At 42.6% G+C, this 72,089-nt stretch overlaps 1 long non-coding RNA gene across 1 annotated transcript; it reads left to right on the top strand.

Moving 5' to 3' along the window:
• Positions 1–9,343: 9,343 nt before the first annotated feature.
• LOC125878890 (uncharacterized) lies at positions 9,344–57,188 on the top strand. Its single transcript, XR_007447814.1, has 4 exons — positions 9,344–10,009; positions 54,719–54,857; positions 56,995–57,030; positions 57,135–57,188. It is a non-coding gene; the product is annotated as an uncharacterized LOC125878890 (long non-coding RNA).
• Positions 57,189–72,089: the final 14,901 nt, after the last annotated feature.

The raw sequence follows: 72,089 nt of genomic DNA on the forward strand, positions 1-72,089 counted from the left end.
CAAAAAGCCCCAACTATTGGTAAGACTGATGAAAATTTCATGAAACATTGGGGAGAAATGTGTTCTCTAGATTTAATGCTACTGATAATTGAATAATGTTCCTCTGATGCACAAAAACTAAAGACTGAGATTTATGCACAAGAGGAAGAACTTACACAAAAATTTGTGCATGACTTTATGTCCATTGACACTGCCATAAAAGAGTCTATTAATGAGTATAAAGAGAAGCTTCATGCCACAAAACTGAGAAAATATAAAAGGGACACTGAAGACTACCTTAGAAATGAAGTCTGCGAATGGGAAACAAAAGCACCCTCCCTTCAACCTGCAGCTCCTCAACGACCAAGTGGAATATCAGGGCCACCTCCCGGCAATCTCCGTGGAATAGGTGGCCACCTCCAAATGTCCTAACTAGGGCCACCTCCCGGCAATCTCCGTGGACCTGATCCAGTCCCAGAACACAGGGGACGCCGCTTCTGTGATGATCGTCGCTTCGGTGATGAGTCATGTATGGACAGTGACTTCACAATGGACAGTGACTCTAGCACCCCACCTCGCAGTACATCTTTTTTTAGGAACACGCAAAAAAGTCTACCAACGGAAAAAAGATGCTGATGGGAAAAAGGGGCATCAAAGAAGGCAGTACCGCCCCTTGACACGCAGTCACTCTTAACAGTAATTAACATATCTTCAAAAGAACTGTCAAATGATCAAGTAACATTGTTGTCAAAAGGACTCCATTTTACCCAACAATAGTGGGGTTAATAGTTTTGGCCTTAAGGTGGATCTTTTTAAATGTTTTCGTCAAATTAAACGGAAGCACTTTTTTTCGAACAATCCTATTTCTCCTTGTGCCTCAGTCAATCATTTTAAACCGAAGAGTTCTTTTTGTCCTAATGTTCCAAATCACTCTTTTAACACATTTTATAGAATTGTTGAGCAGGAGGTTTTAAAAGCTAATGAACAACCCTTTAAGGTGTCAAACAATCTGTCTCAGGGTGAAAAGAAAGCCCTTTCTGAACTAATTAAGTGCAACAACATAGTTATTAAGCCAGCGGACAAGGCGAAGCTCTGGTGGTCCAGGATACTGTGGTGGCAAAACAACTATTTAATGAACAGTTTAAAGAAAAAGTCTTCACACGTCAGCTGTCTTTCTTGAGTTTTAATAAGCATTCATGAATGGAGACACACACACATACAACCGCATGAACAGTCAGTCAGTGAGTGACTACATATGGGGCAGCAGTAGCTCAGTCCATAGGGACTTGGGCTGGGAACTGGAGGGTCACCTGCTTGAGTCCCCGTCCGGACCAAAATATGGAGTGTGGACTGGTGGCTGGAGAGGTGCCAGCTCACCTCCTGGGCACTGCCGAGGTGCCCTTGAGCAAGGCACCGAACCCCCCAACCGCTCTGGGCGCCTCACCAAGGGCAGCCCCCTCACTCTGACATCTTTCTCCACTTTGTGCATGTATAGGTCCTGTTTGTGCATGTGCGTGTCTTTTGTACCTGTGTGTAATTGACAAGCAAGAGTGAAAACATTGAATTTCCCCTCAGGGGGATTAATAAAGTAAATAAATTTAAACTTAACTTAAAACTATAATCAGGCTCAATCTTCCCCTTTGAGGTTTTGCTCTGTCCAGATCCCATTGTAATCAAACTCTGTTTTTTTAGTAGTATTAGATGTAAGTCAAATTTGTGGAAGCAAAAATCAATCTCAAAAAAGCACAAACTTATCACTTTAAAGGAATTTTTTTTTCCCTTTACCTGAAAACACGCATGACTTGCAAAAAGGAAATAAAGAAAAAACGCGCTTCACTCACTCTGCCTGTTCCACTTTGATAGCAAGTGTCTCTACTTCTCCTCTAACCCAGACAGCTTCTCACCACCTTTTCTTCCGCCTTTAACGGCTGAAATAATCAGGTGTCGTGTTAGGTTCCTAACCTACACTACTTAAGGTCCCTGACCTAAACTGAGCTCACCACTTTTCCTGCACTCTGCTTCCCAGAAATGGTGCCTGGCATGTCTGCCAACCTATCTCAATAGGTGGAAAAGGTTTTTCCTGTGCAGTCCTCAAAACTCATCAGAAAAGACAGCGACAGTCAAAATATGTGGCGCCTGCAGTAGATAGGTTGGTTTGACATTCCTAAGACACAACATCTCTTGAGACTAACGAGGACACTTGGGGCTCTAGTTTCCCGGCGCAGTGCAGGTGGCGCAGGTTGGCAAACCCCGCGCAGAGCTAGTTTCGAGCAGCGCAACCCGAGGCGCGCTCAGTTTGGTAGTTTGGTAGACCGAGGTGTGCTGAGATAGGTGTGGCGGCGCAGCAGGGGGAGGTGTCGACAGATCCAGCTTGGCGCAGTGACAGTTTTGTGCCAAAAGGCTTCTCTGAAGGCGCGCTAAAAGCTCGTCATCTGAAACCAGGTGTACTGTCAGCGCAGGGGGAGCACAGCCTGTGTAAGCCGAAGTTTGGCTGACCAGCAGCCAGTGCGCACATGTCACCAAAACCTCACAGGCAGGTTTCCAGAATATCAGGCACATTAACGATGCAATAAATACCCAAAAACCACTATTCAATGCAATAATCTGCAATCAGCACATAAATGTATCTCTATACCGACTGTCCCGTCACATCTGATGTCAGATCAAAGGGGACTGGCACCGTTTGGCATGCGTAATGGAAACCGAACCTGATTTGATTAACACAGCAAACTAATGAGTATTTAGATTTAACATTTAACATTTAGGTGCCACATTTAATATTTAAATTTAACTATTTAATATATTTCCAAGTTAACAAATATTGCTGTAAATATGGTAAAAGGTGACGTTAAAAAATTCACAATACTTTTTTAAACATTGTTTGAAGCTTAATGTGGCAAAATGTTGATGTTATTTTCAGCATCAGACACTTTACAAACGGCACCCCATAGTTTCCTCCTGGGAGGAGTTTGGCTGTCTGACGCTGTTGCTCTCCTCTGCAATGGCGAATTGAGTAAACTCTCATTACACCTTCGCGCGGTGCATTTAAGGGCGAGGAGATGGGCTCATTTGATTGGTGTGATGTGTGTAAAACCCACTCCACGCCTTCTCTCCTCCCTCTTTCCGACTTGCGCCGGTAGGAGGGATGGAGGTGGGATAGAGGAGTAGCTGCGCCAGGCGCACGGTGTGCCAGACTAAAATCCGCCTGGCCACACCCAGTTGGCGAAGCGCAGGTGCGCTGTGCCCTCGCCGCGCCCGGTCTGCGAAACTAGAGCCCAAAGTGTCTGAGCTTCCCTGGCTTGTAACCTTGGTGTCTGAGCCTCCCTGGCTCATGACCTTTAACCTACTTCCATTAGGCCTCTGCTGTATCTAACACTGCTATCACAGTAGGGGTTAAATAAGCAACACATATCATTAGGTTAGAAGTTCAGTTTTATCAAAACAAGTAACCTTATACAACACATTATAGGTTAAATATGTTTAAATACCAGAATTTTCCATCACAATACCCACAAATACAGATTGGAAATACTGTCTCAATTGACAAATGAGAAATTTTACAAAAAACTGAAGAGTGACCCAACCCTTTAATTTCAAAGTGAGATTGTCAGTTTCTTGAAAGATGCATTATTGAAAGGATTTATTTCTAAATCAGAGTCTGATTTTCTTCATTCAAAACATCCAACACGACCTGTTCTGTATACCCTTCCGAAAATACATAAATCAATTATTAATCCGCCCGGCCAACCAATTGTGTCACAGATTAACTCCCTGTTGTCACCTTTATCTGAATATGTAGATTTTTTTTTATCAAACCCCTGGTCCATGTATTACCCTCGTACATAAAGGATTCTACAGATTTTATAAATAAAATTTCTGTAATCACTGATTACACTGATTGTCTGATGATATTTGGTTACTAACTCTAGACGTAACAAGTCTGTATACAAATATATCACATGATGTTGGACTAGATGCCCTTAAATGCCATTTAGCCAATTGTGACAATATGGCCAAACCACCCAACTACTTCATCACTGATTTGGCTTCTTTTGTTTTGAAAAACAATTATTTCAGTTTTGACAACGATTTTTATTTGCAGGTCTCAGGCACTTCTATGGGCTCCATATTTGCTCCCAACTACGCAAATTTATTTATGGGTCATTTTGAAGAGAAGTATGTCTATAACCCTGTAACGAACATTTATCAGCCGGATATTAGTGGTTTCGCCACATTGATGACATTTTGTGTGTTTAGAGGTACCCCAGATGAGGTTCAAACCTTTTTACACTAAATGGTTTTGATTCTAATTTAAAATTTTCTTTGGAATGTAGCCAGGATAGGGTTCATTTTCTGGATATGTGGGTTATCAGAGATAATGATGGTCTATCTACATCCCTGTATCAGAAGGAGACTGACCGTAACACACTTTTGTTTGCTACAAGTCTTCACTCTCCTTATCTCAAAAGGTCCTTACCCACCAGTCAGTTCTGCAGGTTAAGAAGGGTTTGCTCTGCCACAGATGATTACATGGTTAAATCAGTCGAGATGAAGAACAGGTTTTTACTAAGAGGTTACTCACCAGATTGAGTGGATAGGGCATACAACACGGCACTAAACAATCCTTGCTCCGAGTTATTAAAGAAAAGTAATAGAAAAGGAAAAAAAGTTTTCAGTCACATGCGTGACCACTTTTTCCCCTAATTCTTTTGTCATTAAATCCATTTTAAAAAAACATTGGCATATTTTAACAACATCTTTTGGATGTGGCAAAAACCTGAGCGACCATCTGGTACATGCCAACTTCCATGCTAAAAGTGAGGTCACACAGGGACAAACACTTCCAAGTCTTTTACCAGGGTAGCTTCCCATGTGGCAGTTGTGCACAGTGTCATAACACTTTTACAAATACCTGTGTTAATCATCCACACACAGGCAAGAAGTTCAGTATTAAGTGCTTCTCCCTATGTTATATACTTGATAAGTTGTCCATGTGGTTTAGCATATGTAGGTAAAACTTCTAGACAATTGAAACAGACTCAATGAACGCAAAAGCACCATCTGCAGAAATTATTGCAATTACCCTGTGGCTGTGCATTTTAATTATTTCAATCATGGCATTTCTTCCTTTTGTTTCATTGGTATAGAACAGGTCCATTTTCCAAAGAGAGAGGGTGAGCATGAGCTTCTACTAAAGCAACGTGAAGCTTATTGGATTAATACATTACAAACACTTGCCCCTGAAGGTCGAAATGATGAATTGATACCAAATGTAATACTGTGACTGCTGTACCTACTTTTCTCCACCAAGTGTCACTGTGGGACCATTATAGGCCCTTCATCTAGTTCACTAGTTGTTGTATCACAGATTTGCCAGCCCCAACTTTCTGAACTGTCTTGCCTGCTTTATGTTGAAATTTAACTTTATTTGATTTATCCACTGGGTTGGACCTAATGACATTAGGTCTCCTGTTGTTGATCTTCCTCATGTAGCCTATATTTTGTGTTGTCTTTTGAATCACTATATCTTTTTTACGGAAGAACAGAAGAATTCTGACTTTTTTCTCAGAATTCTGACTTTAAACTCGGACTTCTGACTTTTTTCTCAGAATTCAGACTTTAAAATCGGAATTCTGACTTTAATCTCAGAATTCTGACTTTAAAGTCAGAAGTATGGGTGCCTGTAGGGAACCAACTTCGGTGGCACACTAGAGTGGAGGACAGGAGAGCAGAGCCACGCGTGGACTGAAAATGTTGGACCTCAGTGAGGAAGCCATTTCATTCATGGAAGAGCAGAAGATGAGTGAAGAAGATATGTGTTGGTTTGGTGCTTGGTGTTTGTAAAAACGAAGAAATATGTCGTTAGAAGCCCGTTAGCTCGTAGCATGTGTGATAACTTAAATGGTTGGGCTACCGGACAATATCCATGAGTCCATCTCGATTTTTGTCATTGTCATTGTCATTCTGACTTTAAACTCAGAATTCTGACTTTTTTCTCAGAATTCAGACTTTAAAATCGGAATTCTGATTTTAATCTCAGAATTCTGACTTTAGTCTCAGAATTCTGACTTTAAACTCGGAATTCTGACTTTAAATCGTATTTCTGACTTTAAAGTCAGAAGTATGGGTGCCTGTAGGGAACCGACTTCGGTGGCACACTAGAGTGGAGGAGAGGAGAAGACATAGACATATATACATAGACGCCACATTGACTGCCGCTGCCTATTGGAGCCGATGTCCTCGCCGGCCGCCATCTTGGATGGGTCTCGCTTCGCCTCCACAGTGCATTCACTTCTATTGAGGAAGGAGCTGTATGCACAAGTAAAATACAATAACTCGCTGAATTTTCAACTGATTTTCACGCGGTTTGGTTTGTTACAAACGGCACACATGTGGTTATGATACAGGATGCTTTCGTACATTAAAAATGCGGTATTCCATGCTTTAATACTTCCTGCAGATAGCAACAGCATGTTATTTAGGTCACAACACAGTTATTTTATTCACCTCAACCCCAGATATACATATATATATATATATATATGTATATATATATACATATATATATATATATATGTGTATATATATATATATATATATATATATATATATACAGTATTTATATACTGTATAAACATACTGTATAAACACCATATACACAATACAAAACACAGTATAGCATATTATGTATAGCATAATATGTAGATCTGAGGTTTGCTCAAACTGTCAGCTCCTTTAAATCAGGGTTAAAAACACTATTGTTTACCGAAACGTACTCTTAGATTAAATACTTAACTGTTGTATTCTACTGCCCGGAATTTTTAACTACACACTGCTGATTTATGCCTTTTATTATTCTACTTCTTTTCTTATCCTGACGGTTCAATGTATTGAGCCTGTTTTTATTTTATGTTACTGTATTTTATTATTATCACTATCATTCTCAATTTCTATTTCCCTTTTCAATCGACTGTTTTTATTGTTTTAAATTGTGTCTTGTTGCTTTTAATGTCTCTGTAAAGCACTTTGAATTACCTTGTGTTGAATTGTGCTATACAAATAAACTTGCCTTGCCTTGCCTTCCCTAGCACACCTTTGTGCACATATTCACTTTTCCACCAGCTGTGCTGCAAATATCCCCTGCTGCTCATCCTTCTGTATCTTTTTTCAAATTATCTTGACCACAGTCCCATTTTCATAGTTATAACACCAATACCAAAAATTAATTTCAGTGTTTATGTAAATACTGAAAATGTTTTTACTACTTTTGAGGGATCACAACAGTCAGTGTAATAAGAATAACTTTACTAATCCCCGAAAAGAAAATTTCAAAGAAGTCTGTAAGATCATCTATTTAACAACGAATTATTAAATCTGATGGCTGTGGGTATAAAAGAGAGTGGGTGTGTGTGAGAAATAAACTCAATCAACAATAGAGCTTTTTCTTTATTAAAATATATTAAATAAATTTATTAATATGCTATACTATGTTTTGTATTGTGTATATTGTGTTAAAGCAGTATATATATGTGTGTGTATATCTATATCTATCTATATAGGCTATATATATATATATATATATATATATATATATATATATATATATATATATATATATATATATATATATATATATCCCACTCTGGGGTTGAGGTGAATAAAATAACTGTGTTGTGACCTAAATAACATGCTGTTGCTATCTGTAGGAAGTATTAAAGCATGAAATCCCGCATTTTTAATGTACGAAAGCATCCTGTATCATAACTACATGTGTGCCGTTTGTAACAAACCAAACCGCGTGAAAATCAGTTGAAAATTCAGTGAGTTATTGTATTTTACTTGTGCATACAGCTCCTTCCTCAATAGAAGTGAATGCACTGTGGAGGCGAAGCGAGACCCATCCAAGATGGCGGCCGGCGAGGACGCGCTCAGGCAGTCGATGCAGCGTCTATGTATATATGTCTATGAGGAGAAGAGAGCAAAGCCACGCGCGGACCGAAAATGTCGGACCTCAGTGAGGAAGCCATTTTATTCATGGGGTGCGTCCCAAGTCTCTTAAATTACTGCTAGTGCTACTGCTAGCTGACTTTGCTAGCTGTTTAGCCCCTCCCACCTAGGAAAAAATGCGAGGAGCTAGCGCTAGGAGCAATGAGCGAGCATTGTCGGTTTAAGAGACATGAGACGGCCTTACTCTGAAGCGTCACGTGAAGCGACGTCCATTCCTGATGACGGCGGCACAACTGGATCTGCTGCATAACGGAGCCAGCATTTAGCGTACATCCCAAGTCCCATTGTATTCGCTGATCAAAGCCGTAACCCCCTGCCCCCCGCCGTCATGACTTTGGTCACACAGGTTTGCATGTATTACCATTGTTATTGAGACATTTGCCGAAGTTTGTGGCAATTACAGAACGGTCTGTAGCCCTGCCACTGTCACTGTGATCAGCATCATTATCATTATTATTATCATCATCATTATTATCACTATTATTAAATCCACTCGCCATCATTCAACAACTCAGCTGCTGAGTGAATAAGACATCAGACCTGTCAGTCTACCTCAATCAATTCAATTTTATTTATAAAGCCCAATATCACAAATCACAATTTGCCTCACAGGGCTTTACAGCATACGACATCCCTCTGTCCTTAGGACCCTCACAGCTGATCAGGAAAAACTCCGCAAAAACCCCTTTAACGGGGGAAAAAACGGTAGAAAGCTCAGGAAGAGCTGAGGAGGGATCCCTCTTCCAGGACGGACAGACGTGCAATAGATGTCGTACAGAACAGATCAGCATAATAAATTAACAGTAATCCGTATGACACAATGAGACAGAGAAAGAGAGAGAGAGAGAGAGAGAGAGAGAGAGAGAATGACAGAGAGAGGTGCAGGACAGACGGTAATGACAGTAGCTTACAACAACATGAAAGTAATAATATTAATTAATATTAATATTAATAGGCTAATTAATATTACCTACAAGCTATTAAACATTATTCCACTCACATGACATGCAGGACAATTAATGATGGGCAAATGTGTGTGTGTGTGTGTGTGTGTGTGTGTGTGTGTGTGTGGTTCTGGACATGAGCAGCTGTACATTTAACAGCCACACATCACCGACAGTCCGCTGAACAACGCAACGGATTGTGAATGAAATAAACTTAATAACAACATGACAGTCTTGCACGAAATATCATTAACGTTACTCTTTGTAGTCACGTAGGAATGTGAATGACAGCGTTTCATTGCAAAGAATGCATGTAACGGGTACACTTGCGCTATTTCTCCGCCATCTCGTTCAAATGAGCCAGATGTAGGGGGCGGGTATTTATACCTCAGGGCCTCAAACTGAAAAAGACTTCCTGTTAGGAACCTCTCGACCATCCTAGCTCGTAGCTGCTTAAAGCTTGCTTCTAGCTCCTAGCGCTAGCTCCTCGCTGCACAAATAAGAGACTTGGGACGGCCTAGAAGATGGCGCACCTCGAACGACTTCCGGTTCAAGCGAGGAGCTAGCAGTAGCACTATAAAAATAAGAGACTTGGGACGCACCCATGGAAGAGCAGAAAGTGAGTGAAGAAGATATGTGTTGGTTTGGTGCCTGGTGTTTGTAAAAACGAAGAAATATGTCGTTAGAAGCTCGTTAACTCGTAGCATGTGTGTTAGCATAAATGGTTGGTTAACGGACAGTATCCACGAGTCCATCCCATAGACTGTATAAAATAATGGACGTAGTCACCGTGACGTCATCCGTCCGTTTCTGAAGAGTGGATTTGATTTGAAGCTCAAAATACTCCGCTCTAGACGTCGCCATCTTGGCAGTGCCTGACTCCGCCCAACTCCCGGACAATCAAAAATGGGCAAAGAGGTGGGCCAAAGGTGGGAAGCCTGGCTGCCTAAACACGCCTACCTCGCTCGGCGCTGCTAAGTTAGCTAAGGCTAAGAAGCTAGGCTAAGAAGCTACGCTACTTTGGCTAGCCCTGTGGTGTTGGCTGCTCCCTTGGTGCCAGCTCCCTCACGAAACTTGAGGTAAGTTGAGTTTAGCTGAAACTAACGTTATACAATAAACTTTGAAACAATGATTCAGCTGTTATCTTAAAAAAAAAAAAGCTTCAACTTTTTTTTTTCTTACATAATCCTACATCCATTTGGAATTTTATACCCAAGTTTGTTTTCTCTACCATTGGTGGCCTTGAGTATGTGTTATTATGTGACTATAAAATAGAAAGACTTCCTCTTATTTTATCCAACTTTCATAAACAAATGCTGTTGGCATGGTCGTTAATCTATAAACATAATTTCTCTCCACATAGATGTTTTATCTGGAACAATCAACATATCAAATACAAAAATAAATCTCTGTTCCTTAATTCATGGTTTGATAAGAACATAATTTTAGTCACCCAACTGCTCAACGATAATGGGAATTTGCTAAATTATACAGAATTTCTCATAAAATATGGTATTCCTGTTACCCCAAAAGACTTTGCAATTGTAATGGATGCTGTTCCCTCTGGTATCCTAACTCTGTTAAGAGGTGCTGGAAATCCAGTTTGTCCTCCTTTAGACCCAATTTTAACGACAGTGGGGCATATGTGTTTCTCCGTTACACCTAAAAAAAGGAATTATCTTATTAGATCACTGTTTCAATCTGATAACACCTCTACCCCATATGTCATGCAATACTGGTCTAATATTGTTAATGATTTGAACTGGACCCAGATATGGAATCTCCTACAAATACTTAATTACAAATAAAGTGAGAGAAATATCCTACAAGATAATCCATAGATACTACCCTGCCAAACAGAATTTGTTAAAATTTAAGAAGGATTTATGTGTGAACTGTTCTTTCTGTGACTCTGAACCTGAAACTGTGTTTCACCTGTTTTGGCATTGTCACTTTACTGCCACCTTCTGGAAAGAAGTAATATGGTACATCTCATTGAAGCTTGTCCCAGATTTCTCTTTATTTTGTAAGAATATTTTTTTTGGAATCTATGATGTCAAGAGTATGAAACAGAATGAACTGTATATTATAAATTTGTTAATATTATTAGGAAAATATCATATACACAGAGCTAAATTTAGTCATTCCAAACCCTGTTTTGTGGTGTTCCAAAAGGAAATGGAACAGTACCTGCAAAGCATTTGTGACTCTAATAACAAGAAAGCGATGAGAACATATAATTTGTGCACCTTATTCTCTGTATTTATGTAATAGCCCACCCCCTGGCTACTGTACTGTATACTTGTTTCGATTGAAGACTCGTTAATAAAGAAGAAAAAAAAAAAAAAAAAGAAGCTCAAAATACTCCGCTCTAGACGTCGCCATCTTGGCAGTGCCTGACTCCGCCCAACTCCCGGACAATCAAAAATGGGCAAAGAGGTGGGCCAAAGGTGGGAAGCCTGGCTGCCTAAACACGCCTACCTCGCTCGGCGCTGCTAAGTTAGCTAAGGCTAAGAAGCTAGGCTAAGAAGCTACGCTACTTTGGCTAGCCCTGTGGTGTTGGCTGCTCCCTTGGTGCCAGCTCCCTCACGAAACTTGAGGTAAGTTGAGTTTAGCTGAAACTAACGTTATACAATAAACTTTGAAACAATGATTCAGCTGTTATCTTAAAAAAAAAAAAAGCTTCAACTTTTTTTTTTTTTAAATATATAACGCTAATAATTTATTACACTCATTTTACTTTCATATACACAGTGTGGATCATTGGTGACAGCTATGTCCGGCGTGGTGTCCAGAGAGCTGCAGAGACCTTGGGAAGCACCCTCAGCATGCTGGGTGTCCGTGTCTGCTGGTTTGGCTGACACGGACACCCAGCAGACCGTGTCTGCTGGTTTGGCTGACTGCAGTGGGGAGGCCTTCTCTCCTTCTTTTCGCACTCCCTGCGGGGAAGAGCAGCACCAGATGTCCTCATCATCCACTGTGGCGGCAATGGCATGGTGAAGGTCAGCAGTGTCAAGCTGGTCAGCATGATGAAGGAGGACCTGCACCAGCTTCACCTCCAGCATCCTGGCATTAAGATATTTTCTTCATTGGCCCAAAGGTGCAGGTGGGAGGCTGGTGGCAATCCAGCAAAGATTGATAGGGCCAGGAAATGTGTGTTATGGCTATATTTGCTGCTTTTGAATTTGGCCTTTAGGACACATTTTGTTAGGCCTGATCATAGCCCAGGCTGTCATGGCTAATGTTGAGTTTTTGATATTCATCTATAACTTGTTTAAAATTTCAATAAATTCTATTTACATTTGCACTCCTTTTGTCTTTGTTACTGACTGAATGTTGTATTTCACAATCAAATCTGACTGTCAATTGAAAGGACAAACAAATCATATACTACAGACAAAACATTAAGCATTAATGTTTAACATTGTCACTGACAAAAAATTAAGCTGTCCATTTCTGTGTGGTCCTGATTATTTTAACTTTGTACTTGAAGATAACTAAGCACCTTACACCCAGCAGCAGAGCCTGAGAAGATTTTGGAGAGTAACCTTTGTTTGCTGCTCTGTTAGAAGTCTAGTTTTAACACAGAAGAATGTGACTGGATAAAAGGGCTCAAAGTGAAAAACAAAGAATTAGCTGGACACAATAGTTTTGAAGCCCCCAAGGAGGTATCACTTGTTCGCTATGTTGCCAACTCTGAGAGGGTCTTCCTCAGGCAAAGGTACTGTGACGTTTTTATAGTGAGGCAAGCAGAAAGATAATCAGCCAATTATGTGTTGGTTTTTTAGCCTCACTATATAAGACTCAATACCGAGCAATACCTTAACTATTTAGTGTGCACATATTTCCTTGTTTTTCACAAAAGGAGGAGACTTTCTCAGTGAATTTTCTTCATTTGTCTTAAAGAAATGTCCAAACAAAACCAGCACATAACATCAGCTTTTCTTTTTTTTTTTTTTTTTTTACATTCTGCTAAAATAAATGCAAACTTGGGTAAATGTTAAGACATACATGAAAACATTAAGATGCCATTAATAACTATTGTATTTTGTTAAAGGTTTAAATCACCACTATATTTCCAATCATCACAGAAAACTGATGAAAGACAGCTTTCAAAAAAATTGCTTTTACTCTAAAGTAAATTTTGTCTGATCCACTTTATATCACAAAAATTGAACCATTTCACAAACAGTTTAACAAAATTAAGTCAAAGCTTGCATTCATGAAAACATCCATTTTAAAATGTTACAAAAAGTACACATGAAATAAATGAAAAGATTTATAACAGTAATTATAAAACCTATGGATTAGGACCCAGTGTCATAATTTGCAAAATCTTAATTTCTTGTTAAACAACCTCTTTACTGTGGAGTAAATATCACATTGGTTGAGGCGTTGTAACTTTCCACAAGTGTCCTACATGAGAGAAAGATAATAGGTTAAAAACACAGGTAGAAAACATTGACTACAGCCTGTCTTGGTTAAAAGCCCACTCACCACCAAAATGATCTTATTGCTGAGTAAGTGGCTGTCATTCATAAAATAGTTTTGTGTTTAAGTTCTGTAGATATTCAACTTTATTTTTGAATGTGATTTTAAATTTAACTGTACTATCAAGACAACTGGAGTATGAATGTACAGTATGCAATTCATCCACATTAAAATAATTGTTGCTATCAAAAGGAAACTGAACTGTTCTCAAAGCTCACTGCCACTGTGGAATCATGCTATGTTCTTGTCCCATTATGAGAATATTTTTTCCATTGGTTCTTCACAGACTGTGTGTGGGGAAAAAGGTAGTAATTCTCACTTTGATAAAGGGTCTTTGCATAAAAGGCACTAAAATGTTAGAGTTGGTAAATACATGTCATGTTCCTTGATTAATAAAATCTTCATTTGGCCTTTTGCATCAGGGGAACACTAAACTACACTGGTGTGTCAGTAATTTCACCTTATCAGGAATAGTACGGAGCAAGCTGTGCCCTAATCGAGTACTTAGTAATGTATGACAATTAGTAATTTATGTAATGCATTTAAATGTATTATGGACAATAATTCATCATTTCAAACTAATAAGTTTCTTGACTCTTTGTGAGGTACTGTATGGAAAAAAGGTGTCTTTATCCTGGAGTCAGTGCTGAAGTGATGACTCTCAAAGTGTTCACTGCACAGATGGGAAGTCTTGTTTGGAGTCCAGTTCTGTCTCCTCGTGTTGAGTGTCCACTGGTCCAGTCTGTCTGGGTCACCTAGAGGAAAACTTTACACAGACAAAGAGATATTAAAAGTAATATATGTGTTAGGTTACCTACTTAACAGACTCCATTACATGCAAACAATACAACTTAACTTACTTCAATGTTTAACAGATCATAATCAATTTATTTTAGCAAAACAAAAAGGTGGCGGCCATCACAGTCCTCATATTCTGTCTGTGCATTATCTATTGTTGTGTAAACACAGGCCTATATCATACACTAATCTTCTTAATATTTTATATGTGACAGTCAAATGTCACATTAGTTTTTTTTCAATTACGTTACACACCTTATTGTAATTTCACACAGTTCGCCACTTTTTAATTCACATACACAAGTATAGCCTTAATGTTATGTTAATGTTACACTGCTCATATGACAATGTTAACATTGCATCACGTTAGCTAACTAACGTGGTGGACCTTTATTTTCAAACCTCACACAGCCTCAGCCTTTTGTTCAAAATATTCTCTCCCTAAATGCCTAAATCCTAACACTTCTCTGTCAGTCTCTGACTTCGATGCATCCCCGGACTGGCGTCTTGCTCGAGGGCTAACCGTTAGCTAGCTAGTTAGCTAGTTAACGAGCTAAGCTTGTGTTGTATCGTATTGTCTGTGGCTCTGTAACTTGATGTGGATGTTGCTGCTGTGATACAGGTCGCATTTGAAAATGAGACCTCCGGTATCAACGTGATTTTACATGTATTAAATAAAGACTTAATAATATAATAATCAGCTGACAAGCTAGGTGGTGACCTCAAACACCGATACACGCTGCTGACAAGCTAGGTGGTGACCGTAGTGACCGCAGACACCGATACCCGCTAATTAGTGCTAACATATAAACATAAATAAAATAATACTAGAATTTAAGAATTTCACTTACCGAAAAACCTTGAGCACAGACTTCTTGGACGGTCTGTTGGTATAATTAGTCGAACAGCAAGCCATATTACTCCAATATCTGTAGTGATATTACGTCTGATGCAGAAGTACCGAGGCCTGTGTCGCGCAAAGGGGGCGTGTCCAAATGAAGCCTGTGTCGAAGCCTGTATCGTTTTTCAGAATATCACGTGACGTGACTGCCTCGTTGTGTGATTCGAGCAGTCGAGTTGTTTAAAAAGGTGCGGGAAATACAGGAAGCGTTCGGAGGTGCAGAGGATTGAGTGAGAGACTGAAGAGACTGACAATATAGAGAATATATCTACGAAAATGGAGCCACCCAAAAAGCGAAGGACATCTGCAATTTGGAAGCATTTTGACCTGATATCTCCCAAAAAGGTAAAATCTAACATACATCTGCTGAAAAAACAAAACAACATAACAAATATATGTGTGTGTGTGTATACATACACACACACACACACACACACACACACACACACACACACACACACACACATTCGATACGTTCACGGGGCTTCATCACACCATCACTAAATATCTTCATCTTCATCTTCTAACCCCTTCATCCTCTTGAGGGTCGCGGGGGGGCTGGAGCCTATCCCAGCTGACATCGGGCGAGAGGCAGGGTACACCCTGGACAGGTCGCCAGACTATCGCAGGGCTGACACATAGAGACAGACAACCATTCACGCTCACATTCACACCTACGGACAATTTAGAGTTACCAATTAACCTAGTCCCCAATCTGCATGTCTTTGGACTGTGGGAGGAAGCCGGAGTGCCCGGAGAGAACCCACGCTGACACGGGGAGAACATGCAAACTCCGCACAGAAGGGCTCCCACGCCCGGGATCGAACCGGCAACCCTCTTGCTGTGAGGCGAGAGTGCTAACCACCACACCACCGTGCCACCCCCCATCACTAAATATCTGTCTGAAAAATTATCCGAAAGGCGCAAACACGGCTGAGAGTACAGGTTCAATGCCTTGAACATGGGCACGAATTGGCTGAGATGACGCCGAGCAGACGGCCGAGTCGAGGCTCAGCTCTGCAGCAGAGCCAACGGCTAGTTAGCATGCTAGTTAGCCACCCGTGATGGTGCGACCTGTCAGTCAAAGTGACCACACCCTTAATTATGCGCAATTTCAAACCTTAATAACATTTAAACGGAAGAGTTAGAAAAAAATTCACCCCCTCAGAGTTGTCATGAAAGGGGAACTTAACTATAGAGCCCAAAACCATTTTTTGTACCAGGCTGTAAACATGTTTATTTCTGCTCTAAAGTTGGGCATTTTAACATGGGGGTCTATGGGAATTGACTCACTTCCGGAGCCAGCCTCAAGTGGACAGTCAGTGAACTGCAGTTTTTGGCACTTCCGCACTGGTCTCACTCGTCTCCCCCGGAGGTTGGGGCTTGGTCCATCCCGATTTTTGTCATTTTGTGACAATAATTTTGTGATCTGCTGCTGTGAGGAATGCTGCCCTGCCACAGTTAACGTTACACCGGTCTACACCGGGCAGTGGTTCTTTTCACCGGTCGATGCCGTCCGCAGCATCCCCTCTCACAGAACTATGTTACCGCAAGTAATTTAGCCATAGGCAGTTTTCCCTGATCACGCCAAGAATACCAACCTCCTCAGCTGTCTGAAAGGGATTAGAACAGCAGGACAATGTTGGTAATGTAGGCTAACCTTGTAGCTACAATTCTAATAGCAGGCAGACAGACAGGGGGGCTTTTATACTTTTTATTTACACTTTAAGTCCAGAATTGATCTACTGTGCAAATTGTTTATAATATCAGAATCACAAACATCCTGCTGTAGGCTACTGTAGCTACTGAAGAGCAGCAGCCTAGGTAAATTGGGCAGTGCTAACATTAGCTACATTAAGACATTGCAGCAGTAACATAATGATTCAACCAAAGGAAAAGTTAACACAATAAACACAATTAGGACTTAGATCAAGCAACAAAAGGGAATGATCAGTAGACATTACATGACTACATGTTTATGTAAATTCATGTGCAGGCATTGCACTCTCCAGGATCAGTTAGCCTGTTAATTTGTTGCTTGAACCATAAACAGCACAGTGCCTACAAGGGTTAGATGTATTTAAAATGATTTAGCCATTTAACTTAGCTTTATTCATCCCATTCTCTCAAGTCTGAGAGATGCTTAGTAGCACTAGTTTACTTTAGTCAACACAAAGGCTTTTCCTACGTGCATGGAAAGGGTCCAGAATACAGTAAACTAGATGATCGCAGGCAACATCTCTGGAATCTGTCTCACAGTGAAAGCATGTAATATGCATGTAATATGTACAAGTATCTCTTACAACCTCGGTTAAAAAAACAACAAAAAACAGAACAGTCACTTCAACATTTATGCATGTGCACACTGAAAAAAATCATTTTCACTTATTTTATGTCCTCTTTTGTGCAGCTCAACCATGATGTCATCGTACTCATGGATGATGCAACTCTGGCAAATTACATTCCTTCCTACGGTGACCGAATTGCTGTCTTCAATTTCTGCAGAAGTAAAAAGTCCCTCCCTAAATGAAAGCAAGGGCTTTTGGAGAAACTTCGTGAGAAAATGAGAGTCAGAAAGGAAAGCACAAAGGAGAAGACATTACATGAAGACACAAGATCAACGGACAAAAAGAAGCTAAAAACTACACGAAATGTAGAGATAGGATGGATTCATGTTGATGGTAATGGAGCCAAACAGGTGAGGACAAAACAGGGCGGTGGCACTAGAAAGATACAGTTTCCAACTGATGCTGGATTAAAAGCTATTCTTGAAGAAGAACAGAAGCTTTTCTTTCCTGGTGGGATCTTTCCTAAAGGACCAGTGTCTGATAATCAGTTTGAGGTGTGGGATTTCAAACAGAACCGCCTCACCGATGAAATTTGCCAGTCTATTGGCATTATGTACATGACTGCAAAGCTGAGTATGTTACGCTTTTGCATTGCAACCAGGCCAAAAGAAGCTGAAGATGATGCCAGCGAGAGATCTGATGTGGTTGTTGTCTGGTCACACAGCAGCAGTGAAACCAGTACAGCAGAACTACAAGTGGGAGATGCCATAGTTGATTCTGATGAAGTCCAGCCTGCTTTACAGATGTCTGTTGATGCTGAAATTACCTTCGGTCCCCTTCATGATGTTGACGAAGACACAGATGACACGTTGATCTATGAGGGTTTTCCATGCCCACTAGTCCACTTAATCCAGAGGATGTGATAACAATCACCATATATCATGCTAACACTTTACATGACATAATCACCGCTTTCTCTGATGCAGAGATATTGAACAAAGCAGTGAATCTGAAACGCATACTTCCAGACAACACTGAAGAGGCAGGAAATGGATCCGGGGTCATGAGAGATGTTCTCAGCTGCTTCTGGCATGAATTCTACGAGCGATGCACACTTGGTACAGTAGTTAAAGTGCCCTTCATTCGACATGATTTTCCTGCTGAAACATGGAAGGCAATTGGCAGAATCATTTTAAAAGGTTACCAAGACTGTCAGTATTTACCAAACAAACTTGCACTCCCCTTCCTTCAGCAAGTGCTTTTTAACTGTGTGTACAGTGACCTGAAAGTGCATTTTCTACAGTTTGTAAGCAGGGAAGAACGTGACATTTTGATGCAAGCAATGAGTGATTTCTCCACAGTTGACTGCGATGACCTTGTTGAGATTCTTGACAGCTATGGATGCAGGAAGAGGATCACAGCTAAGACTCTTCCTACAATTCTTGATGAAATAGCACACAAAGAGCTTGTCCAAAACCGATGTTCGTCATTGACTGCTGGAGAGAGATTACCCATCATCATCTCTTCCTCAGTCCAGAGGCATTGATCGAGTTGTTAACTGACCTACAACCAACCTCAAAAAAGGTCTGTCAGCTGCTGAAATTTGTAAATGATTTGACTCCAAAACAAAAGGAAGTGAAAAATCATCTGAAAAGATTCATCAAAGAGCTAAATGAAATTAAACTGCAGAAATTTCTGCAGTTCTGCACCGGATCTGATCTTGTAATAATAGACAGCATCTATGTGGAATTTGAAGAAATGACAGAGTTCAGCAGAAGACCAATTGGTCACACATGCAGAAAGATCGTGCACATAGCTGAAAGCTATAACAACTTCCCGGATTTTGGTTCAGAATTTAATGCAGTTCTTGAAAGCAATGTCTGGGTAATGGATATTGTTTAGATTCCCACAACCATTACTAGAACAATCCTCAGGATTGCAGGAACCGAATTGCAAAGAATGGAGACAAACAAATATTTTGGACCTTTAATATGTGCACTTCGACATGCACTTCAGCACTGTCCCTAATAGAGAGATATATCCTCCAGCTGTGCGGGAGGAAGTCCAGTTTTGGCTACAAAAACTTGTAGTTTTATGTAGCCAAAACTTGTAGTTTTTGTAGTTTTGCCCTGTAATCTGTATAGTGTTATCCATTACTTATGCATAAGCAAAATGTTCCATTGTATGCCATTGCTTAATTGAATTGAGTTCAGGTCTTTGGAAGTTTGGATACTTTCTGGTGATTGCTAAAATGTCACCTCCAAACTCATTGAAAGAATGTCTGGAGAGTATTTAGTGTTCTGAAGTGTTTTTATTAAACACTTATGGTGTTTTGATGTTTCTCAGATGCCATATTGCCCTGATAACACACATCTTGGTAACCACCCAATTTAATAATACATCTTACAGTATCTTGTGACACCAACCAGTTGAGTTATATATTGCCAAAATTAACTGTACATCTTTGCATTTTTTTTTTTTGTGATTTCATGTTGACTGAGTACTTTATCAGAGTCAGACTGGTTTCTCCCTCTGAACAGACCATGTCTTCTTCATATCCTCTTTAAAGTTCAGATACTTGTTAATGTCTGGTTGCTATGTTCTAAAATTGCAAATATTTCTTCATTATTGAGAGAATTTCTGAAGCAGTGTTTGCTTAAGTCATCCAACTTTGGCATTACAAGTGAGAAACAAAACTGAGTCAGTCTCTTAATATTGGACACATTTATTATTAATTGTTATTGCATAGGGACTATATAGTACAGTATAAAGTCTAATCATTTTGGGTTCTTATATGACACACCTTGTGGATAGTCATCCTTTTGACAAATTTCCATGTTCTCAGATGTAGGGTTGAACTTCATTCAACACCAGAAAGAATCTCCTTGTTACTGAAAGCAAGTCTGGAGTATAGCTGTGTGCCTGCCTGCCTTAAACTTAGCATCTGAATTCTACTCTGTTTATGGATGACCCATGAGATATTCTATGATACCACAAACCCTTGCTGAATTGCCAGTGTTATCTGTTTTGTGTTCATGGTCTTTCACATTAGGTCACTGATGTTATAATAAAGAGGCTATATGAGACCATCTAAATCCAAGCATACCTTTCCTTATTTTTCCATCAAAATGTAATAGTATTCTTTACATGTGGCGTGCGTTATGTAGAATGCTTTATGCAGAGACTGTTTTTAACTCCTGAGCATTGCTATAGGTAAGATGTCTTATAAAGGCTCTTTAACATTAAAAATGTTACTTTTTGTAATACTGAAACATTAGTTTAAAAAGTAGAGTCATTCTAGTGCTTGTTGTAGACCCCCCTATATATGAGATTTAACCATGTTATTGGTGTAACAAAGAAAAATGTTTATTATCATAAAGTTTTATTGTAAATAAAATGTTACTTCTTCTACCACAGTTGTTTTTTTCAGATAACAGGGCTGTGACATTATGTGGCACCCTGGACTATGCATTGGTATTATTTATGTTATTAACTGGGCCACCCCCTTATTTTTTCTGATTATTATTTCATTGCTTGCGGAGACACTCACCTGATTTTGGGCTGACGTAGTATAGTTGCTACTTTTCGCCAATAGATGGCAGTAGCCACCTGGTAATGTGACTTGTGGTTTGCCTTGTTGTCATGGCTTTATTGGTACATTTTGACAAGTAAAACTTATAGGTTGTGTTTACACATAGAGTTTATTAAAATCGTCTATCTTGTGTAAAGCACAAGAAAATAATAAAGATGAGAGAAGTACTTTCACATTATGTGACTGGGATAAACTTCATGTTTTTATTTAGATATGTTCCATTTTTCAAATTATTTGCAGCATTTCCTCTCTTAACATGATGTACTGATCAGCCGCAGCAAGTGGATCTGCAGGAGCATCCCACCCATTCTCCTCCATCAGGAGACAACACAGTTCAAGAACGGTTTCATCACACGGAAACTCGCCTTTGGGAGTGCACTCTTCCATACGCACAGTGACCTCCTCCATGGAAACAGGTTTAAGTCTATCCTCAGCATTGTGCAGCTCTGGGAATGAATACATCACAACTGGCCGACCCGATGCCACGTCACCACTTGATCTTGGTCTGATTTTGTGTGAATTCCAGGTGCTGACAACTTTGTCAAGTTCATCCTGCATAGAAAGAAGCACAGTACATACAGAAATGTGAAACACCGGGCACCTTCTCTCTCTCTCTCTCTCTCTCTCTCGTCCTGTTACTGCATCTTGCTAACTCGGCCATTCTAGATGTCACTAACTCGGCTTCTTCTCCAGAGCCTTTGTGCTCCACTGTCTTGCAGGTTAACTCATATCGCAGCGGTGCCTGGATGGTGTGATGTGTGGTTGTATTGCTGCTGTGGTCCTGCCAGATACCTCCTGCTGCTGCTGTTATCATTAGTCATACTTCTACTATTATTATACACATATGATTATTGTCACATATGTATACTATCAAATATTAATATATATACTCTCAACATATTGAACCACAGAAGCCAGAACTATAATCATAATATTATTACTTTCATTAATGTTGTTGTAAGCTACTGTCATTACCATCTGTCCTGCATCTCTCTCTCTCTCTCTCTCTCTCTCTCTCTGTCTCATTGTGTCATATGGATTACTGTTAATTTATTATGCTGATCTGTTCTGTACGACATCTATTGCACGTCTGTCCGTCCTGGAAGAGGGATCCTTCCTCAGTTGCTCTTCCTGAGGTTTCTACTGTTTTTACCCCATTAAAGGGTTTTTTTGGGGAGTTTTTCCTTATCCGCTGTGAGGGTCCTAAGGACAGAGGGATGTTGTATGCTGTAAAGCCCTGTGAGGCAAGTGGTGATTTGTGATACTGGGCTTTATAAATAAAATTGATTGATTGATTGAAATAGGTTTTGCAACACTTAACTGTTGCCTGTCTATACTGAGGCCTAGGTTGCTGTGTTGTATTGTATATGGAGAGGTAGAAAATGCCAAAATCAAAAATAAATAAATGAATAATTACAAACAAGAACAACTACTACTACAATTCCAATACAACCTACAGCAACTTCTTTTCAGAGGTTGAGGAAAGATTTTTACCTGAACAAAATTCATGAAACAGAACTGGATTAGACTTTTGTCCAAAAAGTCTCCTGTGAAATGACCATCATCCTGGAAAGTTTTAAATTAGTTCATCCAGAACTGCGCACTCTGTTTGCGAAGGGTACCCCACCATCCTTCAATGCGCTGGTTTGCTGTGCTTCTTCCATAAAGGAAACTCTTCTCTCCTGCAAAACTGTCTGGATGGTTTCTCCGCAAAAACATCTGCATTTCTTGTACGCAAACATTTTCTGTTCCCCTGTCTGCACGAATCCTCTCTGGACATCCACCAATGCTTGACCCCGTTCTGATAAAGTAACTTGCAACTACTTTGGGATCACTGTTTGTGGTATAGGCCTCCATCCATAACACATGGTGGCTGAAACCATCTATGCAGCCATTGATGGCAATGCCATAGGGTTTTAGCTTGTCATAGCCGTCCATATGCCAAAGTGCATGTGGCCCTCTGCAGCTGTACTGATGTCTTCTCAAGCGCCGTGCTCTTCTCAGTTCTACACCTTGTGGATCAACCAGTTTGATGATGCGTCTTATGGTGTCTTGTGACACAACAAATCCTTGCTGAACTGCTCGAAGGTGTAGCCAGCGAAAACCTTGCATCTGTCCATTGGTCATAACCTCATGTTGGGACAAAAGCCAGCACTTCTTCCATGTCAGACTGGTTCTTCCTCCTGAACAGACCAAGTCTTCTACAAACTCTCTTTAAAGTTCTGACACTTATCACTGTCCGGTTGTAATGTGCTAAAATTGCAAGTATTTCCTTGTTACTGAAAGAAAATCTGAAGTACAGTTTGATTAGGTCCTCCAAATCAGGCACTGCAGGCATTGTTGTGAAAAGGAAACGTGACGGGATCTATCGTTCTGCATCATCCATGAGTACGATGACATCGTGGTCGATCTGCACAGAGGAGGACATAAAATAAGAGAAAATGATTTTTTTCAGTGTGCACATGCATAAATGTTGAAGTGACTGTTCTGTTTTTTTGTTGTTTTTTTTAACTGTGGTTGTAAGAGATACTTGTACATATTACATGCATATTACATGCTTTCACTGTGAGACAGATTCCAGAGATGTTGCCTGCGATCATCTAGTTTACTGTATTCTGGACCCTTTCCATACACGTAGGAAAAGCCTTTGTGTTGACTTAAGTAAAACTAGTTCTACTAAGCATCTCTCAGACTTGAGAGAATGGGATGAATAAAGCTAAGTTAAATGGCTAAATCATTTTAAATACATCTAACCCTTGTAAGCACTGTGCTGTTTATGGTTCAAGCAACAAATTAACAGGCTAACTGATCCTGGGGAGTGCAATGCCTGCACATGAATTTACATAAACATGTAGTCATGTAATGTCTACTGATCATTCCCTTTTGTTGCTTGATCTAAGTCCTAATTGTGTTTATTGTGTTAACTTTTCCTTTGGTTGAATCATTATGTTATTGCTGCAATGTCTTAATGTAACTAATGTTAGCACTGCCCAATTTACCTAGGCTGCTGCTCTTCAGTAGCTACAGTAGCCTAATAAAAAGTATAAAAGCCCCCCTGTCTGTTTGCCTGCTATTAGAATTGTAGCTACAAGGTTAGCCTACATTACCAACATTGTCCTGCTGTTCTAATCCCTTTCAGACAGCTGAGGAGGTTGGTATTCTTGGCGTGATCAGGGAAAACTGCCTATGGCTAAATTACTTGCGGTAACATAGTTCTGTGAGAGGGGATGCCGCGGACGGCATCAACGGTGAAAAGAACCACTGCCCAGTGTAGACCGGTGTAACATTAACTGTGGCTCCACACCTCTCACTCGGTAGTTGCTGCCACAAAAGCGGGCAGCGACCAGCGTTCCTCACAGCGGCAGATCACAAAATTATTGTCACAAAATGACAATGACAAAAATCGAGATGGACTCATTGTATATTGTCCGGTAGCCCAACCATTTAAGCTATCACACATGCTACGAGTTAACGAGCTTCTAACGACATATTTCTTCGTTTTTACAAACACCAAGCACCAAACCAACACATATCTTCTTCACTCATCTTCTGCTCTTCCATGAATGAAATGGCTTCCTCACTGAGATCCGACATTTTCGGTCCGCGCGTGGCTCTGCTCTCCTGTCCTCCACTCTAGTGTGCCACCGAAGTTGGTTCCCTACAGGCACCCATACTTCTGACTTTAAAGTCAGAATTCTGAGATTAAAGTCAGAATTCCGATTTTAAAGTCTGAATTCTGAGAAAAAAGTCAGAAGTCCGAGTTTAAAGTCAGAATTCTGAGAAAAAAAGTCAGAATTCTTCTGTTCTTCCGTAAAAAAGATATAGTGATTCAAAAGACAACACAAAATATACATGAGGAAGATCAACAACAGGAGACCTAATGTCATTAGGTCCAACCCAGTGGATAAATCAAATAAAGTTAAATTTCAACATAAAGCAGGCAAGACAGTTCAGAAAGTTGGGGCTGGCAAATCTGTGATACAACAACTAGTGAACTAGATGAAGGGCCTATAATGGTCCCACAGTGACACTTGGTGGAGAAAAGTAGGTACAGCAGTCACAGTATTACATTTAGTATCAATTCATCATTTCGACCTTCGGGGTCAAGTGTTTGTAATGTATTAATCCAATTTTGCTTCACATTGCTTTAGTAGAAGCTCATGCTCACCCCCCCTCTTTGGAAAATGGACCTGTTCTATATCAATGAAACGAAAGGAAGAAATGCCATGACTGAAATAATTAAAATGCACAGCCACAGGGTAATTGCGATCATTTCTGCAGATGGTGCTTTTGCGTTCACTGATTCTCTGTTTCAATTGTCTAGAAGTTTTACCTACATATGCTAAACCACATGGACAACTTATCAAGTATATAACATAGGGAGAAGCACTTAACACTGAACTTCTTGCCTGTGTGTGGATGATTAAAAGAGGTATTTGTAAAAGTGTTATGACACTGTGCACAATTGCCACATGGGAAGCTACCCTGGTAAAAGACTTGGAAGTGTTTGTCCCTGTGTGACCTCACTTTTAGCATGGAAGTTGGCATGTACCAGATGGTCGCTCAGGTTTTTGCCACATCCAAAAGATGTTGTTAAAATATGCCAATGTTTTTTTAAAATGGATTTAATGACAAAAGAATTAGGGGAAAAAGTGGTCACGCATGTGACTGAAAACTTTTTTTCCTTTTCTATTACTTTTCTTTAATAACTCGGAGCAAGGATTGTTTAGTGCCGTGTTGTATGCCCTATCCACTCAATCTGGTGAGTAACCTCTTAGTAAAAACCTGTTCTTCATCTCGACTGATTTAACCATGTAATCATCTGTGGCAGAGCAAACCCTTCTTAACCTGCAGAACTGACTGGTGGGTAAGGACCTTTTGAGATAAGGAGAGTGAAGACTTGTAGCAAACAAAAGTGTGTTACGGTCAGTCTCCTTCTGGTACAGGGATGTAGATAGACCATCATTATCTCTGATAACCCACATATCCAGAAAATGAACCCTATCCTGGCTACATTCCAAAGAAAATTTTAAATTAGGATCAAAACCATTTAGTGTAAAAAGGTTTGAACCTCATCTGGGGTACCTCTAAACACACAAAATGTCATCAATGTGGCGAAACCACTTGATAATATCCGGCTGATAAATGTTCGTTACAGGGTTACAGACATACTTCTCTCCAAAATGACCCATAAATAAATTTGCGTAGTTGGGAGCAAATATGGAGCCCATAGAAGTGCCTGAGACCTGCAAATAAAAATCGTTGTCAAAACTGAAATAATTGGAGAGATTAAAGTCAGAATTCTGACTTTAATCTCAGAATTTTTCTCAGAATTCTGAGATTAAAGTCAGAATTCTGGCGTAGACCAGGGTGCTGGAGAAGAGGGTCCGGTTAATAGTTGAACCTCGGATTGAGGAGGAGCAATGTGGTTTTCGTCCCGGACGCGGAACCGTGGACCAGCTCTTTACCCTCGCCAGGGTGCTGGAGGGGGCATGGGAGTTCGCCCAACCAGTCCACATGTGTTTTGTGGATTTGGAGAAGACTTATGACCGTGTCCCCAGGGGCATCCTGTGGGGGGTGCTCCGGGAATATGGGGTTGGTGGCCCTCTGCTCAGGGCCATCCAGCCCCTGTACCGAAGGAGCACGAGTATGGTTCGCGTGGATGGCAGTAAGTCGGACCTGTTCCCGGTGAGGGTTGGACTCCGCCAGGGCTGCCCTTTGCCACCCCCCAACCACTCGGAGCGCCTGACCAAAGGGCAGCCCCCTCACTCTGACATCTCTCTCCACTCTGTGCATGTATAGGTCCTGTTTGTGCATGTGTGTGTCTTTCAGACCTGTGTGTAATTGACAAGCAAGAGTGAAAACATTGAATTTCCCCTCAGGGGATTAATAAAGTAAATAAACTTAAAAACTAAAATAAATAAACTTCCGAGGTCGCGAGTACAAGCGGCCGAAATGAGTTTCCTCCGCAGGGTGGCTGGGCTCAGCCTTAGAGATAGGGTGAGGAGCTCGGGTATCCGGGAGGGACTCGGAGTAGAGCCGCTGCTCCTCTACATCGCAAGGAGCCAGTTGAGGTGGTTCGGGCATCTGGTAAGGATGCCTCCTGGACGCCTGCCTTGGGAGGTGTTTCGGGCATGTCCAACTGGGAGGAGACCTCGGGGCCGCCCCAGGACACGCTGGAGGGATTACATCGCCCGGCTGGCCTGGGAACGCCTCAGGGTTCCCTTGGAAGAGCTGACGGAGGTGGCTGGGGTGAGGACTGTCTGGGCTTCTTTGCTGAGGCTGCTGCCCCCGCGACCTGGACCCGGACGAGACGAGACGAAGTCAGAATTCTGAGATTAAAGTCAGAACTCACTTTTTTTCCCACAGTGGCCCTAATCCTCTTCCGTACTTTTTAAATGTATATCTTCATTATTGCAATGGTTTCTGTATACTTATCTTACACCTACAATGATGACTTATGTGTTTGAGGTGCTTGTACTGCTCCATTGGGGTGTGTTAATTTACTAATTGTCACAAGCTGTAACCTCTTTCTGTTAATGACACATACTAAACTGTGACTGGTCAACTCTGACCTACTTCCTCTATTTAAGTAAGTCATTTCGACTACTGTTTCATGCTTGATAAAGGTCCAGAGGACTGAAACGTTGCTTCATTAAAAACCATTGCTGTGTAAGTGCAAGTCAGTGTGCGGGCAGTCCTTGTTTCCATGTTAAGCACTTTTACACATTTGTGTATCATGGTGACAACTGCAATCTTCCACGGAGAGGGGAAATGACTGGTTACGAGGCAGGTGGAGAAGAGCTGTCCAAGGTGCTGAAGGTAGGTGACAGATGCTCGTTTTATGAGTATGGTGTCGACTTTGTCTTCCCCTGGTGCTTTGTTTTTCATATTTTTTAGCTGCAGTTGTATTTCTTGAGCGGTGACTGGTTTTGTGAGTTGATGGTGCTCTGTATTGTGGTTGGCTGTGGATGTTGGTTTTCTGTCATGCTGTTCAGTTTCTTTGTCGACTAAGGTTTTCCATGTCTGGTCAAAATGTGGGTCGTCTGGGCATGAATGGATGTTTTCAAGGTGATTATGGAAGAATATGGCTTTGTCTTTATTGTCAGTGATGACTGTGCCCAGGGATTTGAGTGGTGGTGTGTTGTTGTTTTGTGGATCTCCTTTTTATGCTTTTTATTTTTTTGCCAGAAAGTCCAGGGGTTTGTATCTTGGTTGAGTCGGTGAAGGGAAAGTTGTATTTTAATGGTGGAGTCTGTTGATTTCTGGTTTGGTGTGGGGTGATCTGAACCTGATGAATTCTCTGCGTAGTTTCCTTTTTCGTTGTATGAGCTGGAGAAGGTGAAGGGGGAGTGTCTGTGTCATTGCTTTGGCAGATGTTTGGGGTATTGTTTCCTCTCTGGCTTGGATGAGAAGTTGACTTAAGATTGTTGCTTGGTGGTCCAGACCTTCAGGGGTGGTAACGAGAGTGGTGTCCTTTAGTTTTTCTTCATGTTTGTTGTGTAGGTTTCCCAGTTTGCTGTTCTGTAGTTGTATTTCTTTCTCTGCGTTGCTTGTAGATTAAAGGAGAATGTGGTGAGAACAGGTAGGTCACTGGAGAGATGGTTTGTGGTGGTAAAGTTATGAAGTTTTATAGCCAGGTCAGGAGAGCAGACAATCAGGTCCAGGATGTCTGTGTTGCCTGTTGATGGGGATATATAGGTGGGTTTGTTTTTGTTGATAATAGACAGATTTGTGCAAGTTAAAATCTGTTTTTGCACTGTGCCATTTTGTTTTGTTTTTTTGCAATGAAAGTCTGTGTGCTTCGCATTCAGATCACCCATTGTGAGGGAATAGCTGGTGTTGGAAATGGCTGTGAACAGAGCTGCCGAGGGTTTTATTCCAGGGGGACAGTAGATGCTGGTGACTGTGATGGGATGACATGAATGAATTGTCATTTTGGCTGCAACATACTTGTTTCCCTTAAGTTTGTCTGGTGGGAGGTTGTAGTCACTTTCAGTGTAGTCAGTGTTGTTCTTAATTAGGATCGCCACTCCGCCTCCACGTCCTGTCTGCTGTTCCTTTCTGATGATGTTTTAGCCGGGGATCCGAAGTCGTGATTTGGTAGTGAGCAGTGTTTCATTTATTGAAGCCACAGAGATGTTGTTGTTGTTGTTGTTGAGTAGTTGGATGAGTTCTACTTTGCTTCCTCTTATTCCTCTGATGTTTATGTGTAGGAAGGTGGTGAGATTCATAATGAAGAGTGTTAGAAAAATAGATGGAAACATTGCTCTTTGTTGAAGTGGGGAGGGGGGGGGGGGGGGGGGCATATACTGAAGTGTATATGTTTGTTGATGCTTTTTAATACTTCCTCTATTTTCCTGTCATCCATGGCGTGTTTTTTGAGGTCGTCATGGAGATGAGAGAGGTGGGTGTTGTCATTCAGGTGCAGGCTGGGGGGTCTGGTGGGTGGTGGCTTTTTGGTTGATGAGATTATGTATAGCCCTGTTTCCACCGAACGTTTTCAGTATGGTACCTTTGGAACCGAAAGTACCCTTCAGACATGGTACCTAGACCCGAGTGTTTCCACTGCAAACCGTACCTTTAAATGTTGGTGGGGTTGTTGTTACTCACTGCTCCATCCAGCAATCACAGTATTTCCTCATTATCGGTGACACAGAGGAAAGTCTGCACCCCGTTTATCGTACACAGAACGAGACTGCACGCCAATATTTTCAGAACAAAATAGCTCAAAACAAAACAGGCTGCAGTGAGAGTCTCTCTCCATGGGATATTTAAAAATAGTCGGTTTGTGCATGTAGTCCTTCTCAGGCCAGCTTGGGGGTTAAGTGTTGCGTTAGTCCGACGCTTCGCACCACTTTTCTTGTCTCCGAGCAAGAATTAGAATATATGCAGTTCACATTACCCGGTCAAAATTAATACATATAAATGCTTGAAGATCCACTCATTACTAAAAGTGTCTGTCATAAAAACTAAAGTAATAGTCAAAGTTGTAATATAGAATATATAAGGTGTGTTGATTGAGTCAAGTTATCAGCTTGTGCATTGAGTAACATTACCATAAAAATCCCGGCAGTTGGCACAGTGAATTTTTTTCTCCGACTCCAGCTGCTGCAAGAGGCAGCAAAACATCCTTTCATTGCATATTTACAGTTTACTAATTAAACTCTTCACGAAATGAACAGTGGCTTCTGCCTCATAAGCAGCCACGACTCAGCCCTGAGCAGAGTGACGGTCCGCTACTGACTTGTCAACAGACTGCAGTGTCCACAGCTCCACCTTTTAGTACCGGATCTGTGTGCTAGGTACCCCACGGTTAGGAACGGTTCCATTGGTACCATCCACAACTTTTCATAGTGGAAAGGGAAAGAAAGCGTACCGAACTGAACCGTACCATACCGTACTGCTCGGTGGAAACGGGCCTTATGAGAGGTAGACAGGACAGGACAGGACAGGACTTGGAGGCAGCAGAGTGTTCTTCACCACAGTTGGCACATTTGGCTTGTCGCCTCTCCTTGGTGCAGGATTTGTGGTGGTTGTTTTTTCCACATCTGAGGCAGATGACTGGGTTGATGCAGCTGGTGGAAATGTGGTTGAACTTTTGGCATTTGTGGCATTGTTTGATGGTGGGTGGGTGCCGAGCCTTCTCCACTCTGTACTGGAACAGGTCCATGTAGAAGCCTTCGTGGAGAAGGCCAACTGCATGATCTGGGTTGGTGAGGTGGTTCTTGATGAATGTGGTTGGCTGCTGGGTGGTTTTGCTGATGATTCTGTGGTGTTGTGCTGTACAAGGATTTATAACAAAGGCCTACACTTTATCCATAAACTTTTGGGCCTACATGTAACAATCAAAGCCTGAGACCACATGTTGGCGCCCAAAAGAACAAAGGAATCAGTCAACCCCCTTTCTCTGTGTGAATCAGCTGATTCAACCCCAACACAGCACCCCAGCTGACCAGCAGAGGTCCCCTGAAATACACAGCTCCCATTGGGTGAAATCCGCCACGGCCAACCCCGCACCGGTGACGTCACGCCGGGGTATATCATCACAGAGCGTACCTGAGGGAAACGCTTCTGGCTGTGATCCTCATAGCTAATAGAAGTACCCACAACTGTTCCTAAAGCTTAGCAACTCGTCCCACGTGGCGAACGCTTTAGAAAGAGTTACTGTGCACAGTTAGACGCGTTTTAGGCCTACGGATTTCCCTCGCTGGTCGAGCTGATCTCCTCTCCTCTCCCTCACTCTGTGCGCCGAGGAACACAGAGCAGCCCGGTACGAGACCACGGATTGACCCTCTCACCCGGATGCCCGCGGATGCGAAGTTTGGTAGATAACAAGGACTGCCTGCTTCAAGAAGAAGGACAAGGACCCCTTCTTTCCCCGAGTGATTCCCCGCTACGAGCCGGAATTAACTCGCCTCGCCAGAGACTTGCCCCCTCGCCGAGGACCCGTTAGCCGCTGTGAGCCGCTAACCACTTCACCTCTGCCGTAACAAAGGACGCACGAGGAACGACCGACACATCACTCCACCTTCTGCAACAGTAAGAGGCTTTAGCTCTGGGCAGATAGTAGTTAGTGTGTGTAAGGGTTTATAGGGTAGTTTGTAAGGGCTTGTTGATACGGACCGCCGCGTCCGATTTTGGCTGCATTGATATTGTAAAAATATTGCCTGTGTTGCTGCTGTCTGTTATTCTTCTGCCCGTTTGTGTCTGCTTGTAATACGCAGTGATCCGACCTCGTCGGACCGCTATTGTGTCGCCCCGCACGCGGGATTGATCAGTACTTCGGCTGTGTTGGTTCAATGTCCAGATTCACGCCGCTCACCAGCTGAGCCGAGCGCGTCTCTGCGTAACACAGACGGGTTACTGCATCTCAATACCGCCTGCGTGACCACACTTCTGAGTGCTTCCCTTTCTCTCTTCCTCTCTTCCACTAACCTACACTTGGAGCCGAGCAATTCGAACTTCCCTCTCTACCGGCTCCCCTCCTTTTTCCGAGTCGCGTGCTTTCTTGGCGAGCCGCCATTGCGTGACGTAGCTTGCTGCGTCACAGCCGCCATCTTGCTACGCTCACACGCCTCTCTCTCCCTCACACACACACACACACACACACACACACACACACACACACACACACACACACACACACATCCTCGCTCACTCACCCACTTTCTCTCTCTCTCTCACACACACACACACACACACACACACACCCTTCTTGATGCTTGCTGGTTGATTCAGTAATGTTTTATAGTTGATAGGGTTTATAGAGCAATGTTGATGTTGGTTGTAAATTAATGTCATCAGTGTGAATAAACCCTGTTATACTGCAAAGAGAGGTTGCTTTGGTTTTTCATTGTATACTGTGATGAAGCTGGTTGACAAAGTCAGTGCCTGAGCTCCACTCCTTCTTGTTCATCTTACAGTTGCTGATATCTCCCTAGAATTAGCTTCCTAAGTGAACACTCTTGAGACTGAATTTACGTCTGATCATTGGTCCGGTTTTCCCGGTGGTGCCCCGCTGTAAGCTAATTCAATTATTATGCTTATGTAATAATTAATTAATTAATCAAATATTTTAATAATCCATAATTAATATTAATAATTATGAATTATTGCCAATGATCATATTTAGCTCCTCCTCTTCCCAACAGTGGATTCTGGTGATGTTGATGCCTTGTTTTTCCAGTTCAGATTTGACCTGTTCCTCTGTGGTGTTTGTGTGGATGCCTTTGATGACCAGAAGTTTAGTAGGGGGTTCAGACGGGGGTGTAGAGCCGGGTTTGCGTGCCAGCCTGCAGATGAATTGTGCTCCATTAAATGCTTCCTCAGGCCACGGAGAAAGGAGAGAGTTCAGGGAGGGGTTGTCTTTTGGGAAGATGAGGAGGATGCCATTTCTCAGGTGGACCAGTTTTTGAAGTTGGGTTTGTGGCTTGAGTTTTTGGATTTCTTGGAGGATGGATTGATTTGTTGAGAAAGGGTTATTTTGGGTTTTGTAGTTTTCTATTACAGCAGGTGTGTTACGGACTGGTGAGAACCTGAAGCAACCCAAGTAGCAGGAGACAGGCAGAGTAAATATCACAATAATTTATTACAAAAAACAGCAGCAAAAACACAAAAACGGCTGCACGGAGAAGTGAGCTGCCTGGTGGTGGCAGGAGGCGAGAGCTCTGGAGAATAAAGGTGGCGAGGCACCAAACTGTGAATGACAGAGACAAAAAACACGAGTCAGTGGAGCTGGTCAAAAAGAGAAGCAGGCAAAATACTCACGAGGTGAAGAGAGTAGTGCTACCGAACGTGACAGAATTATCTGGCACCGAAGTGAAGTCAGAGCCGGCTTTATAGTGAGATAGATGAGGTGAAATGGAAACCAGGTGTGCCTCACCGCCTGTGGTGGAAAAGTAGGTCAGCCCTGCCTCCGCCACACACCAGCCCTGCAGGTCATGGAAGGACAGGAGAACAAAAAAAGAAAACACAACACAAGAGCAGCCACAAACATGCATCAAAAGCTCAACCCATAACAGTGCCCCACCTTCTAACGGACGCCACCTGGCGTCCTACAAGGCTTGTTGGAAAACCTCACATAAAAATCAGACAACAACTGAGCGTCCAATATCAGAGATTTCGACAACCAGGAGCGCACCTTGGGACCGTACCCCTCCCAGTCAACGAGGTACTAGTAACCTCAGCCTCGCCTGCGGACATCCAGAATGTGGTTGACGGTGTACGCCGGGTGACCGTCAATGAGACGGGGGGTGGAGGGGGATCGGCAGGAGGGTGCAGGGGACTGTCAACCACTGGTTTTAGGAGCGAGACGTGGAATACGGGGTGAACCTTGAGTGCTGCGGGGAGCTTTATTTGGACGGCACTGGGATTGATGATGCGATCCACAGGGTAGGGTCCGATGAACCTGGGGGCCATCTTCCAGGAATCCATCTGGAGAGGGAGGTCCCGTGATGACAACCAGACCTGCTGGATGACCTTGTATTCAGGAGCAGGTGTGCGATGATGGTCCGCAATCCGCCGGTTCCAGACTGCAGTCCTCTCCAGAGCGGCTCTGGCTTCCTGCCAGACCCGGCGGGCTCGACGGAACTGGGCCTGGACTGAAGGGACTGCCACCTCGAGCTCCTGGCTGGGGAATAGGAGAGGTTGAAACCCCTGGGTCACCATGAAAGGTGACATCCCTGTCACAGAGCTGACCATGGAGTTGTGGGAATATTCCACCCACGGTAGGTGAGAGCACCAGAAGGCTGGGAGACGGGAAGCCACGCACCACAATGCAGACTCCAGGTCCTGGTTGGCTCGCTCCGTCTGACCGTTGGACTGTGGGTGGTACCCTGACGAGAGGCTGGTCGTGGTGCCCAAGGTGTGACAGAAGGCCTTCCATACCTGGCAGGTGAACTGGGGGCCTCTGTCACACACGATGTCCTGGGGGATGCCATGGAGGTGGAAAACATGTTGCACGAGCAGGTTGGCTGTTTCCAAGGCTGACGGGAGCTTGGGGAGAGGAACAAAGTGAACCGCCTTGGAAAAACGGTCCACTATGGTGAGTATTGTGGTGTTTCCCTCCGATGGTGGAGGTCTGGTGACGAAGTTGACAGCTATGTGGGACCAGGGACGGTGAGGAAAAGATAAAGGCAACAGGAGACCAGCAGGGGCGCGATGAGAGGACTTGTTACGGGCGCAGATCGAACATGCAGAGATGAACTCCCTGGTGTCCGCAGTCATAGAAGGCCACCAAAATCGTTGGCGAATGAGAGAGAGTGTTTGATGGACCCTGACGACATGCCATGCGAGAGGAGTGTCCCCACTGCAGCACTGAGGATCTGGCCGGCGGAGAAACAAACAGGGGGGGCACTCATCGCGAGCTCGGTGGTCCCAAAGCGCATCCTAGACCGTCTGCTCCACCTCCCACCTGACCACTCCCACCACGCAGAATGGGGGAAGAATGGTCTACGTAGCCGCTTCTTCCTCTGTGGGAGCGAACTGACGTGAAAGCGGGTCTGGTTTCTGGTTTTTGGACCCCAGTCGATAGGCGAGTGTGAGGTTGAATCTGCCCAGGAACAGTGCCCACCAAGCCTGGCGGGGGTTCAGCCAACGAGCAGAGTGAAGGTAGGACAGGTTCTTGTGATCAGTCCAAACAATGAAAGGATGAGCAGCTCCCTCCAGCCAGTGCCGCCACTCCTGAAGAGCCAGGACCACCACCAGCAACTCTCGGTTCCCCACATCATAATTTCTCTCTGCTGGAGTGAGGCGACGGGAGAAAAAGGCACATGGACGGAGTTTTTGGTCCGCAGGCGAGCGCTGGGAGAGGACGGCCCCTACCCCTGAATCGGAGGCATCCACCTCAACCACAAACTGCAACTTGGGATCTGGGTGAATCAGAACAGGTGTGTTAGTAAACATCTTCTTTAGCTTGTCAAAAGCACTCTGTGCCACAACAGACCATTCAAAAGGCTTCTTTACAGAGGTTAACTGGATGAGAGGGGCAGTGATGTGGCTGTAGTCCCTAATGAACCTCCTGTAAAAATTTGCAAAGCCCAAAAATCTCTGTAGCTGCTTACGCGTAGAAGGAACCAGCCATTCCTCCGCTGCTTTAACCTTAGCTGGGTCTGGTCTGAGCTGCCCCTTCTCCACCACGTAGACTAGGAAGTTCACTGAGATGTGAAATTCACATTTTTCAGCTTTAACAAACAGTTTGTTATCTAGCAGTCTTTTTAGGACCTCCTGGACATGGCCAACATGTTCCTCAGGAGTCCATGAGAAAATCAAAATATCATCAAGCTACACAAACACTGTTTTGTTCAACAAATCTCTCAATACATCATTTACAAGAGCCTGAAATACTGCAGGTGTATTAGTTAAACCAAAAGGCATGACTAAATACTCAAAATGTCCCAGATGTGTGTTGAACGCAGTTTTCACCACGTCCCCCTCTCTGATTCTGACCAGATGGTAAGCATTTCTCAAGTCCAGTTTTGAGGAGATGGTTGCATCATGGAGAGGACCAAAAGCTGAGTCTATGAGGGGGAGCGGATATTTGTTCTTTACAGTGATTTCATTCAAGCCTGTGTAGTCGATGCAGGGGCGCAGAGTCTTGTCCTTTTTCTCCACGAAGAAGAAACCGGCTCCCACCGGAGATGAAGAGGAGCGGATGAGACCTGCAGCTAGACAGTCGTTAATATGTTTCTCCATGGATTCTTTTTCAGGTTTTGAGATGTTGTACAGTCTTTTTGTGGGGAGAGGTGCAGCTGGGAGCAAGTATACGCCACAATTGTAAGGTCGGTGTGGAGGGAGTGACAGGGCTCTGTCCTTACTGAAAACTTTCCGCAAGTCGTGATATTCACTGGGGACCGAGGTCAAGTCAGTTTTCTTGGGTGCATTTACTCCAATGGGGTTTTTCTCCGGAATGGCGGAGTGTAGGCAGTGAGCATGGCAGTAACTACTCCAACTACAAACGATGGCTGTGGTCCAGTCTATGTGTGGGTTGTGTACTTTTAATCAAGGTAGCCTGAGCACAGTGGAAGTCAGAGGAGAAGAAATTACATACAGCTCAATAAATTCATGGTGGTTACCAGAAAAAGTCAGCTTCATTGTGAGTGATGACCACCAGTAACTTGCCATCAATGGCGTGGACCTCCCTAGGCGAATCTAGCTTTATCAGTGGAAGGCTATTGCATGTGACAAAATCTGTGTCAATTAAGTTGTCGTCTGCCCCTGAATCCACCAAAATCTGTACTGGAGTAGTCTGTTGAGCGTGGTGCAATATACCCTTAACTTGTAGGCGACACGAGGAGGTTATGGAAGTGGTGGTTCGGCTCATCAGCGCCCCCTCACCTACTGATGAACCCGATCTTTTGGTAACTCTGAACACTGAGCCAAGAAATGGCCCTCCCGACCACAGTAGATGCAGAGCTGGTTGCGCAGGCGCCGTTGTCTCTCTGCCGGAGTCAGCCGTGCTCGTCCCAACTGCATCGGCCCTTCTTCGGTCCCTGGGGCTGAAATGCCGGGGTGAGAAGCTCTGAAGGTCGGCAGGGGTGGTGAGGAAGAGGAACTAGTGGATGCGTGGCTGAATGGAGTGGGGGTGGAAGCACGGGGCCTCTGCCTATCTGCTCTGTCCCTGTCTCTTTCCCTCATTCTGTTATCCAAACGAATAACTAAATCCATGAGCTCGTTTAATGACGCAGTTTCGTCTTGTACCGCCAACTCGTCTTTTACATTCCCCAATAACCCCCTACAAAAAATAGCTTGTAAAGCTGAGTTGTTCCAACCGCTTTCTACTGCAAGAATACGGAAGGAAACCGCATATTGGGAGACAGACTGGCTGCCCTGTCGTAAATCTAATAATTTACTTGTAGCTTCTCACCCTTTGACGGGATGATCAAAAACTTTCTTCATTTCATCAGAAAAACAGGCGTAATCTGAACAAATATCACAGTGTTGGCTGGAGACGGCTAAAGCCCAAGCTGCGGCCTGTCCTGAAAGCAAACTCATTACAAAAGCTACTTTTGAAGCATGAGTGGCATAAGTAACAGGTTGCTGACTGAAAACTAGTGAGCACTGATGTAAGAACTGAGCATATGTCCCTAAATTTCCTTCATACCTGGCGGGGATGGGGATGTATGGTTCTCAGGGGCTGGAGGGTGGGGCCGCTGGGTGGATTCTCCGGCAGTGTCGGTGGAGCAGGAGGCTGGATGGAGGGTCTGGAAGAGGCGAGCCGGTCCGCAACCGAATCCAGTCGTCTGCCGATCTGTGTGACATTGTTCGTTAGCTGGTGCATGTGTTCCAAAATCTGCTTCAGCATGGCGTCGTGGTTGCCAACCATGGCTCCCTGATTAGCGATTAGCGATCACAACAATATCACCTGCCCCGACTAAAAAACATTATTTATGACTAAAAAACATTATTTATGACATTATTTATGGTCCTTATATATGAAAAGTATGTGTATGTGTGGGGTCTGTGTTGTAGTTATTTGTATATTTATGTCAACGATTGTATCAAAGATCTAAATCTAGCGTCCACTCCAGGATACAAGCACAGTTGTATGATATGAACTCTTTTCACCATCTCAAAATGTTGTTGTTATCGATTGTCTTTGTAACCGATCTGACTGTTGATCTACTACTGTTAATTTACCCCCCGAGCATCAAAAAACAAATAAAATATGTAAAAAAAAAAGAAAAAAAAAAAAGTTATGAAACAATCCATTGTGGCACACAAGAGTGTCTGTACACTTGACATAGTAATACAGCTAACTGGCTAATATGCAAAAATAATTACAGGTGCCGCACAGTGAAGTGGCGTCAGCTAGCTCATATAATTGCATAACAATTCCTGGGTTAACAGTCAGCCAAATGTTGTGTACTGTTTACTAATAGGTTTTATGAATAGGCTGATTTACCTTGGCTAATAATATATTAGATAAGAATAAAGAATGCTCTTTCACAGCAGTTTGAGAAAGAGCTTCTGCTCGAAACGTTGCGTAACGCAAATAAATTTCCTTGTTAACGGGAGCTCCTTGGTGTGCGGAACTTCCTCATTTTCTAGACAAGAATTAAAATCATAAGAATAAGAATAACTTTATTCATCCCCAAGGGGAAATTCAATTATCTGTCAGCTCATCTATTATATGTCAAAGAATTATAAAGCCTGATGGCTGTTGGTATATAGGATCTTCTGTATCTCTCTGTCCTGCATCAAAGAGAGAGGAGCCATCCACCACAGTTATTTTGGTCCATCAAGGTGTTGTGGAGTGGATGATCTGGGTTGTTTATGATGGCCTCGAACATCTTCAGTGTGTATCTCTCCACCACCTCCTCCAGTGTGTCCAACCTGACTCCAATCACAGAGCCAGCTCTTTTGACTAGTTTGTCCAGCCGCCTTGCATCTTTGTGACTGATGCTTCCTCCCCAGCAGACTGCAGCATAAAACAACACACTTGCCACCACAGACTAATAAAACATCTGCAGCATCTTACTACAGATGTTGAGAGATCTAAGCCCCTTTTTGTAGAGAGCGTCTGTGTTTAAGGACCAGTCCAACGTATTATCCAGGTGTACACTGTTGGATTTTGGCTCATTCTACCTCTCACTCCAGTCTATGTGTGAGCCGCGTCCTGCATGTTCTTTAATGAAGCAATAGGAGAAGATATTCGGTCTCAGTTAATATATTTATTCAGCAGTAAAGGAATAAAGTTACAGAGCTCTGGGTCTGATCTTCACGTCCCTGACGAACAACAAAGTGTGTCAGTTCACGAAGTCTGACCTCCTGTCTCTCCCTGACCCAGTATATAGAAGCGTAACAGAGTGTCATTGTGCACAGGCGTGGTTCAGTCTTCTTCTCATTGGTTGCTCGCTGCCTGCTTCCTCATTCTCTTACACAGCTGCCTCGTGTTGATCTGAGTTGTTGGGGCTTGCCTTCCTGTTTTGAGAAGACAAGAGCAACACTTCCCCACCCCCAATAGACAAAATTATCTGAATACAACACGTTCTGTTCTTTCTGCCATGCATGGTCATAATTATCTATTCTAGCTGCATGTGATTACGTGAGCTCATCTGTTACAGCACTATACTTCTCCTTCTGTACTTCTCCACTCTGTGAAGCAAGCACATTTCAATCAGTTAAATCATCACAGTAGTTTTTCATTATATATGTCACACAGTTCATGTCTTAAATGCATAAGCAACACACCTATATTCCATTAGTCCCCCTATTGGCCTCTTCTAATGAGGCCAACTACTTACCAGCGTCGTCTGTTTTGTTTTCAGGACCTCAATTGAAATACAAAAAATTTACAATTCCCCCTTTCGGTCTCATTTAAATGAGACCGATCAAAACTGATCGTCTGCCTCTCGGTCACTGTCCACTTCACCCATCAGTGCGGCCGTCTCCATCTGTGCCAATTGATATGGTGGGGGGTGAGGATGTTTCTTTTCAATTGAGGTCACAATGATTCTTTCACACAGTGATCTAATACAGGGGATACAGCAACAACCACACAAAGCTAAAACTGCGAGGATTCCCACCAGAGACAGGAAGACTAAGACGACGAGATTTTTCCATTTTCCAAACCACTGTTCGAACACATCTCCCAGAGGGTTATCTATACCAGAATGCTCATGCATCTCATCTGACAGCGTTCTCAACCCTTCCAGTACTTTTGTCACCAAACCATCAGGAGCCGTGTTGCTGGGAATGACGGTGCAGCAGAGACCCTGGAACATAGAGCAGACACCTCCTTTTTCCGCCAAAAGCATATCTAAGGCAATTCGGTTCTGGACTGTCATGGCATAGAGAAGTGGCTGCCAACTGCTCCGAGAGTCCCTCAACTGCATCTTATTTCTAGTGCACAACTTACCCCATCACATTGCCTCGGTGTCCAACCCACTCCGGTCCATAGAAACACAAAGTCCCAGGTCGGACACCATCTGTACTCATTTGTGTACATGCACATGTAGACATCATATCCTCTCCACGCCTCTCCATTGGTTCCACAGTCAATTACTGCACATAGGTCAAATTGAAATCCCATTTTTTGTCCCATCGTGTAATGAAGCATAACGCTGCCATACTTATTTATGCAGGCGTCGGATTGTCCCTGCGACGCTGAACTCCTTCTGGTCCGGTTTCGAGGCGGGCTGGTCTGTCTGTCTCTGGAGGAAGACTCATAACACAATAGAGGAATGACAATTAAGCATGTTAACACAAAACCTCTAAGCCAACACCACCTCTGGTGGCTCGACTGCACACCCAACAGGTTCATTCTCTTACAACGTGAACCAAGAATGTAAAACTGGCAAGAATATATATATAAATAGCAAGCAGTCTTTCACAATATCCTTATCTTATCTGTTCAAATGTACTCTGGGCCAAACATGGCTTCAGAGGAGCTTCCAACCTTCCCACCAACTACAGGATATCCTTCCCGTACTTATGCTAAATAGGAAAAGTGAACTAAATACAAGATGAACTAAAAAAGAATACAAAATAAGAAGACGACAATGAACGACTATCTAAGTGATGTCCCTTCTCCTTGTTGTGTGTGTGTGTGTGAGTTTGTGGGGTTTTTTTTCTTACACCTTACTGTCTCTCATCTCCTGCAGTGTCCGACCGGGTGGGTCGGCCGTCGCACACTGCCTCCAGTGATACCACGTATCACCTTTCCCTTGCAGTTTTACTGCATGTGAGATCCGTTCTGCAACCTTGTAGGGTCCCATCCAACGTGGCTCCAACCACTTCCGTTTGATCACCTTCAAGAGGACCCACTTTGATGTTGGGGGCCCGTTTCCCTCTGACTCCTCCTTTCTCGCTCCCATCTGTTTGGAGAAAGCTGACACCAATGCTGTTAACTGGTCATAGTATGGCTTATACCTCAAGGGGCTTTCTCCCTCCCTAGTGGTTTGCATCCCAGCCCCCGGTCCCGGGAGCTGCTGCCCTGTCTTCAGCTCATACAGAGTGAACCCAGTTACTGAGTTCACAGAGCTTCTGATAGATAGCAGGGCGACTGGGAGGGCCTCAACCCAGTTCATTTTGAGTTGGGTGCAAATCTTTCCTATTTTTGCCTTGATGGATTGGTGCACTGTGTTCCACCTTGCCCTGTGATTGGGGGTGATACACAGTGCCAAATGCGTGTCTCAACCCGAGAGCCTTTTCTACCTCTTGTAGATCTTGTTTTTAAAGTGGGTTCCATTATCTGATCGAATTCGTCTGGGAAACCCATGCACTGGAATATATTATTAACCAGAAATTTCACCACTGTTTTTGCATCCTCTGATTTTGCAGGAACAGCTTCTGGCCAGCCGGTGTATGCATCCACCGCTACCAGAAGGTACTTGTACCCATTCACTCTCTCCAGCATATCTGTGTAATCAATAATGATCTCTTGACCTGGGGTTTTAGGGAGAGGAAACCTCCCTTGGTGTGGTTTTATCGTAGGCCTGACATTATACTCTGTACATATTTCACACTCCCTTATGTGATTCCCTATCATTGCAGGCAAAAAGGGATGCCACCAGTGAGTGAGATGTCATTGCATCTGCATTTTCCCAGTGTGTCAGCCCATGAGCTTCCTGCAATACTGATGCCATCAACCCAGGGGGCAGTACTGGTCTATCGTCCGGAGACCTCCACATGTCCCCCACCTTTGTGGCCCCTCTCTCTTTCCACACTGTAAGCTCCTGTGGAGAGGCCTTTTGCTGTTCAGCTATTAACATATTTGCATCGCAGGGTGGTAGCAGATCATATATGGTTTTCCCCTCTTGAACCATCATATACTGGGGATTGTATCCCACTTTTTTCTTTGCTGCCTCATCTGCCGCTTTGTGGAGACCATTGATTCCGTGCGATCATGCCCTTTACATTTGATTATGGCGACTTCAGTGGGCTTCATTAGTGCTTCAACCAATCTTTTCATATCTTTTTCATGTTTGATGGGAGTTTTAGCCGCAGTTAAAAAGCCTGACCTTATCCATTGCATCATTTCTACATGAATTGCTCCTACCACATAGGCAGAGTCTGTGTAAATGTTCACTCTTTTGCCTTCCGCCCATTCTAATGCTGCGATCATTCCCTGTAATTCAGCTAGCTGGGATGATTCTTTCCCTATCACATCTCCTGTGCTAACTTCCTCAAACCCTGTCTCCGTTTTCCTTACCACTGCATACGCTGCTTTCAACCCCTCAGTTGGATGCCTATAACAGCACCCATCCGTGAACAGTGTCTCTTCTGCTCTGAGTTTATGCCCTCATGTGTGAACGTTATGTGTGGCGCATTTAAAATTTTGTCCAGGCATGTTTGTCTGAGTGATGTCATCGTGAACGCTGTTGAGTTTACATATGCCACGATGCTGTGTGTTGTCAGTACTGTTAGTGCGTGCCCCATTACTATGTATGCTACTTTCTGCAAAATTTTTGCTATCCCTGCATTGTGTCGAGTGCATGACGGTCTGTTGGATCCAATGCAATACTTACATACATTAGTACCTGTCGTACCGTTCACTGTGTGTGCTCTTTCAGAAACATCTAAGAAAAACGGCAGCTTATAATCAGGAATGGCCAAAGCGGTGGCGCTGGACAGTGTCTGCTTGAGAGTAATAAATGAAGTTTCGGCTTCAGTGGTCCAGACGAGAGGAGCAGTGAGGTTTCTCATTCCCTGCTCATTCACCATGGCCCGTAGGGGGTGTGTCACTTCCCCATAGGAGGGGACAAACTGTCTGCTGTATCCTGTGAGACCAAGGAAGGATAGCATATCTTTCATGGTATGTGGTTTCGGGTGGTGAAGGATAGATGACCTATGAGTGGGAGACACAGCTGTCCCCTTGGCGGAGATAATACGTCCGAGGAACGATACCTGCTGTCTGCAGCATTGCAGCTTTGATTTAGAAACCTTACCCAGTGTGGTAGAGGCACAAAAGAATTGTCTGTGTCGCTGCGAGGCAAGAGAGATGATCAGGGGCGGCCAAAAGAATGTCATCTACATACTGGATCACCACCACCCCCTTTGGAAGAGGCAGATCCGCGAGCTGCTGTTTAAGAACATGGTTAAACAGACCAGGGGACAGGATGAACCCCTGAGGTACCCGGGTATACCTGAGTTGTTGACCTTGGTATGTAAATGAAAAAATGTCGCGCAGCTGCGGTGCCAAAGGTAAGCAAAAGAAGGCATTTGCCAGGTCAATACAGGAGAACCACTTATGTTCTGTAATTCCTGACATAGCTGTATATGGGTTGGGCACTGGAACCGTGGGAGTGGAGACAATTGAGTTAATTCGCCTAAGATCATGTGCCATGCATCAGTGGGGCTGGAGGACCATAGAGCCTCGGGGAGTGTCTTGAGCATGTCATTGGCATCAGGATGATCTGTCTTTTCCCTGCCATGAAACCTCTCTATCTGTCTATGCTCCAGGATCACCCTATCCGTGGTGCCCTGTGTGATTTTGTATGCTTGCTCGGAGGGAGAGAAATCAACATTCGGAATTTGTGTGTGAACCCAATCGGTGACTGAGGTCAGTCTTTTGCACATGGGGCCCAAATCTTTAGCTTGATGATTAGCATGTACTGCCAGTGTTATGTGCAGGGAGGCCTCTACAGCTGCCTCATACCACTGAAGTTGTTCGGGAGCTAGGTCAACAGCCGCTGCCACCCCCTCGTTTCCCACTAAGATACATGATGAGCTAACCTCCCAAATTTTCCCTTCGAGTTCCTGATTAAAGGCTTGTTGATACATTTCATCCCCGTCCCTATCATAACAGAGCGTCACGTGGAGGGGGTCCGGGGGGAGGAGTGTATGGGTGAAGTGATTGAACCCAAGGACACCACAACTGATACAGGGCGTTGATGCCTGGTCTGTCCTTGGTCTCAGGCTCGAGAAGGCCCCAGTAAATATCAGCCCAGAGTCCTTCTGCTGTGGGGGATGTGTCTGCTGATAACAGCATCTGGGAGGATGAATGCACTGTGGACAGAGAGCAATTCACTGCGTATCCGTTTGGAAAGGTCACTATTAGTCCATCTGGACAACATAAGACTGACGCTCCACATTTCACCAGGACATCTCGTCCCATCAGATTAACTGGACATGAGGCTTAAGAGACATACTGATGTTTAAAAGTCTGTCCTGCCTGGGGAACTGTGGTTAGTAGTGGCTTTGTGAATGGCAGATTTTCAGGTTTTCCCGAGAACCCAATGAGCTCGACAACAGAGGATGAGAGATTGCTCTTTGACACCGGCGAGTTAAGTGTAGAAAATCGTGAACCGGTGTCTAGTAGAAAAGGCAATTCTTTGTTCATTACTCTCATTTGCAGGTAAGGATCTGCCAATCCTCCCTGCTTTGGGGTCCCTGGGCCCTGTCAATACTCCTGGGATGGGTCCCACTGATATTGTGGGTACTGCCCCTGAGGCACAGCTGAAGCATTCGGAGCTTGGTGTTGACCTGTGGGGGGCCCATATCGCCCTGGTATGCCCACCCATGGAGGGGTCGGGTACAGATCTGGATTCCCCGAGGGTGGTGTCGGCGGGGGCTGTTGCACCATCTGATTGGTTGACCTTTTCTCGGCCTTTTTGGCCTTGTTAACCTTGCGTCTAGCCTTGTCCATTTGTAGCTTTAGGAGTTGTACCTGAGCAGACTCTGTACTATCCTTATCCTCAGCCAGCTTTGTCCTGTGCTTTTTCATGTGGTGTGTGACGTGTTTCTCCCATTGCTCAGTAGAACAGCCTGGGATATCTGGGTTATTTTCTATGTGTTCTTTAACGCTGCTAGACTGTCCATCAAGGACTGCTTTTCTAAACAGGGTGGTTTGTAACTCGGAGCCCGGATGGTACCCCGGCCACATCTACCCACGTATCCTTGCATCTGTTCAAAAAGGTGGCAATGTTTTCGTCTGGTTTAATGGAGAATGTGAGTGTGTGCATGGCACCTACTGGAATGGAAAATTTCTGTCGCATCGCTGAGCCAGTATTGGACGCATGGGGTGCAAAAGGTTTCGAGTCAGGTTCATTTTGTGTTTTCGCACGAGTCTCCACTTCCAACACCTCCCAACTGGAGAGCTGTTTTCCAATTAGGGCTCTCCAATCTCCCAACGCCAGTTTGTGGCCGAGTGTTTGTTTACTAAAACGCTCCATCCACGGCCCGCCTCCCTCTGTAGGAGGAGGCATCTTATCTAGGATGCAGTTTATATCTGTGAAAGAGAAGGGTTGATACACCTCTCCAGCTTGTGGGCTCTTTTGGATCAAGGGAAAATTACCATGTGTTGTTTGTGTTCTGTTCCTCATGTTATATCTTGACTGGGGGGCGCGGCTAGATGGTATGGACGGGATCATTGAAATTTGTCCCCTTATCTCAACAGCATACTGCTCATCCTCCTCCCCAGCGATAGGAAACGCCTCAGCGCCCCCCTCCCCGTTCATGTACTCTTCTTCTTCTCCTTCTTCTTCCTTATCTATCTCCTCTGTCCCTATTCTGCCTGCCTGTTGCCTATCAGCAATTATTTTAAACATATTTTCCAGTATGCACTGCCCTACGGGAGGTCCTCCACCCCTTACAGTACTTGTCTCTTTATTTGTGCATATTGGTCTTTTGCTGTCATTGGCGGGCAACTGTCCTGTTCTCTACATTCCCTCTCAAATTCGCCGTCCATTATTATCAGTGGTGCGTGTTCACTTTTAATCTGCGTAGTACTGCTCCACACCTCCCCGTAGAACCCGTTACAATCGTACTAATGCTGTTTCAGCGCTCCACAGAGTCGCATCCACAGTCTTACAGTTTTCTCCCGTTTTCGTTGTGATCCCACTTCTTAAGTTTCACCAACTGCAAGCCGGCACACCCAAGCTTCTACACCAACTTCCTGGAGCGGTGCGGGGTGCCTATGGCCCGGCGGTAGATAGCTTCTATCTTAAGGTGAAATTACACAACTTCCTCTTTTTCTTCCCCACAGAGCATGACCAACGCCCAGGTGCTGAGAAAACAGGAATTCGAGTCACCTCTACTAGACTCTACACAACTCCCCCGCCCTTTTAATTCAGCTGTTAGTCGGCAAACCACCAAAACATCAAACACCCATAAACACTTCAAACATTATTTACACTCCCATTTTCTGGGTGATTCTCAAGACCATAAAGCGGTCCTTTAACTTAAAGGATAATGCTTAATGTCGAGGGTCACAACCAGGGTTCAAACTTAACTTTTTGGCTTACTAGCCAAGTGGCTAGTAAGCTTTAAAAATCTACTGGCCAAAAATTTTTTTTCACTAGCCAAAAATCATAAATAGCATTTTGGTGTATTTTCAATGTGTTGTTACTATAATAAACTTGAGCAATTCTCAAAATACAATATTAGCATAATTTTGTGTGGAATTAAGGAATTAGTCAAATTTGATTGTTTAAAATACTTTATTAAAACATACTTTGCTTAATAAGCTTTACATTAAATGTATGAACTCAATAAATCACAATATTGTGAAAAACTTCAATATTTTTGGTCAGTTATTTCTAGGGCTGTACCCAAATATTCGGATATTCGAATATTCGTTTCTATGGGTAGTTATTCGGTATGAAAATTTGGTGTTCGATATTCGTTTTTTTATTTACTTTTTTTTTTTTTTTTTTTTTTTTTTTTACATATTTTTCTGGTGCTAAATGTAATCTTTTGTTGTTGGTAAATATAGGTTATCAATAAAAATCAAAACTTTTAAATTGCATTGTTAAAAATGTGAAAATATAGTATAGCCTACCAACTGAGCTTGTGCACACAGCACGCTTGAGCGCATCTGTCTGAGGCTGTTGATCAATGCCAAGTTTTACCACTTTATCACTATTCCCTCTAACTTGTAGTTGTTTTTTCGTTATCTTTTGAATTTAATATGAATTATGGAACCGTTTCTGTCAACGTTTGTTTCCCCCATTTTGTACAATAAATTATTGTTTAAAGTTTCAACAAGTTTCTTTTGGAGTGCGTGACACAAGTGTGTTTTGAAAACGACCGTGGACTGTCACCTGCTCAGTGCATCAGTACCTTCGGATGCCATGACAGTAATAGCCAATAATGTCAAAATATCATTTACAGACCGATTTAACAGATGATCACTGCTGAACGACCCACAGGTCCATTTGCGGGTCCTGTGGGTTACGGGTTGACCCACACATCACTACTCAGCTCAGTCTATAAAGGCTGTACACAACAGTAGACATTATATTCTATTCAGGCCGGCAGAACCAGCAGCGCATCGGCTCTACAGTGCTGCTGATTAACCATTTTATTGCAGAGTGTCTGCCAGCAACCAATTACTTGCAGAGGCTTCCTACAACTTGTTTCAATGGTTCCGATTTAATCAGAAGACAAATTAAGAGCAAAGATCCGGTCACTGGAGTGCTTCGCAAGGAGTCTTTGAAACGAGCCGAGCCTGGCGTAAAACCGGAGAGAGCAGGCAGCACGGCCGCAGCACCCCCTTATCAGCCTTTCTAGGGCGTGGAAATGGCGGACCGCGGATCTCCAACTGCACGCTCACGTTCTAGCTCCCACTTTGCAGCATGTTGTGGGCTTGAAAATCTGTTGTACAACACCGGCGCGCAACCAATGACATCACGTAGCCTACACACAGCCAGGGATGGGAGAAACAACAATAACAGTAGATTGGTCCTATTTTTTTCACTTGCCAAAGTGGCTGGTTAGGTGACTTCATTTACTGGCCAAAGGGTTAAAATTAGTCGCCTCTGGCGACTGGCGACTGCTAATTTTGATCCCTGGTCACAACAATCCGTCGCTCCTCTGTCTATTGAATTCTGTAACTGTATTTATGTGTTTCTATAATCGACGCAAGGGCCTTTCACTCAACCTTTCTGACAACCTGTGTCTTTTTCTTCTGACTATGTTTCCTATTTAGGAATCAAATTTAGGATTTAATTCCTGGGCCTTTCACCCACTTATGTCTCATATTTAGGGATTAACACCTAGATACTTATACCTTAGCACCACCTCGATGTCCACCCCACAGGTATTCACTGGCTGAAGAGGGGGCTTGGACCTGCAGAAATCTATAATCATTTCCTTGGTCTTTGAGGTGTTCAGGAGGAGACAGTTAATGTAGATTTTCAGACACATTTTACTTACTAAAACTTTCATTAGTTAATTAGATTATTTAGAGGTCATTTGGTGGCCCCCCTATAGTAACTCTGAGGACCCCCTAGGGGTCACGGACCCCCTGTTGAAGACCCAGGTGTTAGAATATTGACCTTCCTGTCCATGTCCATGTTGTTGTCCTGTGGCTCCAGTAGTACAGTCCAGTCGGTACATTCAAAACAGTCCCTGAGAGACTCACTGGTCTGGTACCACTTCCTGTGGTAACAGGCAACTTTAACACACAGGGTTTCTATGTCTGCTCGCACAGTAGAGAAACCCGGTAGATTCACACAGGAGTCAGGCACGTAGTCATTCAGCCACTTCTCTGTGAAGCACATGAGACTCCACTCTCTGTAGAGTCGTCGGCTCCTCACCAATGCCAGCAGCTTGTCAGACTTGTTTGATAGTGAGTTTACATCCCCCATAATGACCAACAGCAGAAAAGGCTGGTATCTCCACCTCCTAGACTTTAGCTTTGCTCCTGCTCTGCAGCCTCGGAACGGCTTCCTCAGCTCAGCCAGTATCGGGTGTTTAACTCCGTATGTGGATCCTCTCAGAGCCAGTAGATCATCCCTCATGTACACAACTTTACTCATCACATTGGAAAAGTTAACAATCATTAAGGAAGAAAAAACAAACTCAAACATGACTTAAAAACAGGAGCTACTCAAACTTGCTGCCACTCTAACCGGTGCATTTTTCAAAAACTCCATGCTACATAACATTTCCATGTAGTAATTAACTATATTGTTATAAACCTTTTGTACTCTGCAGCAGATGTTTTAACTTCATTCAGTCAGAGGACAGACATACAGTTGTTGCCATAAGGTCACATAAGTTACACTTGCTCCAGTCTTTGTTGCGAAGGTGCTTCGGAGTCTATCGGCTCGTGTTTCTTCACTCAATTTGATGAGGGTAAACGGTTGCCATTGTTAGCTTAGCCATATCTTGTTATTTGCAGCAGCCTCCGGAGGTGGCAAGGTAAGGGGCATGACGTTTCTGATACACACTCTAAGCGTTGTTGCAATCACAACAGACTGAGTGAGCTGACCAATCAGAGCAGACTGCGCTGCTGGGGAGGTGGGACATAAGCCCAAACACAGCATGTATCCCCATGTATCCCTGACTGCAGGCCCGCAGACCTCAATGTGGGCGGAGTCAAACATTTGACTCTGCCCACTCACCGTGACGCTCCCTACTGAGAAAGTAGGTAAACCCGACAAAAGAAGAAGTTGGACACATGAGCCGTTTCTCAATACACAAGTTCAGCAGTTTGGACTTGTGGACTTGGCAAGTTTGGACTTGGCAAGTCCGCGCGAGAGTCCGGACTTCCCAAGAACGGGAGGACGGGAGGACAGGAGTACAGTCATTTCTGCTTTTGGAACAGCAGCGAATTTGATGATGTCACCACCTCCGCTCGCCTTGGCTGTTGTACTGTGTTGTATACATGCATTTAGAATAAAACAATATAAACACAGCCCAACCTTGCAGCTTTTCATAGACACTGGAAGAAATTAATGTGTATATGTTTTTAACATTTCAACATATATAACTGACACACAAAAACATATAAATAGCCAAAATAGTTTCATAAAATGTCTTATAAAACCTTTTCCCCGCAGCTTGATCATATTTAATCTATAGCCTATCCAATTCCCGCACCTGGCCTCTGATAATAATCAAAAGTCAGGTGCGGGGGGAAAGTTTGTGGAGAGTTGGTGGTTATTGTGATTGTGAGCATTGGCGAGATTGAAATCAAAAATCAATAACGGACATGGATCGGAGAAGGCATCTTGGTGCATGTTATTGCAGCAGGATTGCTGTACCTGCAGGCTGAGGAGGAGGCTGCCCAGCTGAGGAGGCAGATCCGAGAAAGACAGCGGAGAATGAGGCAGAGCATGAGGATGAGACGTGATGAGACGAATGAAATGAATGAATGAAAAGTTAAAAGTACTCAGTATGCAGAGTGACCCAATTTCAAGTGTTGTTATCATCATATACATTCTTAGTTACTGTCCATCACTGCATTTGTCTCATCATTATGCTTTCTGTCTACATTTTTATGGAGACTTGACAGGTTACTTGGTACACCTAGAAAAAACAAAAGCAGTTTAATATTGTATTAAGTCTAACATTTTATTGAAGTGTTGAGTTGTAGATTGTGGTGCTGTTGAACTGTACTGGATTATACTGACAGCAGTTTCTCATTTAGTCTGTCCCCACCAATATAAATGGGATCAAACAGGTCAGATGTTAAGAGGAAAAGTTGATTCAGCCACACTTCAGACATCAGGTATACAATTCATATCAGATAATCAATATTTAAAATGCTGTTGAATAAATACTACAATAAATACAATTAATCTTTAAAGCCCCTACAAGGAACTTTCATTCTGAGTTGATTTTGGTGACCCTGTGGACAAAAGCGGTAGTGTTTTGCTGGAATGAAGCCTACATTTCCCATGAGCTCTAGCGCGTATTGTCGTAAAGATGCTTACCTGGCTCGCGCATGTGTTTGTTTTGGGGATGAATGAAACAACAAGACAGGAAAACTTTGCCCCCGCTCCTACTGGGGATCCCAGCTCACCTCTGCCACACCCCAGCTCCACCTCTCCGGTGTAAGCGCCACCGCCGCCGGGGTAAACACAGCGGTAGGTTGGTAAGGCTGAAGGCCTGTTTGGTGAGCACTTCCATGGCTTCTTGGACTGAGTATGGAGCGGCGCCTTGCCTCTTTATTTCTCGGCACTCGCTGGACCCTGTCGACGCCTGGCTGGTACCTGTCGTCGGCTTGGATGAGGTGTTTCAGGCCCATGGCCCCTGCTCTCCTCGTCCCCGCTGGCGTGGGGTGAATCTGCACAACCTGCGGCCTCTGTGTGTGGCTCCCCGGACAGCTAATGCCGTGGACCCGCCGGCTCCTGCTTGGGCTGGTAAATGCTAGATCGCTAGCGAGCAAAACGTTTATCCTGAAGGATTTCCTGACTTCCCGAGGATTGGATTTTCTCTGTGTGACTGAGACATGGCTGACTGTTGGTGAGTCCAGTGCTTTCACAGAACTTTTACCCGATGATTGCTGCTATTTTAACTCCCCGTGGACGTCGGGTCGAGGAGGAGGAATAGCGACTATTTTTTTTTTTTTTTTTTAAGAGTTACTGTAAATGTAAGCAGCTAGGTAAGATGACGTGCCGTAAAGCGTTTCGTCCTGGAAGCGACCTGGGGTGGACCCGGAGACAGTTTCCTAAAGGTATGGATATACACTATATAGAAATAACTTATCTTCACACCGATGGTCTCATTTGCTGTTGTAGGTCACGCACAGACATCAGCAGAAACGAGAGACTTTTGCATATCCAATTAAAAGTTCCTTGTAGCGGCTTTAAATACAATAAATTAATTACAATAAATTCTTGATTGAATGGTGAAAACACATAAATAAGCAAAAGAATACATACAAAGAACAATTACATTAACAATGTTACAACATTTAATAATATAATAATATATCTTATATACTGAGACTGAATATTGCCCATTAGACATTCCCCAAACGAATTACATTTCATATTTAACCACTACAGAGATATCAGTGACGAATTTAAAAGGACTACCCAAGAGAGGCTGCTCTTGGTGGGGCAGCCTGAGCGCTCATACACATATGTTTATTATCTATGAGCTCTGACACCGCTGTCATCTAGCGGACCTCACATTCAAGTGGGCTCTGTATTAATACATCGACCACGGGTTTGAATTTTAAACTACGCATGAAAACACTACGTTCCGTGACAACACAACAGTAACATATCGGAAATTATGGCTTATTATGGCCCACAACATGCTGCCTTGATATTCTGCCTTCACACTTTTTTAAAACCATTTTTAACTGCATAGCTCCAGATGTACTGCAGATAATAAATACTTCTCTTAAAGCAGGCCAGTTTCCCCAGGCCTTGAAAACCTCTCCTAAAAAAATCAAATCTGGACGCCACAACAATTAGTAACTATAGGCCAATATCAAATCTGCCATTTTTGGGGAAAATCATTGAAAGGGTTGTCTTTCAGCAAATCCATACTTTTATGATGCAAAACAATCTTTTTAACACATTTCAGTCTGGATTTCGGCCACATCACAGCACTGAGACTGTACTTATCAAAGTCTTAAATGATATTCATTAGAATAATGATGCATGCAAATCCTCTGTCCTGGTATTACTAGATCTCAGTGCTGCATTTGATACAGTTGATCATAATATACTACTTAGCAGATTGGAAAAGTGGGTGGGACTCACCGGCACTGTGCTACAATGGTTCAAATCTTACTTACAAAATAGGGACTTTTTTGTGTCAATTGTTAACCATGAATCTGAGCGAACTACGATCACATGTGGGGTTCCTCAAGGGTCCATTCTCGGACCACTTCTATTCAACATCTATATGCTACCCCTAGCCCAGATTATGGAACATCACAACATCTCCTATCATACGTATGCCGATGACACACAACTCTATATCTCAGTGTCATCACACGACTACAATCCCTTACTCTCACTGAGTAATTGTATTCATCAAATCAATGACTGGATGTGCCAGAATTTTCTCCAGCTAAATCCAGAAGAGACAGAGGTATTAATTTTTGGCCCTAGAAATGAAAGGGCAAAGATCAGCGCCCACCTTGGCTCTATGTCATTGACAGCTACAAATCAAGCCAGAAATCTTGGTGTTATTATTGACTCAGACCTGAACTTCAACAGCCATTTAAAGTTTATTACAAAATTTGCCTATTACCACCTGAAAAATATAGCTAAAATTAAGGGATTTCTGCCTGCTCCTGAATGAAGTCAGCACAGGACACAGAAAAAGGGAAGGCAGGTAAAGGAAACTGAACATTTGCTGCAATTTTCTGAACTTTGACCTCCAACTGATTTTTGTTCAGTGCTTGAGCCCTAGTGACAGCACACACTGAGAAAACATGCTGGTGGTCTCTGCACTCAACCTGGTCCACCAAAGGAGAGCAAGTTACCACTGGTGAGGGAGGGGCCCCTGGGAATGGACCATCAACCAGATTGTTACCTAGAATCACCTGCACACCCTGAACTGGCAGGGCAGGACGCACTGCCAAAGCCACTTCCCCTTTGACCTGATCTGAAAAGAGAACTACCTTATGCAATGGTGCAGGGAACACAGACAACCCCATATCCCTAACCAAAACTGAATCACCAGTGTCAGTGGCTGACAGGAACTTTTTTATCACTCCCTACCAAGGAGACAAACCCATCACTGACGTGCTTGTCATACCCAGGATCAATTTCCTCACTGTTAGCCTGACAAGAGTCTTCTGGAGATGAAGCAGAGGATTCCTCAAGAGGAACCAGAGTCTCAGACAAAGAATGAGCAGCTAATACTGATGGCTTGGTATGCTGCTGAACAGCAGCGATAGCCTCAGCCCTCTCACTCAGTATGTTTTCTGTCGACCATACTGGAACGGCTAGGGCTGCAGGTTTAACATGGCGATTACCTGGCTGGGACTTTTGCTTAACTTTCAGAACAGGACAGTCTGCTTTTCAGTGACCTTTGCCTAAACAATAGTTACAAGTTTGACCTGAATCCAACTTGCTACCAGCATCTCCCCTGCCTTGAAAGGAGGAAAATCACTTCCTGTACCTTCCTGATGATGACCACCAACAACATTATCCCTATGTCCATAGTCCCCACGGACTTTATGAATCAGGGCATATTCATCAGCTATGACGGCAGCTTCAGTCAAAGTCTTAGCATTCCTCTCACTCAAATAAATAGGAATGCGCTCAGGAAGTGTTTCTTTAAACTGTTCCAGCAAAAGTAGTTCACTCAACTGTTCAAAAGTCTGAGCATCAGAGGCTAGTCGCCATCGACCAAAAAGAGTAGACAACTCATGTGCAATCTCTACATAAGTCTCCCTCTCATGCTTTCTTGCACTTCTAAATTTCTGCCAATAAGCCTCAGGTACTAATTCATATGCCTTTAAGACTGCCACAAAGCAGAATAAGCCTCCTGGGCTTTACCAGTCAATACACACTGTAACAGGAGAGTCTGCTCAGAATCACTCCACTTCCTGTTTTTGGCCAACCTCTCAAAGAACAAGAAAAATGTATCTGGATCCTTCTCTGAAAATTTGGGCACCAACCGCAAACAACCAGAGACATCAAAAGTCGGAGAGCTACCTGCAAGCAGTTTTTTCCCAGAACCAGCACTGGAACTGCTTTGGTGGAAAAGGGGTAAGAGAGGCTTCGTTAAAGTCCATTCTCACTGAGGGTGAATATCCACTCAGATTATTATTAAAAGTTGATTTCATGATTTCTTATGGAAGTTTGCACATCGGCCAAGGCTAATCAAGAGAAGGCTGAAACACGGGGTCAAACATGGGGGGATTGCACATGCGCAGTAAAATCTGGTCTGCACTTCCTCAAAGGCTCAGTAGATTGCGTGAGACCGCGGAATAAGGGGGATGTGCATGCATGTCATTTTCACAGCTTATAATTGGACCGTCACTGGTGGCCTGCGTTGTGGGTGAGAATGACAGAGATGCAATTCTGACAATTTCAGGCAGCCGCCGTCCAAAAGTCCAAGCAGACCGCACCAAGCGCACTCCTTGATCGCCTGAGTGGATCCTGCGCTTTTTATCTAGCACCCCTGCTGTCACCCTCCAGCATTGCAGCTCAAGTTCCACTGCGCATGTGCAATCCCCCCATTTCTGACCCCGTGTCTCAGCCTTCTCTTGAATAGCCTTGACACCGGCGCGGAACTTTTGTGCAGTGAAAAAAGTTTCCGCCCAGACTTTGACCCCCTGCGGAATTCGCCGGCAGAACTAACGTTACATAGCTGGGCCAATGAAATCATTTGTTTATAGTTGCGCAGACCCGGGAGAGTCCGAAATCCAGTCAAGCAGGACAGTATGGGAGAAAGGTTGATAAACCTCGTTTCACAGCAACCCGTCCTTTTTCGTAAAAGACGGGATGATTTTATGAACAATGAATTAAAGGAGAATGTCTGGCAGTCCATTGTCCAGCTTGGTGGCTGCGACGAGAGTGGTAAGTGCTAAAGGAAGTTGATGTTGGCGCTTGTTAAACGTTAGCTTGCTAGCTCGCTGCTGCTGCTGCTGCTACTCTCGTCCATGTTAACCCACACCCGTTCACGCAGCGCGGACTCGGAACGCACATCGCGAAATTCCACACCGCGCCCATGTGTATGGTTTAAACGTTTGCGACTACACATTTAACAATGTACATATGTTAACATGTCACGCTCAATATATCCAAATACGCGATATCTCCTTTTTCCCACTAACGTTATTGAAGTCATACTGCCAACAGTGTGTAACGTTATCCACAGAGTAAATCACTCAATTAGGCGTTGGACATTCTTATAGAATGATGAGAGCAAAATAAATACCAGAAAAAGAGACCATATGGAAAAACGACCAGAATACATTTGCTTTTATTAATAATTTGCCCTATAATGTTTCAATCACTGATAGTCTTCCTCAGGTGACAGTGAAGAAGGAAACACACACTTGTAGGCTTAAAAGACAACTTATGATGAAACGTCACATCTTTTGATATTATAAATTTTCTTTGTCAGGGTTATTCCTAGCCTCATTCCTATTTGCATATGACATGTTTTAGTGTTCCTGCTATTAGCATACCCTTAAGGTAAAGGATCTACAAAGGTTATTAAGCTTCAACAATTATTATTTCATGCCACTGTTTTTATGATTTGCTATGTTTTTGTTTTTTTATGGAAGTAAATCTATTGTAAGTGTGTCAAACTAGTCTTTCAGAGGCTACTGGGTTATTTAAATGCAGTTCTTTACTTAAGTAAGATCATAGACCTCTTTCTTCTTTGTACCTATAAACGGATGTTCCCTTATTGTCCTCATGTTATTAGAGACCTGAATGTAGTGGACTTATATCTGATACATTGATAGTTATCCAAAGAAAGTTAAGTCAAGGCATCTGGACTTGTTTTTAGATACTGAAGATGTTTCTTTAAGAACAAGAAGCCTTTTGGATGAAAGGCGAAACATCTTCAAGATCTAAAAACAAGTCCAGTTGCCTTGATTCAACCCTCTCTGGATGATAAACTGATATTTTCTGGTACCTCAGTGACAATGTTTGTAAATTTCTTAACAGTCAGATTTTCATCATGTAGTATGTGGACAAGCAAGTGTAAATTTTGATTGTTTAAGTTACTACTAATATGTTACCTGTTTTGTGTGTGTGTGTGTGTGTGTGTGTATGTGTGTGTGTGTGTGTGTGTGCGTGTGCATGCGCGTGCGTGTGTGCGTGTGCATGCGCGTGCGTAAAATATGAATTTATCCAATTTAACTAAATGCTGATATGAATTTATTTCCAGATGCATGAAGAATCTGTGACTAAAAGTTATTTACAGGTATGTGTCGCACTTTCATTATGCGTAATACACCATATGCTGTGATACCATATTTCACATACAGTACATGTTGTGTAAAGGTTTGTACACCTTTTGTATTGCAGTAGAAATTGATTGTGTACCCCTTGGCTGCATACAGTGTGGGAGGAAAACGCTTGGTCACACTCAAACGTCACATCTGTTGTTCGTTTAAGGTAATTTTAATAAATTATGTTAACCTTTACATCTTATAATATCTGTACTGTAGCCCATTCTTCTGGAAATATAACAATACAGTGTCCTTTTTTGTTGACATTTTAGCAATTTAATGACAATCATAATTATGGCATACACATTTAATGTTATGATTATAAACCAGTGTAGTGTTCCACTTGAATAAGTACAGATTTTTATGATGTTTATTTTAGGGCTGCAACTAACCATTATTTTCATTATCGATAAATCTGTCAATTATTTTCTCGATTAATTGTTTAGTCCAGAAAATGTTATAAAATGACAAAAAATGTTGGTTTCCCAAAGTCGAACTTGATGTCCTCAAATGTCTTGTTCACAACAAAATATTCACATTTGAGAAGCTGGAATCAGAGAATTTTGATTTATTTTTTTAAATGACTCAAAATGATTAATTGATTATCAAAATAGTTACTAATAGTAATCGATTATTGCAGCTGTAGTTTGTAGCTGTTTGTAGTATTTCTGCAAACTGATGAATTTTAAAAAGCCATGATAAAATGATGAACTGAATTTGCATCTTAAGTCAAATAATTGAGGGACATTAAATATGACAATTAAAAATTTTATTTCCTTATATTGTCTTGAATGATGGATTAATAATTGAATGTTTCAATGGAGTGGGAAAACATTTAAAAAATAGCTTTCAATTTAACTTTAATTCATTTCCATGTTTCTGCTTATTGTATACATTCTCTCATTTTGTTTCCTGCTTAAAAATGTACATTTAAACACAGCTCTTAAATTTCATGATGTGTAAGCAGGGTGCCACATAAAACCTGAATCAGTCCAACACATACCGTAGCAGTATGAATTCTGATTGGACACACAACTCACAACATTCACAGCAACACAAAAGGTTGTCAGTGTTGCCTCGTTGATGATTGGACTTCATTTTGGCATCCTGCTGACCTAAGTGATCATAATGGAAAACAGATGTATTGCAGGAAATAAATGTATTGTGAAATTGAATATGATAGGCAGAAATTATCAAAAGTAATGATAAAAAGATACATTTAAAACCCTCCTGTTGTCCTCAAGTCAAGGAAGGAAAGGAGGGAGAAGGGAGGGAGGGAGCAAGGAAAGGAGGAAGGAAGGGAGTAAATAAAGAAGAAAGGAAAGAGGGAGGGAGGGAGGGAAGAAAAGAGGAAGGAAGGAGGGAGGAAGGAAGAAGAAAGGAAAGAAGAAAGGAAGGAGGAAGGAAAGAAAGAAGGATGGAGGGAGTAAGGAAAGGATGAAGGAAGGAAGGCAGTCCCTGGCTGCGTCCGAAAGGCCCACTGGCATACTGCATGAAAAGACTCCCTGGACCCGGAGCTTTCTCAGTTCATTTTTCTTTCTAAATAAATACAAATAAATATGGTGAATCTGCCAGAGTGAACCCAGCAGATACCTGCCACCTGACCACGCCCACCTTACCTGCTGGGTAAGGGGCAGAGACTAGAAATTGTTTGTTCACCCCTCAGTTCATCCTTTTGCACTCCCTGCCAGCACATGTATCCTGATTTGTGTGCGTCTTCAAGTTAACGTGAGTGGTCAATTCATCATTTTGATTGTTTCCTTTGTATGCCTTTTGTGGTGGCTTTGCTGACATGTGCTCTGCTACCCTAATCTCTTTGTTCCCAGACATGTGCCAGGAGCCATGTAAGATTGTTTGTCGCTTGACCATTTTACTGTTTAGTTATGGATTGTATATTCTCCCATACTTATTTGTTGTTTATTGTTTAATTGACCACTCCGTTGTTTGTTTGTAATTATATTGTCTCTTTGCTTATCCTTTTTCTGATGCAGCACACGAAAATAAGCTGTGACAACGACAGAAAGATCAAATCAAAGAAAAATAAAAGCTACTGGTGTTGCATCGAAACCTGCCTTCTCCCTTGCCTAATTCCATCATTCCACTCCTTGCCATTGATGTCTTCTGACCGAGACTCTGTTTGCTCACCACACACTCACTCTCCCCGAACCACATCACCCCTACAGTTCCTTCACTGCATACTACTACTACATACTACCACTAGATACTACTCCTACCTACTAAACAAGTTGGGTCCATTCGGACATACTAAAAAATTGGTGGGAAAACACTCCATCTGCTGGCAGAGCAGAGGTACTGCACCAAAATCTGAACGTACCTGTGACTATTGAAATGGCCCAGAAAATGAAGCTGGCCACTCTACCCAACAGCAACATGTCTGCAAGCTCTTTCATGCTTCTCAACATGCAAAATGCGAGGCGTAGGCGAGCCAGAGCTCGCAGATGCCTCCTTTTGCACATAATTAATTCACTGCCACAGTAAGCAATGACATGACATGCCACACTCAAAAACTTAAACTTTGCACTTTGAAGATCCTTTATATTGTTTTTGAAATAATCCAACCTGTTATGGTAATGACAACCATCATCACTTCTCATAAGTGTCACAACGCTAACATCATGTGTCAATCAAGTGATTAGTTCATTGAATATCAATATCTAGATACAGCATTTCCACCAGCACATTCTGTCATGTGTAGGCTGAGTCACTTTGAACACCTGTCACCTCACACAGTACAATGACATCCAACAAAACTGCTCTGCCATGATGTACTTTTATTATGCCAAACTTAATCATCATTTGTTTTAACAGTACTAGTATTTATTATTATCATTACTTATTTTATTATTGTTATTTGTTGTTGCCTTTAGAATGTCAAACGAATGTGAATGTCCAATATCAAACTAACTTATTACCAGTATAAAACAGACCACTTTGTTCATAATCATGTAACAAAGTGTAATGTAAGTATGTAAGTAATTTAACAAAGTGTGCGTGTACGGCTGCCGTTGCTCCGCCATGATGTTTTGAATCTTGCCGGGCAGCAACCACGTTGCATTTAAATAGGAGACTGATGAGGGCAGTAACATGCCGTGCATCGTCTACAATGAAGAAGAAGACGAAGAAGAAGCCCGTGGTGCATTTTGGGTAAGTAGTAGCCCTGTAGTATGCTCTGCCATCATACTACAATGTAGGCATGTTGAGTAGGGGTGGTAGCATACTACTCCTCCCTACTACGGTTTCGGACATACTACATACTAATTTGGTCTACTACAATCCATACTACATGGCCTTTCGGACGCAGCCCCTGTGTTCCAATACCCATACTACCATACTATTTTGTATGCCAGAAAAAGAATTAGTGTGTCCCAATACATAGTATGTCAGATGCAGTATGCCAAAAGTACCAGGATGTTCTACTACATCCGGTCATATTTCGCAGTATGCATGTCAGCATGCTTTTTTGGCCATTCTGACCCACAATCCTTTGCGCAGCGGAAGTTACATTGCACTGACTGAGCTGCATGTACAACCAATGCCCACACTTCCTTTCATACATGGTTTATTTAATTTGAGATACTAAGACACTACATATTAGGACTGCAATGATCTGATTATATACTGTCACATATCATACAGTTTTGCAAGAACACGGTTACAACATTCAACTTTATTGTGATTATGGTATAATCAATGTTAGGGTTCAACTATGACTACAATATAAGATTCTACCAGTATAGGCAGTGGTGTAAGTGTGGTATAAATAATGAATGAATATGACTAAATATGAATACACTATGGGCCAGGTATGAGCAGTATAGACTAGTAAATATATAAATAGTAAAAGTCAAATACATATTACGTAATGTAGTAAGAATGTGCAAGTAGGCTATGTTACACTACAAAAAAAGTAATATGAATGTAAGGCTGCTTCACGTGCAGACAGAATATAGTGCCAGCAGCTGCATAGCTGTAAATATATTTAACAACAAACATCTGTCAGCAACAGAGAGCTATGTGTGAAGGGGGTTAATATGCCTACTGGTGACTAGTTCAATAGACAGGTCACTAATAATAGGCTTGGAACTGTTTACATGAACATGTAACAACAACATACATTATGACATAACAGCAACAGAGCTCTCCGGCACCTCTGACGGTATGCACGACTCTGGCGAGCTCGACGAGAGGAGATTTGCTGCATCTCCGAAGTACAACAAAACAAGATATTCAAATGTGGCGCTACGGAAGTGAGCAAGAGGGTCGGAGTTCAGGGAGCGATGTGATGGCGGATGTAGTGTGTCCCAATAGTATGCATACTGCATGCATACTGCATACTACACTTCATACTTTTTAAGGGCTGCTGCAGTACATACTAAAAGTATATAGTAGAAGTATGTGTTTTGGAACGCAGGGAGTAAAGAAATGACAAAGGAAGGGAGGAAAGAAATAGGGAAAGGGGGGAAGAAGGAAGGAAAAAAGAGGAGGGAAAGAAGGAAGGAAGGATGGAGGGAGGAAAAGAAGAGGGGGAAAGAAGGAACAGTCAAAACAGATGGGGTCAGTTTGACTCAGGAGGACAATATGAAGGTTAAAATGATTTTATAATATAAAATTATAATATTTAATTACAATTTGTAAGATTACAATAATGTGTAATTATATTTTAGATGTAGGAACAGTATGTATGTTTGTAATATTTGAGGCTTTAAAGCTGGTTTCATGATTTGTCTTTCAGATCCAGGATGAGTTTCACAGAATCACAATGGTGCATCTTGAATTGAAGTTCATGTCCAAGCTGGATGGATATTCTCCTTGGCTTCTGAACCTCTTCCACTCCAAGGGCGGAAGCATGGGGTTGAGGTTGCAGGCTATCCTACTCAAAGTATCCTTCATTGAGTATTATGTTTGCTAATATTTTATTTTAGGAATTTTGTGATCAAACTGCTGGAATATCATTACTTTAATTTACAGGAGGTAATGTTAGCCTGTGATTCTCTATAAATGGAGTATGAAATAATTGCATAAGAATTTGTGTTTCATTAGTGTTTCATTATACTGGTCCCTGAGATGGCACAGGAAGGATCCTTGATAGGGGATTATTAACAGTAATATAAACCACCTGGTGTTTATTTTTGTCATTTCAGACTCCAAGCAATCAACATGACCAGAGATGTTGTCATTCGATGTTTGATGGTGTACCTTGGGGAATCTACAGATCAACTCTTAAGAGTATGATATAAGTTGAAGTACATGTTAAAATAAAAGAAGGTGATCTCTCTCATCTCTTCTACCTGGTATGTCTCGGGAAGGTCAAATCACAAAATAGTCATAACTATATTTCTCCCAGTAGTTCTTGGCAAGCTACATCATTGTCCTCTGTTTAAGTGTGTGTTTAAAAGTTTTTGTTTTCCATTAAGGAATTTTTAAGTGCTACTGCAGAAGTAGGAGGTGCTTACTATCTCAATTTGATTTCACCAACTGGCAGAATTTAAAACTTGTCAGTATTTTATGTAATTTTTTTTCCTAAGAATGCTTTACATAACATCTGCATTTTTATAAGTTATTTTCTTAAAGTCTTTATAATTTGTCCCTAAAAGCTAGCTAAGAAATGCTGGCCAAAGAACTGCTTTGTTAATACAAAGACATTTTTACAGAGAGACTGAGGCAACTTCTTAAATAAGCGAAGGAGAGCAGAGTTGAACCAGTTGCTGTGGAAGACTTCAAGCTTCAGGAATGAACTTACAGTGCCACATAAGTCTTGTTTCCACTATCAGTACGGTACAGTACAGTATGGATCGGTATGGTAATGGTTCGGATCGGTAACGGATAGCTTTGCGATTCCACTGTATAGGGGACTCTTACAGTAGTAGGCGGAGTGTGGACTGCTGAAGAGGTACAGGCACTGCGCCATCGAGCTCCTGCTGCGCGATGATACAGAGCAGTGCCTGTACCTCATCAGCAGTCCACACTCCGTTGTTAGCAGGTTCCGACATTTTCCTCTTGAGAAAATACAAACAGCAGATACAAATGGCAGGGACCCCAATCAAAGGGTTACAAAAATGGTAATGGGTTACCATGAAATGGTAACGGTTCCGTGGTAATGGAAACGCTAAAATAAGCGTACCGTGCCGTCCTGAACCGCACCATACAGCATAGTGGAAACGTGGTTATAGAGATTGGTTGACAGGTGACCAGCCTTTGTTTGCGAATGTAGAATAAAATATTCATCAATATAGTGCCAGGAAAAAATTATGTAGAAATGGATTGATTTCATTTAAGAAATTTCATTTACAAATATTTACAACTGTACTGTAACTCAGTTCAGCCCATCATCGTGTGATTGAATTATTTTGATTTGTTGGTGAACTGATTGGATCATTCAACTTACCTGTTGTGAAAATATGCTTTTATGTACGTTTTTTAAGTGTTATCTCCGATTTTTCTAAAACACTGACATAAATAGAGTGCATTACAAGCAACGGCAATGACAAACCCCAGATTTTCTTGTCCAAACAGTTGGAAGCAATTTGTGAAATAGGACCTTCTCCTTTGGCTGCACTGTCTGATATGCACAATGTTCTTACTATTACAGGATGCTGATGAAGACAGTGTGTCGCAGGATCTTGCTGTTCAAAGCCTGAAGATCTACAACATCAAAACTAATACATCAAAGGATCCAGACGACATCGGTATCGTGGTGGAGGGCGTGAAAGTCCTGACTGCTCTGGGTAACTTTCCAAGGGCTTGCTCCCTGCTCGTTGGGTTGACGTATGCTGTGAATCTTGCCTATCCAAACGCGGTACACGTTTGAAGTGTTTCAGAAACTTCTCCTCAAGTTGTATAGTTCAAAACTCTCCCCAAAAGTGAACAGCCTCAGGACTAAGCTACTGGCTTAAGAAAAGGGACCCTTGCTAATCAAAAGGGAATTGACAAGTCACTGTCAAAACTGACACACAATACTTTGTGAAATGCTTGAGTTTCAGTGAAGTTAGTTAACATTAAGGCAATATCAGTCAAGTTTGGATTTCTGCATGTGTATTTTTTCTTGCAGTACATTACAAGTGTTAATATGTTGAATTTTTCTGTGTTATTACACTACAATGTTGTTAAATGCTTCCATGCCATTGGATGGCACCACCCATTCAAGAACCAGCCTTTCTAAGGACAGACCCATTTGTTGTCATATGTGGTAATGTGGCCTGTTACATTGCTTTGCATCTGTTCAGGTTGAGGTACATACCTGTCTGTTACATGGCCCTTGCGTAGCTGTGACATTTTGTGGATGGTCCATGCAGGCTTCACTACTGAAAGGTGATGATCTGCAGGCTGCAAAACTTTGGTGTGTTGTAATATATCATTTGCACTATACATAATCTGTTTTTTTATTGAGTTCTGTCTTTCAACTTATTGTTATAATAGGAAAATAAGTGTCACGGAGTCAAGGGCCCCAGTACAGTGACATGATGTAGCATAAAAATACAACAAAAGAAAATAGAAGTGTTCATGCCACATGGGTCTCGCCCATCTCTCACATTTTGTCATGCAGAATGGCTGAGGTGTTTTCCCCAGTTAACCTTTTGACTTGATACTAATATAAAGCCCCTTCTCTGTTTTATTGTTGTATTTTGGCATTTTGCACTTGTTGAGTGCTGGATAAACATGTTTTAAAACGTTGCACAAATAAATGTTTATCTGCTGCTGTTTTATGCATTGTAATTCTTTATGCCACAGTTTACTTAAGTTTGGTCAGGATATTGGGTAAATTAGACACAGAAAAACTATGGCAACAAAGTGACATTCAATATTATTGAATAGATTTAAAGTCTTGTGATACAAATTAAAACTTAAAATTAAACAATTATTTTAGGTACAGATAAATAAGAACAACAGTGTAAATGTGTTGAATTAAGCAACAATGTGCTAGATTATGAGTTGATATAATTTATTTTATTTAGTTAATCCAAATCATTTTTATCCAGATAATTATTCATTCATTCATTCATCTTCTAACCGCTTCATCCTCTTGAGGGTCGCGGGGGGGCTGGAGCCTATCCCAGCTGACATTGGGCGAGAGGCAGGGTACACCCTGGACAGGTCGCCAGACTATCGCAGGGCTGACACATAGAGACAGACAACCATTCCCGCTCACATTCACACCTACGGACAATTTAGAGTTATCAATTAACCTAGTCCCCAATCTGCATGTCTTTGGACTGTTAGGGCTGGCTCAGGCTTGTCCTGTACCAGCCCTTAGTTAGGCTGACTTAGGCCTAGTCTGCTGGAGGACCCCTCTATAATACACCGGGCCCCTTCTCTCCTTCTCTCTCTCTCTCGTATCCTATTACTGCATCTAGCTAACCCGGCCATTCTGGATGTCACTAACTCGGCTTCTTCTCCGGAGCCTTTGTGCTCCACTGTCTCTCAGATTAACTCATATCACAGCGGTGCCTGGACAGCGTGACGTGTGTGGTTGTGCTGCTGCTGTGGTCCCGCCAGATGCCTCCTGCTGCTGCTGCCATCATTAGTCATTAGTCATACTTCTTCTGTTATACACATATGATTATTGTCACACATGTATACTGCCAGGTATTAATACATACTTTCAACATATTGTACCGCAGTAACCAGAACTATAACTATAATATTATTACTTTCATTAATGTTGTTGTAAGATACTGTCATTACCTGCATCTCTCTCTCTCTCTCTCTCTCTCTCTCTCTCTCTCTCTCTCTCTGTGTCATATGGATTACTGTTAATTTATCATGTTGATCTGTTCTGTACGACATCTATTGCACGTCTGTCCGTCCTGGAAGAGGGATCCCTCCTCAGTTGCTCTTCCTGAGGTTTCTACCGTTTTTTTTCCCCCGTTAAAGGGGTTTTTTTGGGGAGTTTTTCCTTATCCGCTGTGAGGGTCTTAAGGACAGAGGGATGTCGTATGCTGTAAAGCCCTGTGAGGCAAATTGTGATTTGTGATATTGGGCTTTATAAATAAGATTGATTGAGAGAGAGAACCCACGCTGACACGGGGAGAACATGCAAACTCCGCACAGAAGGGCTCCCACGCCCGGGATCGAACTGGCAACCCTCTTGCTGTGAGGCGAGAGTGCTAACCACCACACCACCGTGCTGCCCTATCCAGATAATTAGTAAATGTAAATCCATTTCACCTAGATAATTAATAAATGTAAATCAATTTCACCTAGATTATCAGTAAATATGAATCAGTTTCTCCCAGATATTTAGTTAATCTAAATTACTTTTGCTCAGATACTTGGTAAATATAAATCAGCTTTCCTTGTGAAATTGACTAGGATTTACTTAACATTTTTTGACGATATAACTCATCATTCGGCATGCTATTACTAAATCCAACACATTTCAACTGTAGCTTTTATTAACATATACTTTAATTTTTTGTTTAAGTTTAGTTAAAGTATTCAATACTTTTTAATCAAAATTGTGGAACATAAAATCTATTCAATTATATTACGTGTCACTTTGTTCTTCAAATTTTTTTCAGTGCAGGTTAACAAATACCTACGGGTGTAACCAACTGAGCCTGAAATCCAAGCCACATTGACTCACCACATATGCACCCTTTAAATACGTGTTGGACTCCCTCCAAAACCAATGCTTCAATTTAAGCTACTGCTACAACAGCAATCACTGTCTCTTACTCACCACAGTAGACAATTCATCCTGGATGAGCCCCCATTTGTTACAAACTTGGCTCACAGTTTGCAGCAAAAGAGAGTCTACACAAACAATTTAACCAAACCTACTTCAAAATAAGGAAGTAAAGCATGTTGTCGTGTCGTGAGAGTGTGTGTTTGTGTGTGTGTGTGTGTGTGTGTGTGTGTGTGTGTGTGTGTGTAAAACAGAACAAATGAAACAAAGGCAAACCAAACTACACCATGTTGGCCATGTGGCAGTCAGCTGCTCAGTCAGGGGAAAGAGAGAGCAGGCTGACAACTGAGGCCTTTTTATAAGGTGAGACCACACCCTCAGATGTGGCCAGGAAGATTGGACGGCCCACCTCTTCAGCCACAAGGAAGAGCTGTGAAGGAACAGACACATTAGTAAGGCCGTCACAATATGTCCTACCCACATCCCCTACATTTTTAGTTCAATAAGGTTACTGGAAGCAGCCTCACATGTGATCTCTGGAAAAACTTGCTGCAAAGCTGCTGGTGGAAGATCCTCATACATACAAATGGAGAATTAACTCTTCAAACTGATAAAATGAAAACGACATTAAATCTGTTTGGATTTAGTTAGTTGGGGAACCGCTGCGACTTGACAGAGACTCGGCACTGACTGGGAAATCACTTGGAGGTGGGCTCTGTCTATATGTGAATAAAAACTGGTGCAGCACTGTTGTGGTCAGGGAATCACTGTGCGCTCCTGACATTGAACTTTTGTCTGTATCCCTATGACCAGGTTATTTACCGAGGGAATTTCCACAGATTTTTATTACACTGGTGTACATCCACCCGAAAGCTAATGTTGACACTGCTACACAGGATTGCACTGGATGCACCCAACTTTGTTATGGGCGACTTTAATTTCTGTAAGCCCGGAACAACAATTGACCATCAAATTCTACTGCAGAGACTGGATCACTTTATTGGCCTAAAAGGTTCTGCACTGAGCTGGTTTAAATCTTATTTATCTGATCGTTTTCAGTTTGTTCACGTTCATAATGAATCGTCCTTATGTACCAAAGTTTGTTTTGGAGTTCCGCAAGGTTCTGTGCTCGGACCAATCCTATTTACCCTATATATGCTTCCTTTCGGTAACATCATTAGAAATCACTCTATAAATTTCCATTGTTATGCGGATGATACACAGTTGTATTTATCGATGAAGCCAGAAGAAAGTAATCAATTAACTAAACTCCATAACTGCCTTAAAGACATAAAAACCTGGATGAGCACCAATTTCCTGATGTTAAATTCAGACAAAACTGAAGTTATTGTTCTTGGCCCCAAACAACTCAGAGACTCTTTATCTGATGACATAGTTTCTCTAGATGGCATTGCTCTGGCCTCTAGCACTACCGTAAGAAACCTCGGAGTAATATTTGATCAAGATTTGTCTTTTAATTCTCATTTAAAACAAACCTCACGGACTGCATTTTTTCATCTGCGTAATATTGCGAAAATTAGGCCTATCCTGACCCGAAAAGATGCAGAAAAATTGGTCCACGCTTTTGTTACCTCAAGGCTGGATTACTGTAACTCTCTATTATCAGGTACCTCTAGTAAGTCCTTAAAAACTCTCCAGCTAATTCAGAATGCAGCAGCACGTGTACTAACAGGAACTAAGAAACGAGATCATATTTCTCCTGTTTTAGCTTCTCTGCACTGGCTCCCTGTAAAATCCAGAATTGAATTTAAAATCCTACTGTTAACTTATAAAGCTCTAAATGGTCAAGCTCCGTCATATCTTTGAGAGCTCATAGTGCCTTATTATCCCACCAGAACTCTGCGCTCTGAGAACGCAGGGTTACTCGTGGTCCCTAAAGTCTCCAAAAGTAGATCAGGAGCCAGAGCCTTCAGCTATCAGGCTCCTCTCCTGTGGAATCATCTTCCTGTTACGGTCTGGGAGGCAGACACCGTCTTCACATTTAAGACTAGACTTAAGCCTTTCCTCTTTGATGAAGCTTATAGTTAGGGCTGGCTCAGGCTTGCCCTGTACCAGCCCCTAGTTAGGCTGACTTAGGCCTAGTCTGCAGGAGGACCCCCCTATAATACACCGGGCACCTTCTCTCCTTCTCTCTCTCTCTCTCTCTCTCTCTCGTATTCTATTACTGCATCTTGCTAACTCGGCCATTCTGGATGTCACTAACTTGGCTTCTTCTCCGGAGCCTTTGTGCTCCACTGTCTCTCATATCGCAGCGGTGCCTGGACAGCGTGACGTGTGTGGTTGTGCTGCTGTCGTGGTCCTGCCAGATGCCTCCTGCTGCTGCTGCCATCATTAGTCATTAGTCATACTTCTACTGTTATTATACACATATGACTATTGTCACACTTGTATACTGCCAGATATTAATACATACTTTCAACATATTGTACCGCAGTAGCCAGAACTATAACTATAATATTATTACTTTCAATAATGTTGTTGTAAGCTACTGTCATTACCTGCATCTCTCTCTCTCTCTCTCTCTCTCTCTCTCTCTCTCTCTCTCTCTCTCTCTCTCTCTCTCTCTGTCTCATTGTGTCATGTGGATTACTGTTAATTTGTTATGCTGATTTGTTCTGTACGACATCTATTGCACGTCTGTCCGTCCTGGAAGAGGGATCCCTCCTCAGTTGCTCTTCCTGAGGTTTCTACTGTTTTTTTTCCCCGTTAAAGGGTTTTTTTGGGGGGAGTTTTTCCTTATCCGCTGCGAGGGTCATAAGGACAGAGGGATGTCGTATGCTGTAAAGCCCTGTGAGGCAAATTGTGATTTGTGATATTGGGCTTTATATATAAAATTGAATTGAAAATTGAATTGAATTGAAGGTCACTCAGTAACTTTCACCAATATGTCACTTGTCCTACCAGGGGGGTTTTCCATCAATGTAGCTAAGAATATCCAGACTAAGACTAATCTTGAAGTTTGACTAAACGCCAACTCCCAATCTAGTGCCAACCCGTTCCATCAAGTGAAATCAGCTGGCTCCAACTGACGCTAATTCAAGCCTCACCTGTCAAGTCTTATCTCATGCACGCGCCCAGGGAAAGCAAAAAGCCCACACTAGTCGAGTGCTGAAAATGTTGCAGAATGTCAAAAAGCAAAGGAAAGGAGCGAGCGGAGGCTTTTTCTGCGGCGGAGCAAACGCTCCTTATGGATATGTATGAGGACTATAAGGACATGATTACGAACAAAGACAATACTGCAGCAATTAATAAAGCAAGGGAGGTGGCGTGGCAGAATAAGTGACAAAGAAAATTCAGCATTTCAGCATAATATCATGTTCTATAAATCCCACATCAAAGGGACAAAAAATACCTCTGTCCCTCCATCTGTCATCATCCATTTTCCTCCTCACTGCTTTGACCTACTTCTCTGAACTTGCACATAGGCTTTCATCTTGGTCATGTGCAGACAGCCACGATGCCGTTTTTGCATTTTTCCCACATTTCTACTTTATATTCACGTTTTTCCACTACACATTCATATTGTGAGCACCATTAGCAGCACGAGCTGTGCATGCGCAGAGACCACAGATTGGCTGGGAAGCCTTTATCTCCAACACTTGTGGATTGAAACCACTTGGAAAACACCTGCGCTCGGACCACAGGTTATGGCTGGGACATGCAATTTCAAGCACCAACACTTGCTGAAGACTAAGGTATTTATTTTACTGAACGAACACGCGTCTGTGTCTGCGTGCGCGAGTCAGCCGTTACGTATTTTCACTTTGCTGACATTAGCCTACAAACATTACAAAGTAAACATTGCACTGTGCACTTTGCACTGTTTCTTTCATTCTTTCTCCGTGTTGCGTGTGTATGTGTACCTGTGTGCCCGCGCATGGCCCTGCGCACGCGCATGCCTCCGTGCCGTCAGCCAAAACTATGCTCCATGTATTTTGCCATAAAGCATGTTTCTAAGTACAGTGTGTATTGTTTTTCTTACATTAATATTTATTACACAGTGCATTTACAGTGCTCTCATTTTGCATCTCCTCTAATATACTGTTTTTGATTTCTTATTCCTTTATACATAACACATCCCCAGGTATGGACTAGTCTTGTTAACTTTCAGTTTTGAGTAGTGCAATCTATGTATTATTTTGAACTGAATTAGTTTATGCCTAACATTAATTGAGCATCGATGAATATTCGAATGACATGTTTCCCAGTATTCTTCGGAAACGGGCACTCCCAATTCAGACTCCCATTGCTTTTCTGTGTTAGTTTCTATCTGACTTAAGAGTGTCTGATATAAACTTGCTATTGGTAAAATTGCTACTTACTATTGCTCCTTTTTTACCTGGTGTATTTTTAATTATTCTTTCAAGTGCAGGGTGTTGTGGAATGTCTGACAGCATCATTGCATGGGTCTTTCGCTGTAGATAGCGCAAAAAAATGTGAGACTGGCAGATTTAAGCCTGCCCAGTTCTATGTGAAAAACCAACCGCAGGGAGAAACAGACTTCACATACTCGCTGTTTGGGAGTTCCAGGTGAATGCCAGGCTTCAGAGCGGACTGCTGGATCAGGAAGTATTGAGTATTGAGTTATGGCTGCTGTAGTCTTGCCACCAGACAATCAGAGATCTCCGCCTTCTGATAGTCTGGGAACACTCCTTTCTAAAGTGTGTTTAACACACCGGCGAAAACTGCCGGCAACAAAGCAACACCTCTTGCATTTTTGAAAAGGACACACCTTCTTGGAAATGTGCGCTCCCCCTTTTCTCGTCCACAAGGAAACAAACACACAGAGAGCTTGAAAATGGATGCAGAGAGATTAAACTCCGTTTTATCATACGTGTGCTCATCCGTGAAGAAAATATTTCTTCCAGCGGATGTCTTCGTTACGACATGATTGAGCTAACTGGAGTAGTTTCATGTCGTATCCGACAACAGGAGGCTTTTAACAGATGACGTGCTGATGTTAACTTTGCTGCTAGTGTTAGCTGTCCCTGTCAGCTGCAGCCACTGATGCTTCGTGATTTCCCAAAACTGAATAAATACCACACATAGCAACACAAAACTGCTTTGCTAGCTCAATATGTTGTAACTAAGATATCCGCTGGAAAAATATTTTTTTTCACGGACCGTTTAATGAGTTATTACCTATTACAGATGCCGCTAACGGCTAAGAAATAGTAATGTTTGTTCAGTCATTGTGTTTATAGACTTTACAAATGGTCTACACGGTGATACAGTGATGTGAAAAATGTAATTATAAATATATATATATATATATATATATATATACATATATATAGCTAAATGCTCTGCTGGGGCCTGTATCACGAAGCGAGATCAACCTTCCCAGGGTTACCCAGACCTATC

The sequence above is a fragment of the Epinephelus fuscoguttatus genome, linkage group LG19, assembly GCF_011397635.1.
Source record: "Epinephelus fuscoguttatus linkage group LG19, E.fuscoguttatus.final_Chr_v1".
In the NCBI taxonomy this organism is placed as follows: domain Eukaryota; kingdom Metazoa; phylum Chordata; class Actinopteri; order Perciformes; family Serranidae; genus Epinephelus; species Epinephelus fuscoguttatus.